The sequence below is a fragment of the Culex quinquefasciatus genome, chromosome 2, assembly GCF_015732765.1.
Source record: "Culex quinquefasciatus strain JHB chromosome 2, VPISU_Cqui_1.0_pri_paternal, whole genome shotgun sequence".
NCBI classification, from domain to species: Eukaryota; Metazoa; Arthropoda; class Insecta; order Diptera; family Culicidae; genus Culex; species Culex quinquefasciatus.
This window is the reverse complement of record NC_051862.1, coordinates 182,653,292-182,725,380: the sequence shown is the minus strand read 5'-3', so window position 1 is coordinate 182,725,380 and position 72,089 is coordinate 182,653,292. Positions and strand designations below refer to the sequence as shown.

The window sequence follows — 72,089 nt, the reverse complement described above, 5'->3', positions numbered from 1 at the left end:
TTGACGTTTGTCTGCTTTTAAACTGGGCTACGGCCCAGTTATTGAGCACCCAATTAAAAAGCAGCCCAGTTAAACAACCCCCAGTTACCGAACAACTAATGTATTAAAATTATTCAAGCAGTCCTTGGGCCGCTACAAATACATACATTATTTTTATTTAAATTTTTAAACTGTGTGTATTTTTTTTTGGGCTCCTCGATTTTGGTCAGAGTCGTAGGACATAACTTCAAAAAATATTTGCATTACAAGTACAAGAGTAAATCTCTTTTGATTTCATGTTTAAAACAAAATTTGGGCAGTAGAGAGTTAACCAGATTTATTCGAAAATAAATTAAAAATTTCCATTTATGGAACTACTCAATTACGAATAGATTAATTTCTTTTTTCTTTAATTGATGGGTTGGTTTTCATAAGGTCCTAAGCGCCCGATGTAAATGACGGCGATTTTCGGTTGGATCTCGATCAATTTATGAAATATCAAATTCAAAAATGCTTTGAATTTAGAAATCCATGCCCAGCAAAAAAAGTAGAATTTTGTAATGATGAAAATTTGGTAGGTTGAAAATCTGTCCTCTTTTTAGGTATTATTTCCTAAAAAAACGTGTACAAATGTGAACCGGATGAATGTTCACCAGAAACTGATGAAAATTCATCATTTTCTGATGTAAGATTGCACATATTTTTTGACACAAAATCTGTCACCATTTCCTGACATCATTACCATAATTTTTTTTTTCTGTCTAGATTTCCCGGGAAATAAGCATAGTTGTCACATCAGATTTTGAGCATGAGCAAGAGAGACCACCCAAAGTTGTTTTCCGTTTCTGAACAGAACAGTAAAAACCTTTCAGCACTACTGATCATAAGCTTCGACGATGTAGTCTTATCAACAGCATGTATGAGTGCACTGAGAAGAAAAAAACACCATGATTGCTAAAACTAGATCAGTTGCGAATAGGTAACAGTCATTGGTCATCAACGGCGCCCACCATGTCAGTTTGTAGATCTAGATTTTGAGGGACAAGAACGTTAGTAAGTACAAGTTGCTACTAGGGCCATAATTGTTGCATCAGATTTTCAGTACTAAGTTTGTTCCGTTGGGACACACTTATGAGTTATTCCAACCCTCCAGTTTCTAGCAAACAAGTCAAAAGTTAGTGGGATAACTATGCGAATAGTGATCCGAAAATTTCAAGTTTAACAAATTTCGTATAGCAATTTGTTTATAATATCAATCAATTAGTCGGGAAAGTGCTGTGTTGTTCTTATTAAGTTGGCATGTGTGTTAGTTTCGGTAAATTTGCGGGTTCATATATTTCGCATGCATACATACGGTTTGCGTTTCCTACTATCGGAGGTGCACACACGGTCATTGTCGAGTTTCCACCCGGCTGCTGCCAGCTAGCTGTAGCTGCCTCCAAGTTCAGGGAAAATCACAACCGACCAGCAACACCAACAACAACAACAATCAACAATTGAAACAAAACACCCGTACATCGCCCAAAGTCACACATACACTCTATTTTCGAGCAGCTCTCGGTTTAGAGTCGATCATAATCAACTTATATAATCTAGAACTACAATCACACACACACACAACCACGGACAAACACACGGGGGGACTGTTCTGGACTGTTCCGGACGATCACCTGCGATTCTCGCGGAGTTCAGAACTTCACAACCGGGGCTTTCGCGTCGTGTCGTTGTGTTTGTGCATCGCGTATGTGTGCATCTCATGTGAATGTTTGTGTGTATGTGCGCGTGTTTGTGTGAGTTGGTGAGGGGGGAAATCGAGGGGGCCGGTGAGGAGAAGTCTTTTGTTTTCGGGGATGGGAAAGGAAACACGTCTACACCACTCAAACGATCAAACACAACTGCCGGGTTGGGGCTTCGCGAAAGGTTTTGTTCATGAGTCGTGGCTTTTCGCAATTACCGAGAAGCGGCTCCACCTGTGTGTGGGGAGCAGGAGAGAAGTTGTCTCTCTACGCTCACTTAGCCTGCGCGATTTTGCAACGGAAGAGAAAAACAACGACTTTGAGAGAGGCTCAGAGCTTTCGACTGGAACGGAAGCTTTCTCTCGTTAAACTTGATGGAAAATGTCGTTAATATTGAGTAATTTCACAATTTTTATTCAATTTCACCTTCTCAAAAAAGAAGAATTTATTGGTTTCAAATAAAATTTCATATCAACTTGATGTTTAACTGTCAAAAGCAACCTAAAATGTTTAAAATCGCACAAAAAAGACAAATTGGCGCCACCCAGCTTATCCAAAGCAAGTCAGCAAGCCAACCACCACGTCGTGAACAATCGCGATCACCCATCATCGTCAAGCCAAGCAAGCGAAACATGGATCTTGCTTGGCTCAGCAAGTTGTGGTAAGTGGCGCGGACGTTGCACCTAACTTTAATGGTATTATTCAACGCTTGGTGGTTGCGTTTGAAGCAGCAAATCATGTCAGGTTGACGGAAAATAAAAATCTGCTCGTGAGGCGATTTTTTTTCCGAAATTTGGGCCAATCCATTTGAGCTTATCGATGAGGCATGGGAGTTGAACAAGAAAAAAATAACTTATTTATTAGTTTAAATTTAGAAATGTTTTTGAATGTAACATGTGCTTTTTTAGTTCAATTTCGCATTTCTTTCTTTTTTATCCGCCAACTCAAACGAAATCGGAAAAAGGTGCCCCAACCTCTCTTCGATTTTCATCAAACTGAAAATCACGAATCTGAGGTTCATTTTACGATTTCTGGTGACGATGAAGGTTGTACCCCCTTTAATTTTCTGGATTTTTAAAAATTGTTTTAAAACCGCTGCCATTTTCATTTTAAATTTCTTGCTTTTAGTAACTTTGCAGGGTTATTTTTTAGAGTGTAACAATGTTCTTCAAAGATGCAGAACAGACAAAAACTTTTTACACTCAAACCCCGATGGTTTGACCCCAACTGTTGTCAAACAAACGGGGTCACTTTTTAGTTTGACACCCCTTTTACACGGAGTTCACAAACACTACCAAACGTTTGTTTTGAAAGTGTTCGTGAGCGCCGTGTAAAAACAGGAAGGTGCTGTGTCATATCCCTCGCCTAGACCAGACCAAAATCCATGATAAAGCTGTCAGACCAAATCTGTCAGACCAAGACTGTCAGACCAAAGAGCAAAAAGTAAACAATCTTGGTCGTCGACGTAGGTGCACACAAATCAAGAAAATTTGAAAAAGAATTTTATTTTTCTATTTCAATAACTGGTTTTGGGCTGCAAAATTGAATGTACGTCAGAAAATGATTAAACAGTGCGGCGTCCTGTACACCGACAGTTACATAAGCAGTCAAAAGCCTTATTCTTCCAATTTAATTTTTGATCACGTTTTCGGTTTACACCTGAACAATATTGAAATTATTTATGCGGATTTGTGATTCCTCTCGTTCCATCATTCCCTTGTGTAAAAAGTGACAGTTCGTCACTTTTTAGTTTGACTTTGACCAACAAACGGGGTACAATCGCGTGTCAAACGAAAAAGTGACCAACACAGCAAAAAATCCGATGGTAAAATTGCATGCAAAAGCATGCACATCACCTTCGTCAAAATAAACATTTAATATTACACACTGCATGTACAATTTTTGCAAACCCAAAAAAAAAGTTTCAACCGACGGGATTCAAACCCAGCACCAACAGTAAGGACTGGCGCCTTAGCCCACTCGGCCATCAGACCGATGAAAATCTGTAAGGATAAACGCATATATGAGCTTGACATTTCGGTCAAGTAGGTTTCCCATACTGATGGGCTACATATTTCTGGGTGTAAAATTACATAAAATTGCATAAAATAATGCAATTTTTATTTTACACCCAGCACTTTTACACGTAGCTGGATTACTACTTTTTTAGCTGTGAACCACCGGGGGTTGAGTGTATTAATGTAAACATAAGGGCTTTGTATGTATTCTTCATGAGTAACCGAACTTTTCAAAAAAGTTGTTTGAAAAAGTGATGCATTTGATCATTTTTGACCAGTAATTCGAAGTTTTTACCGCTTAAACTAAATCGTGAGCTTTTGAAAGCTTTTCTTTAAAAGTTCACCTAATTTAGCATAAAAATTACTATTTGGACGATTATTGTGACTCGTGCATAGCTAGAACCATTAATATTTTTTCATGGTGGGCGGCAGTATTTGTATTTTTATATTGTCATTTTGGAAAAATCCCCGCAGTACACGAGTTTGTCTGCTCTACAACTTTATAGCTTCCAAGTGCGCGACAAAAAAGATTTGACAGATTTATTCCCGGAAACCAGCGAATTAAGGTTACCGTTCCAACTTTTTGGGAGGCTTGGGCATCTGTTTCTGTTTTACCTGTGTAGGACCTTCGTGAAATTTAGAACAAATTTCCAGAAGATACCATATTTTTAGAATGTTTTGTTGAAAAGTAATTAGCTTCCGAAAAGGACCGTTATTGCGCTTACGGCTCTAAGGTTGCTGGCTTGACTGCCTGCCTGCCTGGCAGTAGGCCTGTTATGTTACCCCTTTGAGCCGATCGTTTTGGGACTACTCTAGCACGGCGTCGGTCACCCTACTGGTCAAACAAAAAAAAAATACGGATCTAATCATCTTGATCGAGGAACCCCCAGAAAATAAATTTTGAGACCGATCGGACAACTTTTTTTCGGTTTATGTTCTTCTCAAACGGAATTGCTAAATATGAGGTTAAGTAATAGGGGAAATATACCCATTTTAATCACACTAAGCCGTTTGACCAATTCTCATCACTTTTGTCGTTTTCCGCTATTAAATCAAAATTTTCAGTTGTATCAACAATGATAAGTTGCTTGCTCACTTTTATTTGAGCTATTTATTACTTTGGAGCATTTAAAAACACTTTATTTAAGCTGTAATTCATGCTCAAAGTGCTGATAGGCCGATAGTAGAAATAGGCTGAGAAAGGGTATAGTTCCCCTACAAAAGTTAAAAGTTTGATCAAAATTCACCAGAAATTTATCATTTTTTGTTCCCACCATGATTCATAAATTTTCCAAAGCTCTAAAATCTTCATTTAAATAACTTTCGAAACACCTGTTCTTGATGTAAAATTGATTAAAAAATTTGACAGTTCCTGTTTTTCGATTTCAACTCATGTTAATTAAGAAAAACATGACAGATTGAGAGTATATAAATAAGGCTGGTACAAATATTTTTTAAAGTTTTTTGTCATCCCCCCCCCCCCCTTCAAAATTGGCCCGAAAAATCAGGGGGCAAAAAAAATATTTTTACAATAAACTTCAAAATTTCAATGAAAATTCAAGTGCAACCAGCTGAAATCAAATTAAAATACATTCTCCTGCATTTAAAATCATTTTTAGCATGTTTGGGTTTATTAAAAATTCTTGAGATTTTTTGAAAATTTTCGATGCAAAATCTTTTTTATCGATACAATTTTTGTTTTTGTCAGATCTTAGATTTTTTGAAAACTAATGATTGCAAAACAACTGAACTATGTAAAATGCATTTTAAAACACTTTTTTCATTTAAATGTCAAGACTATGGCTTGTTATTTAAATTTTTATATTTTTATATTTTTTTGCCCCCCCCCCCCCTCCCCCCCTCCTTGACCACGGCCAGGGCCGAGGGACAGAAACTTTTTTAAATATTTGCATCGGCCTAATTCACTTTTTTATGTTTTTAAAATACGTCGCTTGTGTGCTATCTTGTGACACGTCTACTGTAAAAGCAGTTAGTTAACTTTTCAAAAAATATTGAAAACTACTTCATTATTTAACCAAGCTTCATGCCATTCGTTTTTTTTAGTTAAAAATTATTTATTCGGCTATGAATCTCTCCCCGTTTACTGAATAAATCATATTATGGTTTATAATTTATCTAATTTTTTGTAAAAAATTAAAAAAAAACGAAAAGACAAATAAAAAAATCAGTCGAAATCAACATCTGTTAATTATATATTTACTCCTGGCTCAAAACCTGCTGTAACGGAAAGGGGCAAGTTCGGTGGCCAACACATTTTCCCGAATCGATCATTCAAGGTAAACACGGAATGGCCACGGCGTTGGAAGCTACCTGCAGAAAGAAGAACCTAATTTGGCAGAGTGGATGCGCGCTACCGATCGATCAATCGATCGATTCCCTCCAAAGAAGAAGAGGCCCCAAATAATATGCCCATCCCGAGTCCGGTAAATTACACCAATATGAGCCAAAATGTGGCGGTCGGAGGAGCTACCGAAAAGGAAGCTGGAAGTTGCTTTTAATGCCTGGTCGGGCCCCGGCCAAGATCCGAACATCCATCAGCCGGAGCACCTTCAAAACCAATATCTGCCTGGTAATGATAAATAATTTCATCCTCTGATAATTGATATTTTACCGGAAGTTTTTTTCTGCTTCTTCTTCTTTCTTCACCTCACTTGGATGTGGTTTTCCTTTTCGGGTTCCTCAAACCTTTTTTTTGATGAACAACTTTTCTTCTTTTCGACACCTTCTTTTTTCTGCCATGAATGATCTTCGGATTGCTTTCAAATTTGAAGTTTGCTTTCCGAATCGATCAGCGCCCATCGATGGGGGAGGGTGGGGGGAAAGTGTATTGAAAAACAATATATTTTACCCACCACCAGGCGAATGAATGAGTGATTGCCCCCACTTTGGGATCCGGGCGGAAATTTCGAACTTTATGATTTGGTCAATCTGCAGAACCAAAAAGAGCAGGAGGAAACGCTAGGGTAAGAAAAGGGAGAGATCGATACGGATCGGCTCTGAGCTCTGTGGTGGAGGAAGTGATTTTGGGATTTTTCAGGGTTTTTTGTCGATTTTCGGCGCGGTGTTTTATGCGTGTATATTATGCGTAAAATTGGTATAATAATCACCATAATGACGGAAAGGGTCTGATGAAGCGCGAGGAAGCTATTTTACTAATGATTGGAATGATATATTTATACTGCTGGTAGAAATGGGTACATAATCGAAATAATTTTCTTAGAGAAACCTTAGGGACGATCCACAAACCACGTGGACATTTTCCATACAAATAAAATCTTTTTTGTATGGAGCGTGGACAATCGCCAAACCCCATTTCAAAATATGAAATGTATTTACATAACTTCAGAATCAGGGCTTCAGAATCAAATTGGTTCAAAGAAATACTCAAAAATCCTGAACTTGTTTTGATAAATTTCAAGAGCAACACTTCCATCCAACAGATAAAATGGAACCACTCACTCGTGGAAACCTCCCAGCCAGACGAGAAATGCTCCATTTTCGCGAACTCAATAAACATCTGAAAACATCATAATTGAAAAACACTCGTAAAGTTTAATTTTACTGCCCCTAATTATGACACCAATCTGAGACGACGACGTCCGTGGCCGTGCAGCATGCTTTCTACATTCAAGTTGATGATTTCTGAACATGCTCTCACATGTAAAATATTTTAATAGTTTTGCGTGTAATTTTCAGTGCTTCCATTTGCGCTGTTTAATTACTCGTCTCGGCGGGTAATTCGACCCGATTTCTTGAGGCTCGTTTCTCTTTCACCAATTTTCGTGGTGGCCGTTGATAGCAATATAAACCTCAAGTTATTATGCTGCGTAATGGTTCAACATAACCTCTACCGAAGGGGCAGCAGAAAAAGTTGATGGAAATCCGAAGGAAAAAGTTGATTATTGATTTCAGCCGAGATTTTGCAGGTGTGCAGTAAAAAGTGCGATATGATTCGCACCAAGCCCGGAGGGAGAAGACCAGGCGCTGCTGGCCTAAATCAAATTACGCCTTCGATTGTTGCCTGGACTAATCCGGCAAATCCAATCAACTTACGCGTGGCGCGGCCCTCAGGTTTTGCCCGGTGGTGGTCGGCAGCTGATTCGTAAATGATTCGGTCAAGCCTTTACGAGACTGCTGTTGATGGTAACGGAATCATCATGAAAAAAAATTAATGAACTGAGCAATTAAAAATTTAGGTGAACCAGTGCGATGGTTTCTTCTACAATAAATTCGACTAACTGTTAAAGCTATGATCGATATTTGTGGCCAGCCCGGAACCGTAGCTCTTAAGGTGAGAGAATCTCCATAAACGAATCGATTGCACAATTAAGCTCCTCAATGGTTATGAATAGAGAAGCAATCAATTTTCTGAGCGATCAATTTACTTACCGCTGATAGAGTGATGATTGTTTTGTTTGTTTCTGAATTTTCAAGTGCCGGCAATATGAAGCTTACGTTTTCTACCGGATTCAGATGGCATGATAAACTGAATTAATTTGATAGATTTGACATGACTTAAATAAAATTAACTAAACCATTGTTTTGAATAATTACAGATAAATATTGAATAGAACAGGTTCAGGTCAATTAGACTAGAAACTTCAGACCCAAATTCTCAACAAACGTTGGTAGAAGACCACTTAATAAAATGATAAAATGATTTAACTATCAATTTTTTACAAGAAAATAAAATTGTGATTGATCAAGGTAAACAAAGTTTGCAACAGAGATCACAGCGGGTTTAGTCTTTAGTGTACACAGAAAAAAAATGATGGTAATATTCATCAGGAAATTGTGACAGATTTTGTAGCTAAAAAAATGATGAATTTTACCCCAGAAAATGATGAACTTTCATCAGTTTTTGATGAATATTCATCAGGTGTACATTTTTACACATTTTTTATGTAATATTACTAAAAATAAAGAGGTAATATTCAACCTAGCAAATTTTCAACATTCCAAAATTCAACTTTTTTGTTCTGTGTAGTAAGATAATTTTAATTTGGGACAAGTTTTTTTTGTTTTCAAATTTATATTTTTTAAAGTGCTGAAAAAAATTGATTGAAATAACTCTACATGATTTTGACAGCATTATTCAATTGATGTTAATGTTACCCGATAATAATTTGAATTGCATCAGTTTCATAACAATGATTAATTTAAGCAAATAATAAAATGAAGTTAAACATCAATCCCAAGTAACAATTCACGTTTTAATTCACTCTGGAAGTATATTTTAAGAGTCTCTGGAAAGATTCGAGCAAAAAACCGCTTTATCCTGAAAGCAGCAATAAAGAAGAGTTAAATCAGCATTAAGTGTAAAATGGACTATTTTAGGAGGTTGTCAAGATCGTATTTCAGGAGAGTTGTAGAGCCAAACAGTATTGCTGTTGATTTTTAACGGACTCTCCAGATCAGGGGCGCCGACTCTGGGGGGGCACGGTACTTTTTGCCCCCCTTAAAATTGGGCAGGGGGGGCAGCCCATACATTGTGCCCCCCAGAAATTTTGGAAGAAAAATATTCTTATTTTAAATATTAAAAAAAAATCACAGAAATAATTGAAAATAATATTTAAAACTGAATTGGAATTGGATAGAATTCTTGTAAGCAAATCTGTAAAATAGTTCAAAAACATTTGTTGTTTTCTAAATCGACAACGTTTTATCTACACTACTGCGCTCTCTTATGCTAACTAGGTAGGAAAACCAGCAAGCTTAGTATACAAGAGCAAACTTACGCAAACTCTTGCCAAAACAATCATCAAGTTTTCAGACGCAACATTCTGCGATTTGCCATTGTAGATCAGGATTTAACGAAAATGAACTGAAACACTTTTCAAAATGGTCATTTGATGACAGCTTTACATTTAAAAAAATGCTGATAAATTCGATATTGAGCAATTCCATGTCAAATAGGGAATCGGTTGTACCCGACCCTCTCCGATTTCAATGAAACTTTGTAGACATGTTATCCTAGGCATATATAAGCCATTTTTGGGTATATGGAGCCAGTACCTAACACTCGATAATTACATTTTAGAAGGGCGTACGTGTTTTCAATATTTTTGTATTTCGTAATTTAAATATTGCTGTATCTCGAAGCCGATTTTTAAGTTTAAAAGTTAAATTTGAAGGTGAGCCCAAAACAAATCGTGGACTCACCTTCAAATTTATCTTTTAAACTTAAAAATCAAAAAATCTCATAAAAGTAGAGTGTTTTTTTTCTTTCAGTGTATTTTTTTCGGAAAGCCCGTCAAATTTCCTACAAGTTTGTCTTTGACCACTTTTTGATATGATGCAACGGCTTCGAGATACAGCAATATTTAAATTACGAAATACAAAAATATTGAAAACACGTACGCCCTTCTAAAATGTCATTATCGAGTGTTACTGGCTCCATATACACAAAAATAGCTTATATATGCCTCGGATAACATGTCTACAAAGTTTCATTGAAATCGGAGAGGGTCGAGAAAAAAGTACCTAAAAAAATCCTGTTTTGGGCTGGAATTGCTTTTTTTGCCTTCCTCACTGAGGTAAGGCTATAATCCTGCTCTAAAAATGAACTTTGTATAAAAACGTCGTAGACCCACCTTCATGTATACCTATCGACTCAGAATCGAAAACTGAACAAATGTCTGTGTGTATGTGTGTGTGTATGTATGTATGTGACCAACAAACTAGCTCATGTTTCTCGGCACTGGCTGAACCGATTTGACCCGAACCTGTTGCATTCGACTTGGCTTAGAGTCCCGCCCGTGTGGATCAATCGGACCGCGCACTGGACTCACAATCCAGAGGTCGCCGGTTCGAATCCCGCGGCGGGCGCTCTAAAATTCTTTGTGTAAATATGGGTATTCGGCGCCGTCGCTCCGTGCCATACTTTCATACACTTAGGAGCCCAGGGCGGCGAAGTCCTTGTAGATAAAAGGAAGACACTAGTGGTTGGTACTAGCAATGGTGGCCGACAGCTATAAAAAGTCAACTTCGTTTTTAGGGTCCCATAGATCGAGTTTTATACAGATTGAAGTTTCGATAAGTAGTTCAAAAGTTATGTATAAAAATGTGTTTTCACATATATTTGGATCTCACTTAACTGTATGTAAACTATGTCCGGATCCACCATCTGACCCCTCGTTGGTAAGGTTATCAAAAGACCTTTCCAACGAGTCCAAAACATTGAAGATCTGGCAACCCTGTCTCGAGATATGCCCACTTAAGTGATATTAATGCACTTTTTTAAAGTCGGATCTCACTTAAATGTATGTAAACTAGGTCCGGATCCACCATCTGACCCATCGTTGGTTAGGTTATAAAAAGATCTTTCCAACGAGTCCAAAACATTGAAAATCTGGCAACCCTGTCTCGAGATATGCCCACTTAAGTGATATTGATGTACTTCTTGGAAATCACTTAAATGTATGTAAATTATGTCTGGATCCACCATCCAACCCATCGTTGCTTAGATTATCAAAAAACCTTCCCAACGAGTTCAAAACATTGAAGATCTGGCAACCCTGTCTCTAGCTATGGTCACTTAAGTGACATTTATGTGCTTTTTGGAAGCTGGATCTAATTTAAATGCATGTAAACTATGTCCGGATCCACCATCCGACAAGTCCAAAACATTGATTATCTGGCATCCCTGTCTCGAGGTATGGCCACTTAAGTGATATTTATGTACTTTTTTATTCCGGATCTAAAAAATACATGAAATGTTTGTACAATTCCATCACATCAGCCATTGTTGGAAATAAGTGAGGAAGGCTCAAACCACGTAGGTGGATTATGTTAGTTTTTTTGGGTAATTTTAGGTAATTTTTTTCTTGATTTCATTTAAAAAAATTGCAAATTTTTGGTCGTATCAAATTGTCAAAATGCTTTTTTTTGATTTTATTAAAAACCGTTTGTGTATCTTTTTGGTTATTCTTAAATGCTTAAATTCTTATATTCTTAAATTCTTAAATTCTTAAATTCTTAAATTCTTAAATTCTTAAATTCTTAAATTCTTAAATTCTTAAATTCTTAAATTCTTAAATTCTTAAATTCTTAAATTCTTAAATTCTTAAATTCTTAAATTCTTAAATTCTTAAATTCTTAAATTCTTAAATTCTTAAATTCTTAAATTCTTAAATTCTTAAATTCTTAAATTCTTAAATTCTTAAATTCTTAAATTCTTAAATTCTTAAATTCTTAAATTCTTAAATTCTTAAATTCTTAAATTCTTAAATTCTTAAATTCTTAAATTCTTAAATTCTTAAATTCTTAAATTCTTAAATTCTTAAATTCTTAAATTCTTAAATTCTTAAATTCTTAAATTCTTAAATTCTTAAATTCTTAAATTCTTAAATTCTTAAATTCTTAAATTCTTAAATTCTTAAATTCTTAAATTCTTAAATTCTTAAATTCTTAAATTCTTAAATTCTTAAATTCTTAAATTCTTAAATTCTTAAATTCTTAAATTCTTAAATTCTTAAATTCTTAAATTCTTAAATTCTTAAATTCTTAAATTCTTAAATTCTTAAATTCTTAAATTCTTAAATTCTTAAATTCTTAAATTCTTAAATTCTTAAATTCTTAAATTCTTAAATTCTTAAATTCTTAAATTCTTAAATTCTTAAATTCTTAAATTCTTAAATTCTTAAATTCTTAAATTCTTAAATTCTTAAATTCTTAAATTCTTAAATTCTTAAATTCTTAAATTCTTAAATTCTTAAATTCTTAAATTCTTAAATTCTTAAATTCTTAAATTCTTAAATTCTTAAATTCTTAAATTCTTAAATTCTTAAATTCTTAAATTCTTAAATTCTTAAATTCTTAAATTCTTAAATTCTTAAATTCTTAAATTCTTAAATTCTTAAATTTTAAATTCTTAAATTCTTAAATTCTTAAATTCTTAAATTCTTAAATTCTTAAATTCTTAAATTCTTAAATTCTTAAATTTTAAATTCTTAAATTCTTAAATTCTTAAATTTTAAATTCTTAAATTCTTAAATTCTTAAATTCTTAAATTCTTAAATTCTTAAATTCTTAAATTCTTAAATTCTTAAATTCTTAAATTCTTAAATTCTTAAATTCTTAAATTCTTAAATTCTTAAATTCTTAAATTCTTAAATTCTTAAATTCTTAAATTCTTAAATTCTTAAATTCTTAAATTCTTAAATTCTTAAATTCTTAAATTCTTAAATTCTTAAATTCTTAAATTCTTAAATTCTTAAATTCTTAAATTCTTAAATTCTTAAATTCTTAAATTCTTAAATTCTTAAATTCTTAAATTCTTAAATTCTTAAATTCTTAAATTCTTAAATTCTTAAATTCTTAAATTCTTAAATTCTTAAATTCTTAAATTCTTAAATTCTTAAATTCTTAAATTCTTAAATTCTTAAATTCTTAAATTCTTAAATTCTTAAATTCTTAAATTCTTAAATTCTTAAATTCTTAAATTCTTAAATTCTTAAATTCTTAAATTCTTAAATTCTTAAATTCTTAAATTCTTAAATTCTTAAATTCTTAAATTCTTAAATTCTTAAATTCTTAAATTCTTAAATTCTTAAATTCTTAAATTCTTAAATTCTTAAATTCTTAAATTCTTAAATTCTTAAATTCTTAAATTCTTAAATTCTTAAATTCTTAAATTCTTAAATTCTTAAATTCTTAAATTCTTAAATTCTTAAATTCTTAAATTCTTAAATTCTTAAATTCTTAAATTCTTAAATTCTTAAATTCTTAAATTCTTAAATTCTTAAATTCTTAAATTCTTAAATTCTTAAATTCTTAAATCTTAAATTCTTAAATTCTTAAATTCTTAAATTCTTAAATTCTTAAATTCTTAAATTCTTAAATTCTTAAATTCTTAAATTCTTAAATTTTAAATTCTTAAATTCTTAAATTCTTAAATTCTTAAATTCTTAAATTTAAATTCTTAAATTCTTAAATTCTTAAATTCTTAAATTCTTAAATTCTTAAATTCTTAAATTCTTAAATTCTTAAATTCTTAAATTCTTAAATTCTTAAATTCTTAAATTCTTAAATTCTTAAATCTTAAATTCTTAAATTCTTAAATTCTTAAATTCTTAAATTCTTAAATTCTTAAATTCTTAAATTCTTAAATTCTTAAATTCTTAAATTCTTAAATTCTTAAATTCTTAAATTCTTAAATTCTTAAATTCTTAAATTCTTAAATTCTTAAATTCTTAAATTCTTAAATTCTTAAATTCTTAAATTCTTAAATTCTTAAATTCTTAAATTCTTAAATTCTTAAATTCTTAAATTCTTAAATTCTTAAATTCTTAAATTCTTAAATTCTTAAATTCTTAAATTCTTAAATTCTTAAATTCTTAAATTCTTAAATTCTTAAATTCTTAAATTCTTAAATTCTTAAATTCTTAAATTCTTAAATTCTTAAATTCTTAAATTCTTAAATTCTTAAATTCTTAAATTCTTAAATTCTTAAATTCTTAAATTCTTAAATTCTTAAATTCTTAAATTCTTAAATTCTTAAATTCTTAAATTCTTAAATTCTTAAATTCTTAAATTAAATTCTTAAATTCTTAAATTCTTAAATTCTTAAATTCTTAAATTCTTAAATTCTTAAATTCTTAAATTCTTAAATTCTTAAATTCTTAAATTCTTAAATTCTTAAATTCTTAAATTCTTAAATTCTTAAATTCTTAAATTCTTAAATTCTTAAATTCTTAAATTCTTAAATTTTAAATTCTTAAATTCTTAAATTCTTAAATTCTTAAATTCTTAAATTCTTAAATTCTTAAATTCTTAAATTCTTAAATTCTTAAATTCTTAAATTCTTAAATTCTTAAATTCTTAAATTCTTAAATTCTTAAATTCTTAAATTCTTAAATTCTTAAATTCTTAAATTCTTAAATTCTTAAATTCTTAAATTCTTAAATTCTTAAATTCTTAAATTCTTAAATTCTTAAATTCTTAAATTCTTAAATTCTTAAATTCTTAAATTCTTAAATTCTTAAATTCTTAAATTCTTAAATTCTTAAATTCTTAAATTCTTAAATTCTTAAATTTTAAATTCTTAAATTCTTAAATTCTTAAATTCTTAAATTCTTAAATTCTTAAATTCTTAAATTCTTAAATTCTTAAATTCTTAAATTCTTAAATTCTTAAATTCTTAAATTCTTAAATTCTTAAATTCTTAAATTCTTAAATTCTTAAATTCTTAAATTCTTAAATTCTTAAATTCTTAAATTCTTAAATTCTTAAATTCTTAAATTCTTAAATTCTTAAATTCTTAAATTCTTAAATTCTTAAATTCTTAAATTCTTAAATTCTTAAATTCTTAAATTCTTAAATTCTTAAATTCTTAAATTCTTAAATTCTTAAATTCTTAAATTCTTAAATTCTTAAATTCTTAAATTCTTAAATTCTTAAATTCCTAAATTCTTAAATTCTTAAATTCTTAAATTCTTAAATTCTTAAATTCTTAAATTCCAAAATTCTTAAATTCTTTAAATTGATGTTAAATTTTCGATTTTTTTAAACATGGTTTTTTTTTGTAATTTCCAAATTTCTGATTTTTTAAATTTCTGAATTTCTACTTTTGATTTCTTAAAATTTTTAAGCCATGAGTTTTTTTAACCCTAGAGTTTTTTAAACTTTTTTTTTAAATTTTGGAATATTTATTTTTTTCAAATAACAGAAAAAAATCTTTTTCTAAATTGCAGATTTGAAAACATGTTGTTTTTTTAATGTGTATTTTCCAATTTCTAAAGTTCTAAATTTTTGCTTTTTACTTTTGTTTTCATTTTTAGAATATTAGTGTTGTTGAATTTTAAATACCTGATCATTTTTATTATTGACTGTTACTTCTGGAAAATAAGTGAGAATATGCCAATTAGAACGAATTCGCCTTTCAAACATATAAAAAATTCCCCCAATAAACATTCTCAATCACTTTTTAATGAATAATCTCTAAAAAAAAAAAAATGGATTCCGAATGAAAAAAACTCGTATCACATCGTAATATTCATATTGGTAAAATTCGTGATATACAATAAACTTAAACATCAAATCGCCACTCTCACCTAACGATTTCGGAAAACAACCGTGCCCCCCCAACATTTTGGACTAGTCGGCGCCTCTGCTCCAGATACTCTCAAGAGATCTAATAGAACTTATTCTAAAGCTAATTAAATTTATGGCTTTATTGAAAATCTCTTGGTAGCCGCAATAAAACATATTTTAAACTTGTTCATTCTCGGTTAGGATAATTTAGATTTTACCAAGAAAATATGGGTGCAAGATTTATTTTATCAAATCCAACTATTCTTTGAAACTTTAAACAACAAATGGTTAACTTTATTCGATGACAAGAATATAATAATAATATAAATAAGTGTTTGATTATCGATCCAATCATATCGAGAAAATCCATGCCATTAAAATTTCACCTATCAATTTCTTGAGATACCTCACAAAAATAGACACCGAATACATTATTATATCAAAATAACTCTTATTTTTCATAAAATTGAAGCAAACTTTTCTTGTTTAGCTGTAAACACCATCATGGCGTCCATCTAGGTCGCTATTTTTTTCATTAAAACATGGCGAGATTCTTTGAATCTATTTGTTCTTACTTAAAGCTATTGGAAAAACATCTTTTCTGGAGACGCTCTTGATCAAGAATAACGTTTCTTGAAAAGCTCTTGATTAAGATTAAGCAAGGGGTTCTAGACTGAAGTGAGCTTTGATATAGTTTTAACCCAGAGTAAAATGCACAATACTGCGACCGTAGCGCATGCAAGTTTTAGCCCACTGGAGGTAGATCCAAAAAACATGTGTTGGCACATTTTCGTCATTTTCGTGAATTACGAATAGCGAGTTTTCGTCATATTTGAATAAAACTAGGATTACGTTCAGTTCACCGTTTTTATTTATTAACAGAAAAGAATACTTGTCACTTTTCTTCATTTGATGATTCGGAATCGTCTTCCAATTTTCAATGCCGGAAGCTCAGAAAGAAGGACAACACTAACAAGTTTTACCACCACACGAATCTAAATTTGGCACAATTTAATCACTAACTCACATAACAAGCAGTATGATATTTTTGCTTAGTAAATAAATAATAAAAGAGTTTTCCCGGCACTTTGGAAACGTCCGATCTTCTCGCTGCTAAATGTAGACTGAGTTTGACATTTGAAAAGTCAAGTCAAAAAGATTTCGAATAAAGCTTTCCCTAAACAACTTGGGTTTAATACTGATTTGGTGAAGTCAATTTGTTCTGGGAATATCTTCTTCAAGATAACTGTAAGTAAATAAAAAAGAGATCAATAAAACTTTGCTCCATGATCTTCGAGAACTTTTCAAAATTTTTTCAAGATATTTCTAGAACAGTATTCTGGTAAGCCCAAAAAGACTTGATAAACGCTTTTATAAAAGCAAGAAGCTTTTTTCAAATGTTTTATAAAAACTCATAAAACTTAGGAGCATTTGGATTGTTACTTGGGATACTTTATGGAAGTTAAAACTTGAAATCAAAGATGGTCCAAAATTGGCCGTCCAAATAATTATACGCAAATTACAATACCTTATTTTTCAACCAACTTAAGTTTTCTTCGACACGAATTCTGAACAAATATGTTGACTTTGGAAGAAAATAACTGTAGTTTTAGGCAATGTTTTTATTTTTGGTAATGAATACATATATTTTGTTATAAAAGTCACTACATTTCACTCTGAAAATAAAACACAAATATTGGTTCTCCACTAAAACTGAATAAATTGTTATATTGCTAATGAAACAAAAAGATGTGTCAAATGAATTAATTTATTAATGCAGTTATTGTAAAATTGAAAATGTATAACTAATATAAACTAAAGAAAATAAAATGGATGGCCTTTATTGATATTTTAACTTATAAAACTGTCATACAAATAAATCATAACTTCGGTAAAAAAGCACTATCTTAAAGAGTATGACTAAAAAATATTTTGCATCCCATTAAGTATATCCATTGAAAAAATAAAAATTCTTTTTTTAGAAAAATAGTTTCAAAAAACAGCTAATTTGGCACTTTTTTCTGAAAAGTCGTTATTTTTTACCAAATATTCAAACATCTGGATACTATTTTGTATGACTGTTAAAAGACCTGTATGGATAAAATTTGAATACACCTGTTTTCCAAAAAGCGTTTTAAATTTTGGTAAGGCCGATGCAAATATTTAAAAAAGTTTTTGTCCCTCGGCCGAGGCCAAGGGGGGGGCAAAAAAATAAAAAAATATAAAAATTTAAATAACAAGCCATAGTCTTCACATTTAAATGAAAAAAGTGTTTTAAAATGCATTTTACACTAGTTCAGTTGTTTTGCAATCATTAGTTTTCAAAAAATCTAAGATCTGACAAAAACAAAAATTGTATCGAAAAAAAAGATTTTGCATCGAAAATTTTCAAAAATCTTAAGATTTTTTAATAAACCCAAACATGCTAAAAATGATTTAAAACGCAGAAGAATGTATTTTAATTTGATTTCAGCTGGTTGCACTTGAATTTTCATTGAAATTTTGAAGTTTATTGTAAAAATATTTTTTTTGCCCCCTGATTTTTCGGGCCAATTTTGAAGGGGGGGGTGACAAAAACTTTTAAAAATATTTGTACCAGCCTAATTTGATTATTAATTAAGTATTTAGCCATTCTGCGAAAAAAAAAACATATTTATGCTCTAGAACATTTCCAAAGAAAATATTGTAATTTGTTCCATATAAAGGATGATGACCATTCCTCTTTCAAGAAGGCACACATTAAAAATCGTTATGGTTTCACAGAAAAAAAGTTGAATTTTGGAATGTTGAAAATTTGGTAGGTTGAATATTACCTCTTTTTCTGAACATAAAAAATGTGTAAAAATGTGAACCTGATGAATATTCATCAAAAACTGATGAAAATTCATCATTTTCTGGGGTAAAATGAATAATTGTTTTGACACAAAATCTGTCACCATTTCCTGATGAATACTACCATCATTTTTTTCTGTGTTGTATGTGAAATCTGTAAATAAGCTAAAACATAATAATGTTTTTTTTTTCTCTTGAAATTAATCCTCCAATCAAACATTGTTAACCTCTCAATTTCGTCCCCAGAGCCCATTTCGCGTTTTACAACCTTAGATCGAGATCGCAATCACAGTCCCGGGACTCTCTCCGTCCATTTCTTCGTTCATATCATTAAAACGTTTAATTGCAAACAAATCAAAACAGCAGCAGAATGCATTCGTCGTGTAACGAGCAATGTTTTCAAAACGTGAAATTACACGCGAGCGCATTTCCTTTCACGTTTGTGGCCAACCCACACGCGGCGTCGAAAAGACATGCTGCCGTGGCCAATCCAAGGGGGGGTCAGGAACACCCGGAATCTGTCGGAGAAGGTTCGTCCGTCTGATTTCGTTCGGGGTTTCCTGTTTGAAGCGATAGGAAATAGTTGACATGGCTATTACAAGTCAGATTAGTTCGAGCGCATTTCGCTGCAGTTTCTTCGGGAGTTATCGAAGCGTTCAAATCTTAAAGGTTTCACCTGCCATAATTGACACGCTGCTGGCACATCGTTCCACATCTGCATTTCTCTAGAACGAGAGGGTCTTCACGGAGGGCACATTCGACGTTCAGCAGGTTGTAAGAAACAGGGGTCGGAAATAAGCACATCGAGCGACTCTACTCCCCCCCAGAGGCGTAAGAGCACAGATAATGAATAAAACCACAATTTCGAAATTGAACGCATCGTTGATCATCTGGTGTGGTATGTGCCTTACGCGGAATGGTGGCCTCCAAGGCAGCCACAGTCATAATCAGCTCATAGAATAAGAAAAGGGGAATTGCTGCACTCTGGTAGGATCTGAACAATTTTCAGCGTTTCTTCAAAGAAAAAAAACCTGCAGAATCAGTAAAGTAAAGGAGTAAAAACTGTTGTTCTTAAAATGTCGTACATTTTCAATTACGTTTCCAAAAACATCCATTAAATTTCAAACAAACAGGCCTTGGATAAAATTCATCTAAAACGTTTTTCTAAGCTTATTGATGAAATATTTAAAATAAAAATTTCCTTAAAAATTTCCAAGGAGATAGATCTATTGTGATTTATTTTTAAGTAATTTGTGCAGCAAATTGAAATAAATGTAAGCAGCACTGCTTTTCTATGCAGAACTAGTCTTCCCCCATGGTAATGGTAACATATCTGAGTATCTCTTGAAAAGTTCCATACCAACAAGTCCCAGCTATTGCTCCAAGTTTCTCGACCCCAACCGCTTCCGTTCACGTCAAGTGAACCTTATGGAAAACGGCCGCTTGCAGATCCCTCAAAGGTTGCCCCCAAGATTCCACCGGATTTTATGCGGTTCTTCGCCTCTCCGCGGGCACGGTTCGTTACACATTACGAGCGCGCACTCACTGGCGCAAAGTCTGGCTTATTAGCTCGCAAGGGGGGGGGGGGGTTGGTAAACCTCTTACAAACACCTGACTTACCCGACTGGAGCTTTGGTTTCGCACACAAAATGGCGGTTAACTCCTGTGCCGAACCAAACCAGCGACGATTCGCTTCGATGGGTTTTCCTTCGCTTTTCACGGCTGAGCTTTCTTTTGCACGGGGGTAAACTTTTGTATTTTTCATTAAAAATGTTTTTCATTCGCTATCAAAGTGAAAAGATCGGGCTTAATTAGAGTCATAAAATTATATACGCCACGGGCGAAGATTCTGTCAATCTGTCTCACGGAGTTAACTCACTGGAGCGGTGTAAACATTCATTAAGGAGGAGCTCTGCTGTTTTCTGATGCGTTTAAAGCACGAGCTTGGTTCCTTTTCTTGGCTATCGTTGAAATCTGCGGAGGAGATTTAGCACTGGTAGGAGATTTGCTCAAACGAAAGACAATAACTGGTGATATTTAAAATAGCAAACCTTTGATTTACGTTAATTGTAAATAGTCATTTGAACATCATGGACAAGAATGCATGATACTTTCCAATATCTTTATATTAATTTTGTATGAGCCGCTTGCAAAATTGTATAGAAGAACTTAGGATAGAAATTGCTTCTGAGTGTGAAGGAAAATCATTTTTCTGTTAAAAATGCTTTTATGTTTTTTTATGTTATGAAAGTATTCAAAAAAAATTGCTTGGATTGACTAAGTTTTCTGGATATTTTTTTTGTTAATTGAAAAATAGTCATCACCATATTTGAAAAGAAATTTTGATATTATTTACTGCTTCAAAAATGTTTTTTTATTTCTATTCAAATGTAATTCTTTATGACATAAATTTTAATTTCAGCAAATTCCAAAATATTCTTGTTTTTCTAATAATATAATTGGTTTTTGGTTATGATAGGAACTTTTCGGAAAAAGGTACACTGAATAATTTTTTTTTTAATATTGAGTTAACACTAAAAGTTAAATTAAAAAAAAATCAATTTTCTAAATTGTTTGATATGATTTGGAGGACTAAAATTAGAGTGTACAATTTCCCGGGGTTACAGAATTTCCGGGAAATGGGAAATTTTTAACAAATTTCCTGGTAAATCCCGAGAATTCTCGGGAATTTTTAAATTTATCGAAAATTGTTCTGATCCTGGTTCTGATTAATATTCATCAACAAAATTGTATAAAATAGCAACCTAAAAGATCAAAATTAGTGCGGGGGTCAATAAATGCCTTAACCGCTTGCAGACAAAATGAATCCATGCTTCGAAACCATAAAACTGCTATTAATTTTGGCTCTGTGAACAGTTTGAGAGAACATGATAAAGAATAATATTGAGACGACGCTGGAATGAAAAAAAAATTAAGAAGAAAATACTGAAAATATTGTTGGCAAATCTTTTTTCCATAACAAATCTAACTTGTTTGAGCTCATGAATAAATAGATAAGCATTGAATTCACGTTAAAAACTGCCTTTTCACTAGAACTATATTTTTTTATGAAATCACAACTAAAACTTTTTTAATTATTTGGAGCTAGAATTTGAAATATGTTTGCATTTTTTGGACACCTTCTATATAATACGTAGTAGTTTTTTAACGATTCAGCTTAATAAATGACTTTGACTAAAAGAACTTTCAAAGCAATAAAAGAAGTTTAAACGCTATTTCATATTAAAACTGCTTACGCTCTGTTAGATCAAGTGTAAGTTTTTTACATTAAACTGTGAACACTTTTCAAGACATTTATCAAATTCTTCTTGCGCAACCCTCTTTGAGGCATCAAATGATATGTTTTTTTTTCAATTTTCATCCAATTTAGCCATCGTCATAATCATGAAAAAAAAACTTAATTTTGATCTTTGCATAAAGAGGTGCCTTATTTTCAGATGGTATATCAACAATTTTCGTTTAAAAACTAACCAGAATTATAATAGTTGATTTTCATTCCAAAATATCTTAATTTTTGTTGCTTTACGAATAAACGAGATCCCAGTTGTGAAAGCTCCAGAAACTAATATTATCTGAAATATAATATATAAATACATGAAATTATCAGACAAACTAATAAGTTATAAGAACAGAAAATTGAATTGAATAAAATAAAATTGAGTTTTTTCATTATTATTTTTTTGTAAATTAAGCAAAAATGTGCCAAGAAGTAAGAAAAATGTATACTTCCGCTTGAATTTCGTGAATTCCCGGGAAACTAACAAATTTCCCGGGAAACGGGAAATATTCGGTTGAGTTTTCATCGAGATATAGCCGGTTGTATTTCTAGCTTTTTTATCACGTTCACGTGTTAAAAATATTTTTTTATAGCAATCGAATTTGCAATCGCACTCACTTTTTTTCAGATAAATTGTACCGTATTCAAGTTATATACAGTTTCGATTTGTTTTAGCTTTTTGCGTTATAAAAAAATCTAGGACTAAAAGCACCCCTAGAAAAAATACTGAAATTTCCTACAATTTTTCTCTAGAACATTGTAAATGTCACCTTTAGCCTGTTATTTTTAACTGACGATAACACGGAAATTATTGGTCCAAATTTCAATGTTCCAAAAAGTAAAGATCTACTCAAATGCCTTCTTAAAAATGTACACTGATGTTTAGGTTTAATGTTAAAGTTGAACTGAGCTTTTTTGTCTAAGATATTTGTGATATTGTAATATGTTAAATATGTATCACGAGCATTTTAGAGTGAGCAATTCTCCTAAAAAATATTGAAAAGAATGATTGAAGATTCAACGGTTTCATAATGTGATCTTCAAAAAAATATTGTTCCTGATTTGTTTTGAAATTCTTATCCTAACTTTCGTCTCCCACCACCTCCATAAATTTTCCTTAAAAATTCAGGGACAAAAAAAGTTAATTTAAAAAAATTACAACTTATTGCAACCTATTTTAAAATAGATTTTATAACATTTGTTTTTGTATTTTTAATCAAATAGGTTACTTATACATTGCCATTTTAAAAATGTTGGGACAACGGATAGGAAAAAAATAAAAATTAAGAAACCATGTTATTTTTTTAATTTCACGAATTTAAAGATATTTTGCAACCAAGAACGCCAAGACCTGTGGGTAGTAGCGCGGCTGGTTTCCAGTAGTTGAGAATTATCAACTAGGATTGTTAATAATAAAACTTCAATTATTCAATTTTGGAATCTTACTGACTAAATAGTAATTATAGGAACTGTAACTAAGTTAAGAAACCAAGATGACCAGAGTATCCGATTACATAATTATTAAAAAATAAATCTGTTGATTCAATCCACATTACATTGTTGCAAAATCAAAAACCAGTAGTCGGCAGCTGTCACGTGGGATTTTTCCTCTAACAAGGTAGCAGGGCTCCTCCTCCGGAGGCAATAAATCATAAACCAGTCGGCCAATGTTTGCGGTCTGAAGATGATCCAATGTTCATGTCGGGGTTCAAGCTATACGTGTACGTGCTCTCGTTCAACTTCTAAGCTCTTCCGTGGCTGGTTCGGTGAGAACTTTTCACCAAACAAAAGTACCAGGCCAAGGCGGGCCGTTTGGCATCAACAAAGTAATTAAGTATGAACTGGAAGCCAGAACCCCAGTCCGGAGCCAGAAGCCAGTTGTAGGCTGCACTGTGATGTTCCAGAACAACAGAAGCCAGTTCCACAGGTTCAACGTCGGGTTTGGCTTGGCAGGGAAAGGTGAATGAATTTTTAACATAAGAATTTTATGCGCTGTTTATCCGACCTGAAGACTTGACTGTATCGTGAGAGAATTCCTGGGAAAATTTACACAAAATAAAGGTTCTGGAATGGATGTTTATGTGATAATTATGAAGAGTTGGTGTCACTTTAAAAGTTCATTTTAACAGAAACTCGTGTGTCCCTCACAAACTTGATTTCTTCCAGAGAAAACTTAATAATTGTAAAATAATAAAAAACCTATATGTCATCTTAAAAGAACACACAATGTTGATTTTTAAAGGAATAACCAAATACTGATAACTTCTCCAAAGCTTGAGCAAGAAGAATGCTCTCAAAACCCTCTTTCATTCTGGAATGATTCGAACAGATTACAGGAAGTACGCGATAATAACCTTACCCATTCAAAGACTCAGTGTTCTTCAACATTTTCCACCTACACTGCCGTAGAGAAGCTTCAAGCCGGGGTCAATGCGGAACATCCACAGCGGATCATCATCAGCATCTTCTACTTCTTCGTCTACTACTTGCTGGCCCATTGTAGTTTTGCCTGCCTGGATATTCGGCCAGGGGCTCCAAGAGGGTCGCTGAGTGGCCATCGCGTGGCTGACCTGACCCGGCGAGCGAAGAAGCGAGATATCGATCCCGGTGAGCACCTGTGTGTACGGTCTCCGAGGCTTCCTCCTCTTCTGGCCAAGTTTTGTGCACACGCATTTCATTGTGGGCAATCATGTGGGGGTATAATAGTGAATCAATAATCACTCAATTTGTTCGACTTCTTCGGTAATTTCTGTATTATACTCACGATGGAAGGAAGCAGAACAAATTGCACCCGCCGGGGGATATTATAGTAATTTCTATCGATAATTCGGGGCCTAATGAGCTTCCTGGGCCTAAAGAGCAGGGCCGCTGAGAAGGGTTTTTAAGTTGCCAAATTTAGCTTCTGAGGTCTACGTCGGTTAAAAGCCTGTCCAGAAAAAATATGAAATTACCAAGTTTTTCTCTTAAAACCATCGACCAAAGACCAAAGAAGACCTCATACTATCTCGTGACATTATCTTATTTGTGAGTCAAATTCATAAAGTTCTCGTAAAGCTATTCTTTGGCTCATAAAATCAGCAGAGCGAATCTCCTGTCTTGATTTTGTTCGCGTTTATGTTGTGAGCTGCATGCTTCAGGGGGTTTTCGCAATTTTATGCTCCTCGGGTTGTGTGTATGTGTGTGGGAGGGGAGAAATAATAACATAAAATCAAAAGACGGGTACAATGATCTTGATTTGCTCAGGGTGAAGTGTTGGCAACTTAATGTCCCGAAGAAGCTTTCTGCTAGGGGTATTGCACGTATGAGGTATGGCTGGTCGAGCTTTTTAACCATCTAGCATGACGTGAAAATAAATAACACTTTTTTAGTTTTTTAAGTCCAATAATCAAAAAAATCATTTTTGGCTTGTTGGTTATTTTTGAAACCGTCAAGGATATTAAAAAAAAACACAAAAAAAGCAAAAAAAATTGTTTGTTGAACCTTATTAAATACTCTACTGCCCATGCTCGCATAAATTTCCCATATGCAAAAACAGCAAGCTGAGAAAAACGCATTTGAAGTTTGTCCCACACATAAGGATACGTGTTAAGAGCGAGTCCACGAACAGGGCATACCCCTTTGTATGGGACGTCGTTTGGACCTCACCAATCTGCCTGAAATTTTCAGGGGTTGTTTGTACATATAAAACTAGCATCTGGCCAAAATATGAGCACTCTAGGTCAACGGGAAGTGGGGCAAATCGGGACACAAAGTTTGAAGGTTCAAAAACGTAAAAAATCTTAAAAAGGCTATAACTTAGGCAAAATTCAATTTAATTTCGAAATTCAAAATGCATCTTAAAGGGCTTTAAAAATGCAACAAAATGCAGGATAGAACATCCAAATTGGTTAATTCTAAAGGGAGTTATTGGCATTTTAGTGAAAAAATAGCATAATTTTCAAACTCAAATAAAAAAGTGTTCCATCCAGATATCAACTCGGATCGACCTGCAGCTTGTAGGGGACATCTGGAACTACCATCTGAGACTGAGACCGGGTTGGGTAAGGCAGTTTAACATATTGAATAGACACTTTTACTTTTAGTGAATTTTTTGGTTGTAAATTTTTGCTCGGGGACCCTTAGATCCCATTTTATGGTGATAATTTTATCATATTCGTGTTCCTGAGACAATTTCACAATAGAAACATACTTAAAATGTATATTATCATCCATTTTAACCCTTTAAAAAATGAAAGATAAAAAAAATTAAGAAGCTGCTTTTTTTTGGTGTCATCTAGTATCCTTGGAAACGAACTTGATTTTCAATAAATGTGAATCAAAGTTTTTTTTAACTTTCATTATTTAAAGGGTTAAAATGGATGAAAACAAACATTTTAATGCATGTTTCTTTTGTGAAATTGTCTCAGGAACAAGATTATGATAAAATTATCACCAGAAAATGTGATCTAAGGGGTCCCCCGAGCAAAAACTTACTACCAAAAAATTCACTAAAAGTAAAAGTGTCTATTTGATATGTTAAACTGCCTTACCCAAAGCGGTCTCAGTCTCAGATGGTAGTCCCAGATGTCCCCTACAAGCTGCAGGTCGATCCGAGTTGATATCTGGATGGAACACTTTTTTATTTCAGTTTGAAAATTATGCTATGGGTACATTGGACAATGGACGGTTTCCACGCGAAATCGACCACTCAAAATCCGGACCATCTCCGATCTTAATAAAACTTGCTGGATCGTTTGTCCTACTCAAATCAACAACTCCTGTGCACTCAGTTTAGTAATTTACAATGGCATTTGAATTTTAGGAATTCTTTTATTTTTAAATTATTGGTAATTACATTTAAATTGAAAAAATCATATCTTTCGAAGCAGATGTTCAAAAAAATCGATCGAAAGTGTGTTTTAACGAAAATCGTGCGCTCTTTTCAATGAAAATATTTCCAAAAGCCGAAACTTTCATTTTCGATCAAAAAACAGCCAAAAATCCAATTTTCTTCGAAAATCAGGCTGAATACACCCTTTGATTCAAATTTTGCCATTACCATTCGAAAGAGCGGACAATTTCCCACTTTTCTTCCATAGACACCAAGTTGGAGCGAAAGCGTTTTCGAGTGGTTTTGTAAATAAAAACCTTTTTTCGTTTTTTTATTTTTTTTTTCCAAAAAACTAAATTACATGTTTTATGGAAAATTTTGTAACAGATCTCATTTTTAAACTTAAAATAAAGTTCTGCTTCCGTGTTTTTGAGTTTTCTCTTGACGTACCAGTTTCAAATACATATAAAAGGAACGAAATATTTACTAAAGATAACCAAAAAAGGTGCACTTAAGCTAACATTTCCTGAACCATTTTTATTATGGAAAAATGTTTATCACACTCGTCAGTGTTGTTAATACCTGCAAAATAGTTTTTTTCTTATTTTATTTTCCAAATTCATCTGGAAACATCGTGTTTATCAAAACTATTTGCGTAGAATTGAAACTAATCATATCAAGAATAAATTTGCAGAATAAACATGCTATTTCATCAAATCTCTGAAAAGTTACAACAATTTTTGTATAGAAAAGCTGCAAATTGTAAAATTCTGTTATATTTATTCCCTTTTCGTCCTACTATTACTTAAATTATTCTCAGGATGACAAATCAAAAATCCTGTGTTGGATTTTATTTTATTTTAATTGTAGGAAAAAAACACGTTGACAAATTATTGAACATCTTACAAAATTCTGCTAAGTGACTTACAACAATTTTCCAGGCAAACGGCATGGCCAAACTCTAAGGTGCTCGGATCGGCTTCAAATCTTCGGGATTCTCGGGTTTTATACATAATTTTTGTTAGGTTATTAAGGTGGTTCCTGGCACGTCAGGGTGTGCTTTAAAATGACAATTATGGCGATTTTGCAAAAAAAAAACACATATTTCTAAAAACAACTTGACATTGTTTAAACCAACTAAAGTTATCCGGTTTGTACATGGAAAGTTACTAATTTGGCTTTCAAGGAAAAATACGCATGAGTTCAGTTTAAACGGCGTTTGACAATGATTATTAAAAAATACTCAAAATTGTCATCTTTGAACCGCCCTGACGCGACAGGAATCACCCTAAGACCCATAAAAAATAGGGAAAAAATTATTTTGCAGGTATTAACAACACTGACGAGTGAGATAAACATTTTTCCATAATAAAAGTGGTTCAGGAAATGTTACTTTAAGGTGCACCTTTTCATTATTTCGATCCTTTTATATGTATTTGAAACTGGTACGTCAATGAAAAACTCAAAAACACGGAAGCAGAACTTTATTTTATGTTTAAAAATGGGATCTGTTACAAAATTTGCCATAAATCATGTAATTTAGTTTTTGAAAAAATAAAAAAACGAAAAAAGGTTTTTATTTACAAACCACTCGAAAACGCTTTCGCTCCAACTTGGTGTCTATGGAAGAAAAGTGGGAAATTGTCCGCTCTTTCGAATGGTAATGGCAAAATTTGAATCAAAGGGTGTATTCAGCCTGATTTTCGAAGAAAATTGGATTTTTGGCTGTTTTTTGATCGAAAATGAAAGTTTCGGCTTTTGGAAATATTTTCATTGAAAAGAGCGCACGATTTTCGCTAAAACACACTTTCGATCGATTTTTTTGAACATCTGCTTCGAAAGATATGATTTTTTCAATTTAAATGTAATTACCAATAATTTAAAACTAATAGAATTCCTAAATTCAAATGCCATTGTAAATTACTAAACTGAGTGCACAGGAGTTGTTGATTTGAGTAGGACAAACGATCCAGCAAGTTTTATTAAGATCAGAAATGGTCCGGTTCAAAATCGTATTTTTATGGTCGATTTCGCGTGGAAACCGTCTGTTCTATCCTGCATTTTGTTGCATTTTTAAAGCCCTTTAAGATGCATTTTGAATTTCGAAATTAAATTGAATTTTGCCTAAGTTATAGCCTTTTTAAGATTTTTTACGTTTTTGAACCTTCAAACTTTGTGTCCCGATTTGCCCCACTTCCCGTTGACCTAGAGTGCTCATATTTTGGCCAGATGCTAGTTTTATATGTACAAACAACCCCTGAAAATTTCAGGCAGATTGGTGAGGTCGATGCGAGATGGGTATGCTTTGCTCGTGGACTCGCTCTTAAGTTTTCGCGAAAAAACTGGATTTCCTCCTGATTTCTAGAACAAAGATCACATGAACCAAACTGCATCAATAAATCAAAATCGATGAAAATGCATATGGGACATTTATGCGATCAGGGGCAGTCTAGCTTCTTAAATGTTACTATTAGTCAAATGTGTAATATTTAACAAAAAATCGCAAATAAGTTACAAAAATAATAAATAATTCAAATGATTTTATTACGAATTTCATCATTCAAAAAATCTCTAAAAATTAAAAACAAAATTATCGAAGAGATGAAGTCAGGGGTGACATAGGGTCTAGGGGTGAGATTGGGTCAAAAAAAAAAAACGCTGAAATTTGCATGACCCAATCGCACCCACCAGACCCAATGTCGACTCTGAAGACGGTTGTTTTTTACAAAGTTTCCGAATGCATATCAAAAACAATTGAGTCGAATAAATGAATTTAAATCATTTTTTTGAAAACTGTTTTAACGTGAGCTTATTTCATTAAAAAATAGCTCTGTCATAATAAGTTTAATTTATAATTATGTATTGGAAAGTTTTTAAACAAATATTATCGACTTATGTTTGTTATTAAATTGATCATATTTTTTGAATAACAGATCAAAATAAATTAAAATACTCAAACAAATTCCAAAAAATGAATTATTGTTTGGATGGATTTTAAGATGTTATTCAGTCATATTTTTTTGTTTTGGCTAATATTTTTAAATGAAATCTGAAAACATTTAGTTGTCAAGTAAAACTAAAATTATTTAAAAATTTCATTCATTTTTCATTTTCATTTTATTAGGTTGCTTTAACAATTACATTGGTGCAGTTGTTATCTTGAGCTGAGATATGGACTACCTTTCAACAGCTGATTTGTTCAAAATGGGGAGAGATTTTACTGGAACGATTTGGACAGAGCAGGAAAAAAAATTGCAAAAATAACCTTCGAAATAGCTAATAGATGTGGGATAGTTAAAGGAAAGGAGGCATTACTTATTCTAATATTATTTAAAAATAAATCACTAAAAATAAGCAAGAAATGAAAAAATACCTACGTCTACGTTTAGTATCACGGAATAAAACTGTACAATCGATTAAGAAAATAATCAGAAGAAATATTTATTCTTCCATTTCATTCCAATTTTAGTCTTGTGCAATTATGTTTTGTCTTCAAATTATATTATTTTAATTTAACCACAGATATTGTTTTAGCTAAAAATGTGTGGATTTGTTTAAGTTAGATGCATTTATTCCATTAGAATAAATTAATGTAATATTAATATAAAACATCCGAATTCCGGAATCTGGTACATCGGGATGGTTAACAAGAAATTTAATATCATCAATACAAAGAGAACTAAACATGTATATGTTCGATATAACTCTGAAAATTGTCTACAATTTCTTATACTTTGTTACAAAATTGTTTAATATACTGTTCAAAAATGTATTTTTTTTTAAATCGATCTTTTTTATTCTTTCAAATTAAATACATGGTAATAAAATACTAGGAGAATTAGGTAATTTTTACCAGCCACGTGTCTTAAATCCTCTTAAACCGACCGAACCATAGAACTCCCCCCTCCCTAAAGCGGTCGATACCATCGCAAATGCGCTGGAACTCCGTAAGGCACACACAGCTGGCACCAGGTGATCTCAACAGGTGCCTGAAGAATTTATCTCGTTCAGCTCATCAAGGGTTTGAAATTCCATCAATTTGATTCCCATCATTCAAGTTGGTCGTAATCGAATCGCCACCTCATCATCATCGGCCCCGAGGAATGTAGAACCCCGTGAAGTACCTCCGAAGCACGATGGCCAATAGATTTCCCGCTCTCGGTAAGAACACTTGGAAATAATCAGCTTCAACGGCAGCAGAATTCCGTACACGTATCCGATCCGGCCAATAAATCCCGGCTGGAAAGTGTGGCGGATCCGCTTTGAAAGATACCCACGGGAAGATTTGTTTAGCGTGTTGTGATGCCATCAGTGGAACAAATTGTTTTTCTTAATTTTCTTTCTTTGATCGACAGTGCGGAACATCAGCTGATTTGTTAGAAAAGTTTATCCAAATTTTAAATTTGTGTTTTCTGCTTAATTTTTTTTCACTTTTTATCTGTCTCAACAATGTTTGAGTGAGTTTAAGTTTTATTATGAACTTGCAAGAAAGGTGCTAGAAGACCATTTGATTTTTTTCATGTACTTGCAACAGATTTTTTTTCCGTTGCAAATATTGTTTGAAGTTTATGCGCCCCCCCCCCCTTCAAAATTGGTCCGAAAAATCAGGGGGCGAAAATTTTTTTTTCCCTAAAAACTACAAAATTTTAATGGAAATAGAAGTCTAATCAACTGAGAACAATCTTAAATGACTTTTTCTCATATTTAACATGTTTGGACTCGTTTAAAAATATTTTGAACTTTTATAAAATTCCAATGTACAGCATCGCAAAAACGTTTTTTTGCAAAAAAAAAAAAAATTTCGTCAATACCTAGATATTTTGGAAACTAATGATTGCAAAACAACTGGACAGGTGTACAATGCATTTTTAAACACTTGTTTCATTCAAATGTTAAAACCGTGGCTCGTAAATTCAATTTAAAAACTTTTTTATTTTTTTGTTTAAAGTTAGTTGCAATACTTCCTCTCATACATTGTAGAAGTTTTGAAATGATATTTTGTAACATAAAATTAAATTTACAAAATCACAAGAGCAACACTTAAAATAAAACAAAAGGACGGGAACATATTTGAAAGAAAATTATGTCTTAGAAATATTTCAACAATAATAACCTTAATGTATGCACCACGGGTAACACGAAAGTACATCGTATAAACTTTTGAAATAAAAGCCCACCCCAAACTAAAAGCTCAACAATAATGCCCACTGTTCGCTGAAGCTAAGGCTACCTCGAGAAACGTACATTATGCATTAAACCTGATTCAAGACCGAATTATCTGTGAAAATTTGATACAGATGTTTTCATTTACAAATTTGAACTTATTTTTGAAATGCCATTCTTCCAATCAATGTTTTAGAATTGTTTTAGGAACAGTTTCGCTACTTTAAGAAAAAAAAATAGAATTTTGTTTTTATGTACTTATAAAATCAAAATTTTATTTTTTTCTCAAAGCAGCGAAACTATCAGAATTCGTTTATAACGTGAGAACGGATTTAAAAAAATGTTTTACTCGGGGTTTTACCAGTTTGAATCTTATTATTATTTTCGTATTATCATAAACTATGGTGTGTTCAGAGAGGCTTTGAGAGGATCTGCAAATCCCGCAATATTCGCAGCTCAACATTGTTGAGTATTTGTGTAAGGATCAAATGTGATCGTTAATTTGAGCATGAGGTGATTGTTAATAATTGAATGTAGCAGAAAATGTTTAATTTCGTTCGAGTTTTCGGTTTTCACCCATCAATCTTAAGCGTTTCCATTAACGCGGATTTAGATTTCTCATGTTACAACAATTCCTTGGATTGACCATTGTTTTTATTTAATTAACTCCACGCTTCTTTCCGTGCATTTAAGGTGATACGGGAAGGCAGCGCCATATTGAACTGCAACTCGAGTTTTTGTAAGCACCTTCAAGGAAAACGCCATAACTTAAACAAGTTCAATCTTTTTCAGACGACAAATATAAGGCTAGCAACCTGTCGAGTTCAGAAATTGACGCAATGTTGAACAGAAATTGTCCAAGAACTGGCGTCACGTTTCACCAAAATAAAGCACCAACAGATGTTTCACCATCCTTGCGCAGACTTCCTCGTTATTTTTCTGTCAAGTTTTCGAGTTTCGAACTGCGAGCGCGATAAAAACAAAAACAAAACCATGCTCTGTCTCGGCGGCTGTCACGCTTCTTCTTTCTATGCTAAAACGAAAATTTCGAACATGCTTTCTCGGGTGGGGTGGCACGAGGCAGCAATACATAAACATGCTGATGCTGGTGGTCGTGATGAGATTCTTACACCCAAGGTGGATTGTGTACCCAGCTTGTTGAATCTTAAATCTAGATTACTTTTTCAAAACCACCAATATGGCATAGGTTTTCTATTGACATAGGACCATTCGAAAAAGTATGCGAGAAATAAAAATAAACTTTCATCAAATTCATTCATAATATGAAAATAAATTGAAATAACTATAAATTGTGTTTTTGACAGTTCGTAGACAACACGATCGACCTTTAACGGCGCCTACCTTGCCTAATTGTAGACAGTCTACGCCATTAAGGGTCGATCATATATGGGTAATTCTCTACCAACTCACACGAAATCGGGAAAAGTTGCCCCGACCCCTCTTCGATTTGCGTGAAACTTTGTCCTAAGGGGTAACTTTTGTCCCTGATCACGAATCCGAGGTCCGTTTTTTGATATCTCGTGACGGAGGGGCGGTACGACCCCTTCCATTTTTGAACATGCGAAAAAGAGGTGTTTTTCAACAATTTGCAGCCTGAAACGGTGATGAGATAGAAATTTGGTGTCAAAGGGACTTTTATGTAAAATTAGACGCCCGATTTGATGGCGTACTCAGAATTCCGAAAAACGTATTTTCATCGAAAAACACTAAAAAGTTTTAAAAATTCTCCCATTTTCCGTTACTCGACTGTAAAAAATTTTGGAACATGTCATTTTATGGGAAATTTAATGTACTTTTCGAATCTACATTGTCCCAGAAGGGTCATTTTTTCATTTAGAACAAAATTTTTCATTTTAAAATTTCGTGTTTTTTCTAACTTTGCAGGGTTATTTTTTAGAGTGTAACAATGTTCTACAAAGTTGTAGAGCAGACAATTACAAAAATTTTGATGTATAGACATAAGGGGTTTGCTTATAAACATCACGAGTTATCGCGATTTTACGAAAAAAAGTTTTGAAAAAGTTAATTTTTGCGTTTCTCTTTGTTTCGTCGTCCGTGTCTGTCGCGGGTGACCATGAATGGCCATGATCGATGACGACCAACTTTTTCAAAACTTTTTTTCGTAAAATCGCGATAACTCGTGATGGTTATAAGCAAACCCCTTATGTCTATATATCAAAATTTTTGCAATTGTCTGCTCTACAACTTTGTGGAACATTGTTACACTCTAAAAATAACCCTGCAAAGTTAGAAAAACACGAAATTTTAAAATAAAAATTTTGTTCTAAATGAAAAATGACCCTTCTGGGACAATGTAGATTCGAAAAGTACATTAAATTTCCCATAAAATGACATGTTCCAAAATTTTTACAGTCGAGTAACGGAAAATGGGAGAATTTTAAAACTTTTTAGTGTTTTTCGATAAAAATACGTTTATTCGGAATTCTGAGTACGCCATCAAATCGGGCGTCTAATTTTACACAAAAGTCCCTTTGACACCAAATTTCTATCTCATCACCGTTTCAGGCTGCAAATTATTGAAAAACACCTCTTTTTTCACATGTTCAAAAATGGAAGGGGTCGTACCGCCCCTCCGTCACGAGATATCAAAAAACGGACCTCGGATTCGTGATCAGGGACAAAAGTTACCCCTTAGGACTAAGTTTCACGCAAATCGAAGAGGGGTCGGGGCAACTGCTGTGTGAGTTGGCGGAGAATTACCCATATCTTTGATACTTGCAAAAACACAATTTATACACAGAACATTTTTAGTTGGGGTGTACAAAACGTGTGCGCGGGTTGACTCACGCCGTCCATCCCCGATTGTCACAGAGCGCCATGGTATTGGTGGCCGCTCACCGTCGTCGTCGTCGTCGGTTTCGTTCGCAGATAGGTCTCTGTGTCAGTCTAATGGTGCGTTTCGGATGTGATACACGGTCTTTTTTCCGCACGGTAACACGGGAGTGACAATTTTCGTGAAGGTTCAGTGAAATTCCTTCCAGAAGCGTCTGTCGGTGCGGAACTTCCAGGCCCCAGGTCTGTCTCGGAACAGCTGATTCAACAATAAAACGTACACACTCGCACATTGAGTGAATGGATCACGTAGTAGGCGGATGGTCTTCGTAAAGGGGAGGATCTCAAGCGGATTCATTGTTTGCAGTTTGATTCGCGAGACGATTAAGGTGAAATTCGCGGCACACTTGGATGTGTGGCGGCGGTGGCGCGTCCAAATTTGACGTTTCTGTGTTAGTGTGTGATGGCAACGGAGAAATTAACAGCTAACTGTTAGTTGATGAGTGAGTTGTGAACTAGGTGGAAGTTTGGAAAAGTGATCAAACGAGAATAAAACCATCGTCTGAGACAGAAAGCGCCAGCAATTCGCCATGTCGCCAGCATTCCTAGCGGTTGTGGCCGTGATACTGTGCATCCTGTTCCGGCTACTCAATGTCAACAGCCAGCCCCAGATACCGCAGATGTTCTGCCGGGATGGACAGTTTATGGAGTGCTTCAACAAGATCGCACCAATGCTCAGAGAACCGTGAGTAACTCTGCCACTAATACATGCTTAGGAGGGGCGGGAGAAATCATAAATATTTCCCACTGGACATATTCGGGATAGACGACGGTCATAATCTCTGGCCTTGGGTTGGCCTCTGGAATAGGGACAGGGCTGGATGGGGTAGCCTGTGGAATGTTCGAGACGATAACGAAAACATTTCTTGTTTTTTTCGATTTGTTTTGTTTTCCTCTCTTTTTACTTATCGGTTAAGGTAATCGGTCCTTTTACAGGACAATATAAAAGTTTTTGACCAGGACAGGAACCTTCTTATTTGCCTATTTTTCTATTGTAACAGATCTGATTCATTTATATAGATACATTTTAATTTTCAAGGTAAAGGGATTTTAGGTAATACATTACATCTCTATTTTTTTTTTTTCTTTGCAAAGGTCCTATGAACATTTCTTGTATTTTATTTTTTTGCTTTTTCCGTATTTTTGAAACTATCATTTTTTTCTTAAAACACACCCTTACCAAAAATCATGACTTTTTGAGTTCCAAATCCCACTTTTCATACGATTTTTTCAGTTCAACCCATATAACCATTTTTATGGTTGTAGTACCTGAACTCAAAAAATCGTATGAAAAGTGGGATTTGGAACTAAAAAAATCATGATTTTTGGTAAGGGTGCAAACTAAAAAGCATCACCCCTAAACTTCACAAAGTGAAGTATGTCCGAAAGAATGCGGGGGGAAATACGAAAAAATCAAACGGTATTTGTGAATGGTTTTATAGCATGCTCACAAGGGTTGAAAAAAGAGGAAAAAATAACAATAATAAAACAACATGGACCTGCGAACGGAATTCGTGCAAGCAGTGTGCACAATTTTTCCTTCTACACTTTTCTGTTTTGTTTGGAAACAAGGGCGAATCATATGCAATGCATGCGCTGGAAAAGGGCGCACACCGCAGAACATTCGAGAGGAAGTGTTTTCCGAGCGCGCCGCAGCGGCAAGCGCTTCAATACGGAACAAATAATTTGTTATCAAATAGTAAACAAATTATTGAATTGTGCTGGTTTTGAAGTCAAGTCAGTTAGGGTAGACGTCCATTTGTTGGGGTCACAATGTTTCTTTTAGTGATCAAGAAGTAAGCAAATTTCTATCACAAATTAGGCATACTTCTGAGAAATTATGTTTATATAAGGCAAAAAACAACGTGTTGAATTTAAGCGTTATTTTTAAAACTTTATTTCCTAAAAAAAACCTGCCATTATCAAAAATTAGTCCAGACTTTATTGTTGACCTTAAAACATTTGGAGCTTGTTCAGGCTGTTCCGGAGCAAATCTCTCAAGAATAAGCAAAATTAATGATTTTTGTTATAGGTTGAAACATGAAACTTTTAAAAAATTTGAGTCGATTTGGTGCACATTTGATTTTTAATTTGCTGTTGTTCAGAGGAATTGTTGTATATTGAAATTCGTTTGATTTATTCCAGTGTAATTCTAATCAATCATTTTGATAGGCTTCCAAACATCGAATCTTTTACTTTTCAACATCATAACCCCGTCAAAGTTCACCAACCACGCCAGCGTATGTGGCGCCAATATCTCATCAATCATCCCCCGGGTCGAAGAAGGGTTCCCCACACAGCATTTGAAAATCTCCAACAATCGTTTGCCGCCACACCGACCATCCGATTCGTTTCAATCGCCATCCGTCGGCAGATAAGGGAAAATCGATCTCCTCTATCAAGCGGGGGCCGGTAAACCGGAAGGGGGGTTTGGGGGTACAATTTCACCCACGCACCAGCAAAAGTCAACACGGCTGACACGGGGCCTGTCAATGGGCTGCGAGGGGTTGTGGGTTCCGTTTCGTTGATTTGATTTGCTTTCCACTCCCGCGGACATCTTCCATCCGGCCACGTCTCGCCATTCATTCGCGACGGTGTGACATTGAGTAATGAAAATTCATTCAGGATTTCGTCGTCGGCGCAGCCAGCGGGCATCGACTGCCGGCGCCGTTTTTCATCTCCGATGCATTGATAATCCTGGTGGGGCATGTCTGATAGACTAGTCATTAAATTAAGCTGAAAGTTAGAGTTATTTCAAAAACTTTGTTGATCATGGATCACCAAATTTTATCAAAATATCTGTTTTTGGAATAACATTGAAGCTGAATTTTCCCTGAACAAATGTTAATCGTGTCCATTTAACCCCTCTGTCCAAACAAAGCCGACAGACAATGTGTACCAATTTAGCTTTAGAGCTGAAGCAGGCTTAATAGGGACAGGCACCGCAGGGATGAACCTGACGGTGAAAGTAAATTGCTGTCGAGCAAATAAATGTAGTGGTGGTGCTGCTGCTGCTGCTGCTGTAGTGGTTGTTGGTTTTATTGGACAGTAATACATTTTGATTAATTCTGTCACGCTTCTCTGCAGCAGCAGCAGCAACAACAACAGTGTGATGTGGCGTAACCTGCAAGGAAAAGTGAAAAGCGGCAATTTTCCTTTTGTTGATCAATCGAGCGTTGACTTTATGTCCAAGAGATAATAATAATATTTCTTTATTGTTAGGAATAAACAATGTATCAAGCTTTTCAAATTTATGAGCGAACATCAATTAACGTTAGACATTGAACCTTCAAGTGTGTCTCTTAATTTTGCGCAAAGCATGATTGTACAAAAAGAAGTCAGTTAAATTATTTCATTATGAATGTTTATTTTTATTAAGTCTGCATTGTTTTTTGTTTCTGTGACTAAATTTTTCAGGAATACGTTGGATTTTTTAACGACTCTGATTCCGATTTTGGCTTCTCATGCTAATTCCGGTTGCAGCTGTCAGCAAAGTTATATCTAAGGATCAGATTATTATGTTTTACAAGAAAAAGTATCTACGTATTCATGAGCATAATGTTTTTGTTATGTTTCAAAAAAGCAAAAGCTCATTGTGTTTCATTTGCATGCATAATATAAAAGTCCACGTTAATTTTTTTTTTCATTTATTTATTAACTTTGCATTTTGCAATTTCTATTCCGGTATCAGTTGATTTTTCCCCTTATATTTATAATTTCTTTTACATTTTGGATTTATTTTCTAATGCAATATCGAATTTACAATCGAAAAGTATTCTACACTTCTTTTTTTTTTAAATGTACCGTTATCAAGTTATAGCTGCTATTGAAGAATTGAAAAATTTGTGATAAATTTTTGAATTCTTTTCGTTTTTTGCATTGAAAAAAACTTCTTGGAAGAAAAAAATATTTTTGAAAAGTTGAGAAAATTTCCTGAAATTTTCTCTCTGAATAAGTTTCTGAGAGACAGCCTCACAAAGAATTCGAATAAGAGATGGGCAAAAAAGAGCTGGTTCACTGAAAAGAGCGAAAGAACCGTGGCTCACAAAAAAAAGAACCGCGGTTCTTATTTAAACTTCGGTCTTTTGAAAGAACCGGCTCAAGATGACATGATTTTTGTAATAAATATTATTTATTTAATTTAAAAAAAATGGTATTTAATTTGTTTTTGAGAATTGAAAATGCGTTTTTTGCAATTCCGTCGTGAAACTACATACTTTTTCTGTCATTCTTGAACGACGAAAAAGCCTACTTTTCTGTACCAAAAATAACAAAATCGAATAGCAACACTTTTCACAATAAATGCTGAAAAGTTCTACTTTTCAGCACTGAAATGGGTGCTGAAAAGTTGAACTTTTCAGCACTTGTATCGAAAAGCAATACTTTTCAAAAAAAAATTTAGATTTAAACGATTTATTGACAAAATACATGAAAATTTTACATAAAATTTCACTCAATGGGTGTTTTTCGGAATTGCAAAAAATGTTGTAAGCAACACGTTGCAAAACTTGATTTTTTCAGCACTCGTCGTATTTATCCAACTCGGTAAACCTCGTTGGATAAATGTACGACTCGTGCTGAAAAAATCTTCTTTTTGCAACTTGTTGCATAAACTACTATTTAAATATTTCAATGCTTGTACAAATTATTCTGAAAAGTACATGATTTTTTAAACAACATGGGTAATTCTCCGCCAACTCACACAGCAGTTGCCCCGACCCCTATTCGATTTGCGTGAAACTTTGTCCTAAGGGGTAACTTTTGTCCCTGATCACGAATCCGAGGTCCGTTTTTTGAAATCTCGTGACGGAGGGGCGGTACGACCCCTTCCATTTTTGAACATGTGAAAAAAGAGGTGTTTTTCAATAATTTGCAGCCTGAAACGGTGATGCGATAAAAATTTGGTGTCCAAAGAACTTATGTGTAAAATTAGACGCCCGATTAGATGGCGTACTCAGAATTCCGAATAAACGTATTTTTCATCGAAAAAAACACTAAAAAAGTTTTAAAAATTCTCCCATTTTCCGTTACTCGACTGTAAAAAATTTTGGAACATGTCGTTTTATGGGAAATTTAATGTACTTTTCGAATCTACATTGTCCCAGAAGGGTCATTTTTTCATTTAGAACAAAATTTTTCATTTTAAAATTTCGTGTTTTTTCTAACTTTGCAGGGTTATTTTTTAGAGTGTAACAATGTTCTACAAAGTTGTAGAGCAGACAATTACAGAAAATTTGATATATAGACATAAGGGGTTTGCTTATAAACATCACAAGTTATCGCGATTTTACGAAAAAAAAGTTTTGAAAAAGTTGGTCGTCATCGATCATGGCCATTCATGGTCACCCGCGACAGACACGGACGACGAAACAAAGAGAAACGCAAAAAGTAACTTTTTCAAAACTTTTTTTCGTAAAATCGCGATAACTCGTGATGTTTATAAGCAAACCCCTTATGTCTATATATAAAATTTTTTGTAATTGTCTGCTCTACAACTTTGTAGAACATTGTTACACTCTAAAAAATAACCCTGCAAAGTTAGAAAAAACACGAAATTTTAAAATGAAAAATTTTGTTCTAAATGAAAAAATGACCCTTCTGGGACAATGTAGATTCGAAAACTACATTAAATTTCCCATAAAATGACATGTTCCAAAATTTTTTACAGTCAAGTAACGGAAAATGGGAGAATTTTTAAAACTTTTTTAGTGTTTTTTTCGATGAAAAATACGTTTATTCGGAATTCTGAGTACGCCATCAAATTGGGCGCCTAATTTTACATAAAAGTCCCTTTGACACCAAATTTCTATCTCATCACCGCAATGATTTTTTTATTTATGTTGGGAATTCAACTTTTGATTTATGAAAAAATAAGTTAAATAAAACTTGTTCATGTACCTACAACTTTGCTGAAGATCCAAACCGATATAAATCCTTTCTCAAGATACAGAATTTAATACATTCACTTACCCATTTTATATGACCAGCCCCCAAAATTGTATGGAGATCTTTTTTACAGGTTTGAATTTTCCTTTGTTCAGGATTTAATTTAAAAAAAAATAATTCTATGGAAAAACTTGAATATTTTTTTGGTTTTTTATATGCATTTAATTTCTAGTTTTTTTTGTTTTTCATCTTAAAAGGCATATTGTTAAACTTAAAGCGATTTTTTTTAATGGCTGTATATAATTTTCTTTTGCTAAACATTGGCAAAGTCACATGATTAAAGGCCATCTAGAGGCTTAATTTGGTTGGAGAGGATTAAGTGAATATTCAGATCTCGATGAATTAAAAATCAAAAAATATGTGAAATATGTTTAGACGATAGTTAATATTTGAGAATCCCATGGAAAGTTAATAATCCCATGGAAAGTTACCGCGCCCAATTTGTCAAACCCGCACGTCTCTCGTTCCAATAAATTCTCCCAAATTGCTCTCACTTCTCCAATCCTTGATTCCCGATCAAAATCGGATCCCTTTCCCGCCGAATCGCATTTCCATTGTTGAACGTCTATAAATATTTACCTCAAGCAGACGGCAGCACCCAAAAGTACTTTCGTCCTCGGCGTCATTTGCGAGAGAGAAAAGCAAGGAAAAGCTGCCTGCCCTCCCAAATGGGAAAGGAAAATCGATTTTTACTGCCCCATCAGTAGCGCCCGGGAAAAACACCACGCGAACGGGAGGGAATAAATTGTTTGGATGACTTTATCCGCGGACATCCTTCGACGGCGATCCCGATCCTACCGAGAAGCAACTCGGGGGGAGGTGGCACTTGTGGGACTTTTGGTATTGCAGCAATCAGCTGGCGAAGAAAGTTTGCTCAAGGGCTTCCGATGACTAAAGTGGTTCCGAGGAAAGTCGACAAGAAAACTTTTAAATTCTTTTGACAAAATTGGAATCATTGTTTTTCATCATGATTTATTTTAGAAAATTGAATAAACTATATTCGTTAATTTTTCATAAAAGAGCACTGAATAAAAGTGCACCAGAGAATCCTTCCGAAAGTGCTTCCATTATCCTTTCCATTATTGGAGGCACAGGCAAAATGTATTCAGAGGGCAACATTGTCACCCAACCTTGGGACGGCCAACCTGTCCCAGAACTCCATTAGGATGGCAGGGACCAACGCCGTCGTCGTCTACCTCGTCGTCCTCCTGTACAAACAGTGGAATAACGAAGGAAAAATGATTCAATTATTTTCGGGGCTGCTGGCTCAGTCTCGATCAGCGTCTTCTTTTCTTCGCTCTGACAGGACAGGACAGACCAACAAGTTAAGGTGGAACAGGAAGCTCCGCCGTGGTGCGGTGAAATTGGACACTTTTCGCATCGTCACAACGGTGGAGGGAAATTAATTAGGCAAAGTTAATTGGCACTTTTGTTAGCTGGACATCTGTTTGCGCTTGAAATGGTGGGGAGATATCGATGATTTGATTTTGAAATAGGAAAAAGTCACAAATTTGAAAGACAAGCTCTCCACAAGTTGTACAAGTATGTTTTTCAAGAGTAGAAGATTTCCACGAATGACTTGACAGAACCATTTGAAGCGCGATTATCTCCAAAAGACAAAACCGGCAATGCTTATCTCGATACGCGTGAGCGGAATTAAATTTTTGCTGACCCTTTTACTCAATTACTATTCGCTGTTGCCGACCAGCAGTGATGTCAACCATCGCGGCGCTCATTTTTGGTTCGCAGCACATTTTTCGTTTGTGGTGCTTTTCAGTTACGGAATTCGACAAAATGGTGTTCGAAGCATTTGTAGAACTCACCAACAGCAACATTTCTTCAGAACATTGTATAGCTGTAAAATTCTTACGCAAAAAGTTACAAGAAGATTTCAGACCTCAGGACCAATGGTTCGCGATACTTTTGTTTGCCTAACGCATTTTTGGTTGTAACTTTTTTGTATTCATCAAAAATTAACACTATGTTCAGCAAAGTTGTACGATTTGGTGTGTTCTACAAGTCCTTCATACACAACTTTGTCAAATTCCGTAACTGAAAAGCACTACAAACAAAAAATTTGCCGCTAACCAAAAATGAGCGTCGCGATGGTTGACATCACTGCCGACCAGTAGAGTTGGTTTCATTAGGGTGGCTCAAATAGCTAAAAAGGAGCTAACTCACTCCCATTTGTTTTTTGCCTTCCTCACCTTACTGAGGAAAGGCTATAAAATCACTCGAAAAATGAACTTCTTGATTTGACCTCCTAGACCCACCTTCACGTATACCTATCGACTCAGAATCATGTTCTGAGCAAATGTCTGTGTGGATGTGTGTAGGTGGGTGGACAAAAAAATTGTCACTCGATTATCTCCGGACTGGATGAACGGATTTTGACCGTATTAGTCTCATTCGATCCGTCTTGGGGTCCCATAGGTCTCTATTTAAAATCAGCAAGTTTAGTTAAGTACTTCAAAAGTTATGCTAAAAACGATCTTGACTACGTTTCCGAAGATTGTAAAAAGGGTGGTTTTTGTAAGAAAACCCGTCATGCTATACATTTTTAGAAAGGTATTTAAAAGACCTTTCCAACGAGCTCAAAACATTGAAGATCTGACAACCCTATAAAAAGTTATAAGCACTTAAGTGTTATTTATCCACTTTTTTTAGGCCGGATCTCATTTATTTTGATGAAAACGTTGTCCGGATCTGTCATGCGACCCATTGTTAGATGGGTAATCAAAAGACCTTTCCAACGAGCTCAAAACATTGAAGATCTGACAACCCTATCAAAAGTTGTAAGCACTTAAGTGTTATTTATCCACTTTTTTGAGGCCGGATCTCATTTATTTTGATAAAAACGTTGTCCGGATCTATTATGCGACCCATTGCTAGATGGGAAATCAAAAGACCTTTCCAACGAGCTCAAAACATTGAAGATCTGACAACCCTATAAAAAGTTATATGCACTTAAGTGTTATTTATCCACTTTTTTGAGGCCGGATCTCATTTATTTTGATAAAAACGTTGTCCGGATCTATTATGCGACCCATTGCTAGATGGGAAATCAAAAGACCTTTCCAACGAGCTCAAAACATTGAAGATCTGACAACCCTATCAAAAGTTATAAGCACTTATGTGTTATTTATCCACTTTTTTTAGGCCGGATCTCATTTATTTTGATGAAAACTTTGTCCGGATCTGTCATGCGACCCATTGTTAGATGGGTAATCAAAAGACCTTTCCAACGAGCTCAAAACATTGAAGATCTGACAACCCTATCAAAAGTTATAAGCACTTAAGTGTTATTTATCCACTTTTTTTTAGGCCGGATCTCATTTATTTTGATGAAAACGTTGTCCGGATCTGTCATGCGACCCATTGTTAGATGGGTAATCAAAAGACCTTTCCAACGAGCTCAAAACATTGAAGATCTGACAACCCTATCAAAAGTTATAAGCACTTAAGTGTTATTTATCCACTTTTTTGAGGCCGGATCTCATTTATTTTGATAAAAACGTTGTCCGGATCTATCATGTGACCCGTCATTAGATGGGTAATCAAAAGACCTTTCTAGGAAACCCAAAACATTGAAGATCTGACAAACCTATCGAAAGTTATAAGCACTTCAGTGTAATTTACACGCATTTTTGAGGCCTGATTTCAGATATTTCGATGAAAAAGATGACCGGGTCTATTATGCGATTCGTCGTTAGTTAGATAATCTAAATAGCTTTCCAATGAATCAAAAACATCAAAGATCTGAAAACCCTATCCAAAGTTATTTGCACTTCAGTTTTAATAATATTTTTTAAACGATGGCCGAATCCATCATGCGAGCAATCGTTAGTTGAATAATCAGAAGGCCTTTTAATGATCCTATAGCAATAAAGATCTGTTAACTCTATTAAAAGTTAAGAGCTGTTAGCTTTTAATCGTGCACTTTTTGAGAACTGATCTCAGATTTTACACCTCTGCAACATTGCAGAATCGATTGAAATCCAACGTATTTTCAAATATTCTCAGAATTTAGATGGAGTGAACAAAATCTGAAGTTTTTGCTAGTATAAAGGCACTTTAAAAAAAAAGAGACTCAACATATTTTTCTTTATTTTTATTAACAATGTATGCACCCCGCCGCCTCAATATCTCCATACCGGTGGAAAACAAACGTCCCTTTGCTGAGCTGGTCCGGCAGCGGTCCGTTACGGCGTTGACGGGGAGAGGTTCCGGCGTGTTCCGGATTCCAACATTTGGCCAATACTCGTAGTACTGCTTGCTCATTCTGGCTCAAGCACTGACCATTTACCCGGACGTGCCAGACATGATCAGCAAATGATTGACGTGGAACCGATGCCTAGAATCGAAAATTACACCACGACCACTTCCTTCAATCCTGACTCCGTGGACGAGTTTGGCTGCATTCCGTGACGGTCTTAAGTCTATTTCTTCCATAAACATGGCCGGGTGATCCGTCGTGCGGAGCGTGTAGGAGGTGCTGACGTGGACTTCAAGCAGGAAAATTAATTTCGCAGCTGCAGTAGTGCACCACGTTGAACATCCTGAAAAAATTGAATTGTTTAAGTTACTCTTCAGATTCAACTGCATAAACGGTAAAACTTACGTAAGAATCACTTTTTTAAATTTGCTGCCTAATCTTCAAACTGGACCTTGTTCTGTGAGAAAATTACTTTCGGTCCTCCTCGTCCTCCTTTGAATCGTAAACAATCAGATCAGACAGATTTTGACATTTCAAAATGCAGTGGTTCCAGCGGTTCCAGCTTGGCAGACAATCGACGGAAACGCGCACGCATCCTGGTGGAGAGTAGCACTACCGCAACGATGTTCGGTTTGTTAGCGCGCTTGGCGAGCGTTTTTTATCCCGTAACGAATAATTTGGGATTTTTTCACCACCATCTCGGGTTTAAAAATTCTAAATCACTTAAAAGCAGTCAAACTTTAAGCAAAACAATGTAAATGGGCCAATGTGAATTTGTAAACAAGCAGGCTGTCCTGCTCATGTCAAATGTAAACAACCACTGACATGAGCAAGACAGACTGCTTGTTTACAAATTCACATTGTCCCATTTACATTGTTTTGCTTGACTTAATTTTAACAATAAAAAAAATAGGACAGCGAAAAAAATAATGTTTTTGTGATTCGACTATCCGAAGTGAAATTTTGCCAAAGCCTTCAGATAATCGAGTCTAGAATGTACTTTTTTTGAAACCGGGTCTCAGATTTTGCGATAAAAATATTGTATGCATTGTTGGCAAGGTTATCAAAATTTTGATAAAAACTTGATTAAGACCTTGCCGATAAGATTGAAGATCTGAAAACCCTATCAATAGAAATGAGTAATGAAGTTTAATTTTGTTGAAATGATGACATATATGAATGTGAGGAAGGCACCAACCACCTAAAGGTGGATTAAGTAACGTTTTTTTTTTGCAATGTCTTGTTATTTTTATTCTGTTTCTCAAATCGTAAAGCCAACTGCATTTTCAGTTTCTCTCAACAATTCGATGCCTCCGCGCTCTCTTATGCTATCTAAATAGGAAAACTGGCAAGCTTGGTACAAGAGAGCACAGAGGCATCGAATTGTCTTTGACGAAAAGTTGAAGCAAAATATCAAAAAAGCTTAAGAGGCAGTATTTGTAAATATTGCTCGGTTTGTTCTAGAGGTGCTCCGATTTGGATGAAACTTTCAGCGTTTGTTTGTCTATGCATGAGATGAACTCATGCCAAATATGAGCCCTCTACGACAAAAGGAAGTGGGGTAAAACGGGCTTTGAAGTTTGAGGTCAAAAAAACATAAAAAAATCCTAAAATTACTCGCATTTCCGTAAAACTTCATCAATTCCAACTCTCTTAGATGCATTCGAAAGGTCTTTTGAAGCACTTTAAAATTGATTGGTTTGACTTTTTCTCTTAGCTTTTGCAAATTACTGTCAAAAATGGATTTTTTTAAACCTTAATATCTTTTTCCAACAGCCTCCAACACCCATACTCCCACAGGTCAAAAGATAGGTAATTTCATGCACTATAACCCTTTGGTATTAACTTTTTGGCCAATCGCAGTTTTTCTCATAGTTTTTCATTTTTTCTAGAACAAACAATTTACAACGTTAGTTTTTGCCCTGTAGGCTTCCATAGCGGCACTTTTTGGTCTCAATTTTATCATATTCGGAATCCTCGGTCAATTTCACGTAAGTTAGAAGTGTTGGAGTTGTAATTTTAATTTAAATAATAATTAAATAAAACATTTTTGAAATAGATCTTATTTACTATGTGGTCAATACGTCAAATGCTGTATCAAGTAGGCGAAAACCTGTTTTATCGCTAATCTAACAAATTGTTAAAAAATATTTTAATTCATTCTAAATGTCAATTTTTTCAATCAAATTTACAACTCCAATACTTCTAATTTACGTAAAATTGTCCGAGGATTCGAATATGACAAAATTGAGACCAAAAAATGCCGCTATGGTGGCCTACAGGGGAAAAACTAACGTTGTAAAATATTTGTTATAGAAAAATAAAAAAAAACTATGAGAAAAACTGCGATTGGCCAAAAAGTTAATACCATTGGCTTTGAGTCCATGAAATTACCTATCTTTTGACCTATAGGAGTATGGGTGTTTGAGGCTGTTGGAAAAAGATATTAAGGTTTTAAAAAAATCCATTTTTGACAGTAATTTGCAAAAGCCAAGAGAAAAAGTCCAACCAATCCTGGATGTCTATGGCACATTTTGAAGTGCTTCAAAAGACCTTTCGAATGCATCTAAGAGAGTTGGAATTGATGAAGTTTTTTGACCTCAAACTTTAAAGCCCGTTTTACCCCACTTCCCTTTGTCGTAGAGGGCTCATATTTAGCATGAGTTCATCTCATGTATAGACAGACAAACGCTGAAAGTTTCATCCAAATCGGAGAACCTCGATACGACCTGTTACACATTGGTGAACAACTCGCTCTTAAGACTTGTTTCTAGATTTATATTTTTTAAGCATCTAGAGGAGTAGTTCACACAATGACAATGTACCTTTTTCATTGATAATTTATATTTTGAAGATTCGCTGTGACTTTGATAACCACTGTGTTTTTTTTTTAAATTTCAGCCTAAAAGTGTGCTAATAGAATAAGATGCCAAAATTACCATTGTTAAGGTTAATTTTAATGCTTAATTTAAAAAAAATAGATCAAATGTTTGTTTAATCAAGTTTAAAAACCTTTCATAAAATTTAAATAAATTTAAGGTTAGGTAAATAAAAAGTTTTAAGTTGACTTAAAAAATCAATATAAATTTATTTTCCAAACTTTTGGTGCACATAAGTATCCCATTTTTTTTTAATTTTCGATTCATTAATTAATTAATAAATGAATAAATAAATGAAATTCATAACGTATAATTGAAAATGAAAAATTAATAAGACCATAGCCAATGTTATTCAAAGATTATGTTCGCCCTCCTTAGATATTTGGTCGAAAAATCATGGAGCAGTAATTTTTTTTTACAAAAAAAATATTTTAAAAACTTTTTTAATCGCTTATAACAAAAACACGGAATAGACGCAACAATTTAGCAAATACTTACATTAATATCTTGATACAAAAGCATGATTTTTACAATGTATAAAGAATGTTGTGATCCATCATCATTTTTAATTTTTATTAAGTTATTTTTTGTTGCACTGTTTGGCTGAAGCAGACGAACTCCCCTTCCACTCCGGGAATTGTAATGATGACATATGGATTGCCTGTCCAAGTGCCGACCAACGACTTTTCTGAAACGCTTGGTCTGGTCCAATCGTTAAAGTTTCTTCGGCAATTTTTTTTAAGGAAATTTTCTGAACTTTTTTAAAAATTGTTTTCTGACTTTGGCAACCAAACTGTTAAATATAAGCATAATCAAACTTCAGGTGGATTCTTCCCTTAAACGGCATATTTTATTTAAAAAAAATCTGTAAAGTGCTTTATGATTCCTAATCCGATTTAACATCTGACATTCCAAAAGCGGCCCTTTTTACTTATACAGTCTCCAGACTTGGACAAATTTCACTTCAGATAATCGAAAAGCGAAAAAATATGTTTTTCGCGGTCTTGTTTTTAAAATGTTATGCTCAAGTATGACCCCTAAACTACTATGAAGTGATTCAGAATTTTTAAATCCAAGATTGCGGCCAAAATTGCAGTGATGCAATACTAAAGAAATACATTTGGTGATTATATAGGCAAAATTATTCAAGTTTGACTAAAATGGAGTCGCAAAACATGGATTTGATGTTTAAAGTAACAAAATTAAAAAAAAATAGTAGTTTATGCAACAAGTTGCTAAAAGAAAAATTTTTCAGCACGTGTCGTACATTTATCCAACGAGGTTCACCGAGTTGGATAAATACGACAAGTGCTGAAAAAATTAAGGTTTGCAACGAGTTCCATACAACATTTTTTGCATTTCTGAAAAACACCCATTGAGTGAAATTATAAGTCGAATGTTCATGTATTTTGTCAATAAATCGTTTAAATCAAAAAAATGTTGAAAAGTGTTACTTTTCAAAAATAGTGCTGAAAAGTTCAACGCGAGAATGACAGGAAAAGTAGGAAGTTTCAAGATGGAATTACACCATATGGAGGGAGTTTTAAGTCAAATTTCCATTAGGGTGTCCAGAAAAAATTACCTCTTGCTCCACAAGCGAAAAACTGTTTATTGGGTTATTTCAAGCATCTGTACAAATTTTGAGCAAAATTTGTTGAGATTAACTTATTGATACCGGAACCTAAAATTAGAGGGAAAAAAGGGGTTTTGATACAAAAATTACTTTTTCAAGCTGCTAATAACTTTTTAGGATCGAGTTTTTCAATAAGATTTTCACGTTTGGGAATATGTTGATGGAAGTAGCGCACCCTGCAGACCAAACCGTGAGAAAATTGGATTTTCCATGCATTTTTTAGATTTTTTGCATACAAACTTTACCTTCGTAAACGTTGACCGATTTTGCTCATATTTGGCCCAGAGTCCTAAAATAGCTCAAGGAACAATGTTTAGCTTGTGGAGCGAGGTTTTGAGAAAAAGCTCCATATTCTGGGCACCCTAATGTCCATGTATTTAATCAATCAACCATGTTGAAAAGTAATACTTTTCAAAACAAGTGCTGACAAGTTCAACTTTTCAGCATTCATTTCAGAGATGAGAAGAAGCATTTGATTTGATTTAGAGAAAAGTAGGCTGTCATTCGAGAGTGAATTTGAGAAAATATTATTTGATTTGTCTATGTGACTCTTGAAGACAACTTGATTTTGTTTAAAAAAAAAAAAAACAGACAGTTATACATTTTCATGCTAAACAAAAATGAACAATTCAGCAATCAAAACATAACCTCAACTCAAAATAATATTAAAAAGTGAACTCGCCTAGCAGCCCCTCGTCGTAATCTTTTCTCGAAGCTTCCCGCCAGCTCGAACGAGTTACCAAGTTCGGTTGCGGTCCGATGACTCAACGGGGCACGATTTTTCGGCGTCACTCAATCCAAAGCTTAGTTATGAATCAAAGTTCGTGCGCGTGACGGTACGCCAGGCGGATGATGGCTTCTCGAACTTCCACCGCAGACATTTTCGCATGTAGATAAGGCAACGGCCCGCTACTGTGATTGACGAAAGTATTTGTTTAGGCCGGAAAAAATCGAGCACAAGGCGCGAGTGTAGCGTATCTGTGCCAAAGTCCACACGGCGTGCGCGCACGTGTTTTGATTCGACCGTTGCAACGCGTCTTTGTTGGGTAACGCCGCTGTATACAACAATAATAAAAGCTTGCGTGCCGTGGGTGTCAGTAACCTTTCCACCGATTATGAGGGTGTAAAATCGTGGTTGAGCCGTTTCGAACCGTTTTAATATGATTTTTGTAAAAACATTTTTGCTAAACCTGAAAAACTCTTGGACCTATTTTGATTCCGAAAAACATAGTTTACTAACTAAATCACGGACATATTTACCTCTTAAAAGCTCCAAATTCCCCCTTAAGGCTCTTGCCTTTTAAAACCCATGTTACATGTGTAACGAACTGTGCTGGCTCATCGTAGGAATTTAATACCCACAGTCTACTGGAGTACAGCAAACAAAAAACTACTGCGCGGCATCACCGGCGGGTGCAGCTTGCTGCTGAGTTTAATTAATTTTACGTAACAAACGTGTAATTTAATGCGCTCTCGTCTCGTCGTCTCTCGAATCTCTCTAAATTGGCGGCAGATGCGCAAAAAGAAAAGTGTTCACCGGCGGTGGTTATCAGAAATTGTTTTTCTTTCTTTTGCAGTGGTAAGCAATGTAGGGCACAAGATCTGTGGGTCACTTTTGCGAACACCACTGTGTGGTGCCGTAACTCGTTATGGTTTTGATAGAAATTGGCGAAAATCGAAGCGATCGGCAAAGCTCTGCTCAAGCGAAAAGTGTCGCCTCGCGGAAAATTACAAGGGGAAAAGCTTGGCCCAGTCTGTCATTAAAAGTTATACAGTCGGTGGAGAGCAACTTTGCGATTGCATGATGGAGCAAATTTCCCGGCAAGACCTCTGCAGTAACGTCATTTGCAGATATGTCATTTGGGAAGTACTTTGCGTCGGAATCTTGTGGAACTCATAATGGCAATTTAGTCACGGTTGCTGACGGCATCAGTTGACGTTCTGCGAAGGTGAATGTAATTTGCTGACTACTAAAAAAGTTCAAACTGAGTCGCATTAATTGAAAAGCAAAAGAAAATCATTATCTGTTGTGTGTCAATTGAGGCCAGTTCCTTATCACGGCGGAGCACCTCTTGAAGCTCGGCCAAAGTACGAAATAAATTGCAAACATTTTTTTGTTACTTTTTTTTTTGCAAAGACGTATGAGAACCTTGATAATGCCACAGCTGTTTGCCGGGAACTTCTAGGAATGAAGCAAAATGAGATCATCGTATTGTACTGCGAATAAAAGCTGAATAGAAGTTTCTCCAAGGTGACGTTCGCCATTAAAAAGGGCACATTGAGTATGAAGCTTGCGAACATGTTAGATTCTCTATTTTGAAGTCGGTTCTTGGGTTTTTCGATTTCTTGGATGTTAAATGGGTTGGTCTTATCCTTAAATTTAAAGTTTATTTTTTTGCATCATTATTTCCATAATTTTTGCCGCTTTTTTTAATTTGCTGCTTGCTCTCTTGTCAATTAACTATTTCTTTTTATTCATGACTTATCCACCTAGAGAAAAATACACTATACTAATCACTTCTGAAGTTCCATTTTTTCTTACAAACTTATACAAATTCAAGAAATAATAAATTTTACAGAAATCTTAGTCCAAATTACAAACCTTAATACAGATAAAACGGAACTATATCAATATAGCCATAAAGGCATTAACTTGTATTTTATTGTTCGCCGCAATTTGAGGTATAAAAACATGTCACAGACTTCATATCTTCAAAAATATCGCTTTGTTACCCAGAACCCAGAACCCAGACTTCGTACGGTCTGAACTTGAGACGTGTTCTGTACATGTGACTAATTGAACATCATTTCTCTTGCCACTTAAGTGAGTGAGTCTGCAACAGCAAACTATGAGGCACTTGGAGACTGCATCAAGCATGCTGCATCTATCCATTAGTTTTTTCCAAATATTGGGCCTAGTACCTATAATGGACCTTTGAACTTTATTTCACGAAATTAATAAAAAAATTAACCTGTAGTTTTGGAAATGATACGAACTCTCAATATCTTCGTTTGATACAATTGTAGATTTTTTCAACTTAATTCGTTATAGTTTATCGGATTTTCAAATTACTTACCGAAATTTTGAAATGATGTTCATATCTGGAGTTTTTTTTTTAAAAGGTCCAATTAACCAAATTTTCAGTTTTTGCTTTTTGGGTGTTTTTTAATACCCCTGACTCAAGGCGGTTTCAAAAACACCCAAAAAGCAAAAACTGGAAATTTAGTTTATTGGACCTTTTCAAAAAAAAACTCCAGATATTGTTGATAATCGGTAAAACTCAGTACATTTTGACAGATGATTTGACGATCTAAACTTTACCGTTTTTTCAACTGCCGAATTCGAAAAAAAGATTTTCAAGTTGGTAAGCAATAATAAATAATTTTTCATGCAATTTAACTGATGATTGATAAAACAAACATTTAAATTTTTCAATAATCACATCACAATAGGTTAACCTGATTTCCAAACGTACATTTTTGCAATTTCGTCGTGAAATTACTTACTTTTCCTGTCATTCTTGAACGACGAAAAGGTCTACTTTTCTGAACCAAAAATTACAGAATCGAATAGTTACACCTTTTAAAATAAATGCTGAACATTTCTACTTTTCAGCACTGGAATGGATGCTGAAAAGTTAAACTTTTCATCACTTGATTTTTTGATTTTTTTATCGGAATTGCAAAAAATGTTGTATGGAACTCGTTGCAAAGCTTGATTTTTTCAGCACTTGTCGTATTTATTTAACTCGGTGAACCTACGACGACTCGTTCTGAAAAAATCTTCTTTCTGCAACTTGTTGCATAAACTACTATTCGGACATGAATTGTACATCAAAAAAGTTTCATTACGTACTTTGAGATTTCATCTAATGAAAACATAGAAAATAGATGGTATATTAAAGGTTAGATCCTGTGAGTAATAGACCTAAAATGGGAGCATCGATATTCGCATGATGGATGCTGACAAAATTTTCAAAAAAAACATTTGAGATTCATGCTCATAACTCTTAATAAGGTTATCAGATCATCATTCTTCATTGGAAAGGTATTTCTAATAACTTTCTATAAAATATGCAGGTCTAAAATAGGGACATCTAACCCATTCCATTTTTTTTATGCAATAGAATAAATGTGATGTTAATTTTTCACAGAAAAACAAAGAATAATGCCCTTAACCAAATTAAATATGATTTTTTTATTGTAACTTGCTCCCAATATGAAAAAAAAGTTCCGAGGGATCCTTAAGCAAAATATTTTTCCCAATTAAGTTAAAATGGAAAGTTTAGATTAACGAATCTTTTATTATTTAAAACAAAACAAAATCAAAGTACACGTCGCAACTTGACATGGATTGCATCCGATGTAACATTACTGATACCCACATCTAACCCTATAGTTCCATTGATTGCAATCACGTTTCCAAAGTCGTGCAGTGTGCTTTTCCCTTACAAACTGGAGCACAACCCACCGGATAGTTATATCAAATCCTATCAAAGCGGCAAGGCAGCATAGTGCAGTTTGTCCTCAAATCCCGCTGCCATTCCGATGCTCACCAATCAGTCACTGTGACATTCTACTCGCAATCCTTTACCATATCACTCCCGGGACCTGTTCTACATCGTCATCTGTGTCATCGCTGGGATTAAACCTTAATTAAATTTAGTCGTCTCCATCGGCACCCGACCCCGAAACCACGGCGAACATCCCACAACGGAAAGGATTTAATAAATTATAATCCTCTCCTCTTGGACACAGAGAGTCAGCCAAGGGATTACATCTGAACTTGTCCTTCGTCGTCATTATTTAAGCAAGAATAAAAAATAACTAGCCCAAGGATTCCTATCCGGTTCCTGGTAAGATATATGATCTTCCCAAATACCTCCCCGTCAAAAGTTTTACCCCTGTGTGACGTGTTCTAATTTTTGCGAGACGACCTTCACCGGATTCGGGTCGTGAGCGGTTTTCTGCGAAAAAACAAATTGAAATGTGATGGGATTCAGTGGCAGAAGGCGCGTTTCGCCATCCCCACCGGAATTGGATTTTCCTTTCGGTTTTTTGATTGCTCGTTGATGGGTTTCCCGGTATAAGTTGAATTGAGTGGTGGGTGGTGTCAATTGATTCTAGGATTCGGCTCGATTTTTCTTTGTTGTGTTACAAATTTCACTCAATTATGAAAAACTACTGATCAAATGTCATTTCTTGTAGTAGTTGAAAAATAAAAAATTAAATCCACGATTCTTCAGGCAACATATTATGGTAGCTTCAGATTTCCATGAACCAACATTGAATGATGGTGTGTCACTTCCCGCTGGTGCGGTGCCGTCCGTGGTTGATGGACAGTACAAACACCTTTTTCGTTTTTTTTTTAAATTTTGCCTCAACGACGATCTTCTTGTTATTGTGGCTGCTGGTTTCGCCCCAAAAGTGACACGTTTCTGGCCGAGACAAGTGTCACCAACGCGACATCTTTGCCTCGAGAGTGGCCTCTTCCGGTGAAGTGGAAGCCGCAACACAAAGGAAGTATTTATTTTTTCGTGAATGAAACTGTTGTTTTTTCGAGACTGTGAAAAAGCACACCGGTTTGCGTTGGTTGGTCGGTTGATACATTATTAAACAGTCTCTCGTGGGTTTGATGTTGGAAACGTTGTAATTATCCGGGTGAAAATGGAGCACACTCTTCAACGTCAGATTGATGAACCGTGTAATTCTCATAAGTGCCCTCCCCACCTCATTGGGGCCGAAGAAAGTTGTTTGGTCGCGTGACATCGCCAATTGACCGCCCTGCAGTGTCAACCCGGTGTGTCCACGTGATGGAGGCAATTTTGATTAATTATGGAAAGCTTGCCAGTGACAGCGGCAAAATTAAAAACTTTTATCCTAAAGCAAAAAAACTTTTACTGCTAGTTTTATAAAAAGATATAAAATTCATTGGAACATCAATTTCATAACAAACTTTTTCCCCATATACAAAATGCTACCTTTTCCTCATTCAGGAAAGCAATCTACGTGAGTAGATCATGTCTGGGAACATGTAACAATTGCTCACCGACTTGCATTCATTTGCCTTTTCCTTTAGTTACAGTTTTATTTTCGCAAAAAAAAAACACTCTTTCAGACCCCCCCCCCCCTTTTACCTTATTCAGTCGTGCCAAAAGCTTTATCTTTCCGCAGGCAACGACCCCTCTCGAGTGAGCACACAAGCACAACGCGGTTATAGTCTGACTGCCTGTTAAATTGAGCTTTATAAAGTTAAAATTTAGCACACATTTTCATCGCCGTATTCCTCTGTGTATGGGTTTGGTGATGCTCTAAAAAGTTGCCTCATTAACTTGATTTCGCAACTAGATTTGTGCAATTTTGGTTTTATGACGCGTTATGACGTCTTGCTTGGTGTTATTACCTGGTGAAATGGAGTTGACATGGCCAAATCTGGTTAATATCGGATGACATAATAAACAACCAATGAACTGTACAATTTAGGAGTCTGTATTTTAATATAATAGAATATGATAGAAGATGTTTTTTTATGATTAAATGCCGTTGCACCGGTGAGATGTTTTGATTTTTTTGTTTGAAAAATAAATTTTTAGGTGATCTCACGATTTTTTTTCGTTCAAATTTTTTGAGGAAATAGCCTAAGATGTTACAAAAAGACTGACGAAAAATGCAGGATGGTATGTCTCTCCTGAAAAAATACATAAATCATTTACTAAAACTGTTTCTTTTTTTTTGAAAAGTGGTCTAAACGTCAAATTATTAAAAAAAAAATCGATAGTGGGAATCGACAATTTTACATAAAAATCTCCATATTGACCATTGTCCTATGTCCAATCCTTGGAAAGATATACTGCCCCTGATCGCATAAATGTCCCATATGCATTTTCATCGATTTCGAGTAATTGATGCAATTTGATTCAAAATTGTGTGCTCTTTCGAAAGAGCCTATAACATCCAGTACTTTATTCTAAACATCAGGAGGAAATCCAGTTTTTTCGCGAAAACTTAACAAGTAGCCTTATGTATGGGACAAATTTCAAATGCGTTTTTCTCAGCTTGCTGTTTTTGCATATGGGACATTTATGCGAAAATGGGCAGTACAGCGGTTTTAAATATTTTTTTTTCGTTCGAATTTTGAGGAAATAGCCTCAGATGTTACAAAACGACTAACGAAAAAAGCAGGATGAGACATACCTAAAAAAATACAAAAATCATTTACTAAAACTGTTTTTTTTTCAGAAAAGGGGTCTAAACGTCAAAATTGTCAAACACTGTTAATGGAAATCGATTTCCCAGACAATTTTACATAAATGTCTCCATATTGACCATTGTCCTAAGTCCAATCCTTGTGAAGATACAGCAATTTAAAAAATGAAAATGTCGAAAAAATAAGTTTTTTGTGGTTTTTGGCAACATCTATATGACAGATTTAATTTTTTAATCTTGAAAATATTTTTACCGGAAAGCTCGTTCAATTTTTACAGTTTTAGTAAATGATTTTTGTAATTTTTTTTAGGAGAGACACACCATCCTGCATTTTTCGTCAGTCTTTTTGTAACATCTTAGGCTATTTCCTCAAAAAATTTGAACGAAAAAAATCGTGACATCATCTTTAAATTTAATATTTAAACTAAAAATTTAAAAATCTCATAAAAAAAGCATTTATTTTTCATTCAGCGTATTTTTTTTCAAAAAGCCCGTCCAATTTCCTACAAGTTTGTCTTTGACCACTTCTTGATACGATGCAACGGCTTTGAGTTACAGTAATTTTGCCTTCCTCACTGAGGTAAGGCTATAATCCTGCTCGAAAAATGAACTTTTGAAATACAGCTCGTAGACCTATATTCATGTATACCTATCGACTCAGAATCGAAAACTGAACAAATGTCTGTGTGTGTGTGTGTATGTGTGTGTGTGTGTATGTATGTATGTGTTGAAAATTCTTGCCAAGTTTTCTCAGCACTGGCTGGACCGATTTTGATCAAACCGGTTGCATTCGACTTGGTTTAGGGTCCCATACATCACTATTGAATTGTTTGAAGTTTCGATAAGTAGTTCAAAAGTTATATATAAAAATGTGTTTTCACATTTATCCGGATCTCACTTATATACATGAAAACTATGTCCGGATCCATCATCCAACCCATTGTTGGTTAGGTTATCAAAAAACCTTTCCAACGAGTCCAAAACATTGAAGATCTGGCAACCCTGTCTCAAGTTACGACCACTTAAGTGATATTTATGTACTTTTTTGAAGGCGAATCTCACTTAAATGTATGTAAACGAAGTCCGGATCAATCATCCGACCCATTGTTGGTTAGGTAATCGAAAAAAATTTCCAACGAATCTAAAACACTGAAGATCTGGCAACCCTGTCTCGAGATATGGCCACTTAAGTAATATTTATGTACTTTTTGGAAGCCGGATCTCACTTAAATGTATGTAAACTATGTCCGGATCCACCATCCGACCCATCGTTGGTTAGGTAATCGAAAAACCTTTCCAACGAGTCCAAAACATTGAAGATCTGGCAACCTTGTCTCGAGTTATGACCACTTAAGTGATATTTATGTACTTTTTTGTAGCCGGATCACATTTAAATGTATGTAAACGATGTCCGGATCCATCATCCAACCCATCGTTGGGTAGGTAATTGAAAGACCTTTCTAACGAGTTCACAACATTGAAGATCTGGCAACCTTGTCTCGAGTTATGACCACTTAAGTGATATTTATGTACTTTTTTGTAGCCGGATCACATTTAAATGTATGTAAACGATGTCCGGATCCATCATCCAACCCATCGTTGGTTAGGTAATCGAGAGACCTTTCCAACGAGTCCACAACATTGAAGATCTGGCAACCCTGTCTCGAGTTGTTACCACTTAAGTTATATCTGTGTACTTATTTTTCTGGTTTTAAAAAAATAGCTGAAATATGTTTCCAAACCACGCATATTACCCATTGTTGGTAAAATGTGAGGAAGGCATCAACCACATAGGTGGATTAAGTTAGTTTTTAAATCACAAAACACAAAAATGTTTAAATAACTTACGCCCTTCACAAATGTCATTTTTGAGTACAATTAGCTCCATATACACAAAAATGGCTTGTATAGGCCTAGGATAACATGTCTAAAAAGATTCATCGAAATCGGAGAGGGTCGTCTACAAAAGTACCAGAAAAATTCTTGATTTGAACTGGAATTGCTCACAAGTGCTACAGAGCCTTTACAGGACTACGCTATTTATTTATGCTTATTTAAACTCTGAACACTGCGATTTAGTTCTAACTACTGATTATTGAACTTTTTGCTTATTGGTCTTGATAATTGTTTGCAGGTAGTATTGATAGCTCTCTGCTTTTAATTTGATACAGATTACAAATACATTAACAAACTAATCAGATTTGTCAGTATTCTGAGAAATAATTCTAAAACTAGCGTAGAAAACTGGAACAATTGTTTGAAGTTGAATCAAAGCCAAATCAAGAATACATAAATAATAATTTTCAAACCAACGAACACCCCCCAGATCGGCATCACCGTTTGCATAAAGTCCTGGCTGCCACCTCGCTGAACAAACTCGTGTCTGCGTCCCTCCCACATGGGGTTATGTATATTTCAGCTGGCACATATGCATCAGACAAAATCGTCCACGTGCCAGCGGAACATGCAGCGCTTACGGCCTTATGCTGATGAAGCTGTCACATCAAATTCCCAGACCTGGTTTGTTTGCAACGTGAAATGTTCTCAAACGGTTCAGGAGTGGGACGATGTTGTATTTGTCAATGTTTTTATTAAAACAAAATATTCAGATAAGGTTCAGCTTGTGACGGTACATTAACCATTACAAAGCAATGGAATCCAAAAGGAAAACACTCACCAGTTGTGGTAGTCCAAGCCGAGTTTTGAACACTCGATCTACCGCTTACGAGGTGGAAGCGTTACAATGCGCTGCATGGTACGGCCAATGTCTAGTGCTAGAACTAGAATTTTTTTCGCTAATTACAGAATCATAAAATTAAAAGGATAAGTTTCAATGCTCTATGTCCTGGCAAATTATGCAAAGAGTATACATTAGCTTTGCACTTGACTGCTTTTCAAGGAAACTTTTAAAAGTAATCTCGAGCAACCAGTTAACACTACCGGCAAATCCTTGCCAGCAAGCAAGGACAAGACACCAGCGGCGAATAACTTTGTAGTTTGAAGGATGCTTCTGTCGTTGAATTTCTAATGTGCAAGATAAGTAGTACTCGTGCAGTGCACTGAGCTCTTGCAGACAACGTGACACGATGTGATATACAGTAGTTGCGCTTCGCCACGTGAAACTTGTGGCTTGTTATCTTGATCTTTCCACAGAGTCTTGTCACCGGCTCTGACGGGGCCATTGTGGAAGTTTGTCATTAGCACCATGCGGGGAGAAGAAATTTAGTTTGTAATGGATTCTAAGATGTTCCCTCTTTTTTTTCAATCTTTCAGATACATTCCAACGCGTCTGTGGGGCTTCAGCGGACACATCCAGACCATTATTCACAGCATCATAGGTCGAGTCAAGTGTCCCTGGCCGCTGGGGGAACGCGTCTACCTAGCTCTGACGGACGGATCCACGCTAACGTACGATCTGTATCAGCCGCTTATCAACGGTGTCGAAGGTAGACATGTCATGACTCATAGATCACATTCAAAGACTAAACATTTTGACCTCTTTCCAGATGACATCACGGTCGCCATCTGTCCGGGCATTGGCAACTCGTCGGAGTCGGTCTACATTCGCACCTTTGTCCACTACGCCCAGTGCCACGGCTACCGGTGTGCCGTCCTTAACCACATTGGCGTGCTGGACAGCGTTCAGGTTACGTCCGGGCGGATCTTCACGTATGGTGAGTTGCACATTCCCACCCTTTCTATAGTCTAGAAAGTGCGCTTTATCGATTAGTTTCAACCGAGGCCCACCCTCGCCCATTCACGCCAACGGAAGCGAGCTGGGGATTTTTATCAAGATTCAGAACGTTACTTAAAGTTCACGGTCGGCAATAAATTTGCATTTTGCCCCGGGGAATTATAACCTGCCCCAATCGAAATAACATTTCTCGTTCTTTTAACCCTCTAACGCCCAGAACTTTTTGCATGGTTTAAAAATAGTAAATGATGAAATATTTCCGTGATATTTAAGGAAACGCTTTAAATTGACCCTTAAACTTTGACAAAGCAAAAAAAAAAAGTTTTTGAGGTGGTGCTCCAGAGCACCATCAGGAAGATGGAGCACTTTTTTTCAAATAATCAAACACTTTATTATAGGTTATCAATTCAACTTTCATTTATGGTTTTGCATGGTAATTCAAGGCTTTGCAAATTTATGCAAGGTTTTGCATAACATTTTATGGTTGAGCATGATACTGCGTGAAGCAGTTACGTTCCTTCAACACGCAAAGCGGTACTTTACACTTTGAACATCTGAAGAAGGTAAATTTGTTCCGATCGTTGCACAGCCTGCAACGCTGTCGATCGCTGAGAACTTCCGGCCAGTGTGATGCTTCGTCATAACGCACATCAGAGGATGGTTCTGGTACGGCAGCTCGTTGTTTTTGGGACTTCACAAGTGACGCATTTGTTGGTCTTCCACGGTGTAGCACAACATGTTGGCCGTACTGGATCAACGTATTCGCGATTGCCATTTTGAACTGCAAGAGTGTGTACTCCTGTTCCTGGCCTCTCTGCGTCTGATGCCTGCGGTACAAGAGCCAACTATTCACAACACAAACGTCGAGCATGTGCATGAAGAGCCGGAAGTAGAACTTTTTCGTTCCAATGTCAGTTCGGTATAATGCCACCAACTGATCGTTCAGGTCGATCCCTCCCATGGCCTGGTTATATTCGCGAACGACGGCAGGGCGCTGGATTTCTACAAATCGTTTTTCCTTTGACGACCATCGTTTTACCTAAAAATTTTGTAAATAGAAGATTAATAAAAATAAAATATAAATAAACAGTATTTACCGTGTCCACCGGTTGAACTGCGCTGTACGTAGTACGAGATGGACAATTTTGTTGTCCTTCCACTTGGTAACACGTATTCCGTCATTCGACTCTTTCGAGTCAACAGCTCCACGCCCTTGGGCATTCATCTCGTTGTCCGGCTTCAGGGAAACATTCGGTACCCGGTTACGCCGCACCGTCCCTGTGTACTCAAAACCACGTTGCTTTAGTTCTGCGGCCAGCTTGTACGAGGAGAACCAGTTGTCGGCGTAAATTCTGTGGTGAATTCCCTCATCATGTGTCGACAACAACTTGATCACGATGTCCCCGCTGACGCCCAGCGAAGTTGGCTCACTCGCGCTCTTTCCCTCGTAAACCTCAAAGTCGTGCAAAATGCCGCCTTTTCCTGCCCTTCCGGTCACTTTCCACCCAAACTTGTGGGGTTTGTTGGGATTGAATTGCCGCATCTCGAACCGGGCTTTCGACGGAATCATGATCTCGTCAATCGACTGGTCAGGTTCGGCTTCAATAGCCAAAAGGTTTGTTCGCAGCGCAGTCAGGAACGGGCGGATTTTGAACAGCTTGTCGTATCCTTCTTGGCCTTTCTTCTTCATTTTAGTGTTGTCGTGGAAATGCATGTATCGTTTGATTTCTTCAAATCTGTTCCGCACCATTACCTCCGCAATCGGGTTGAACCGTGTCTCGGCTGCCCAGTACATCCTGAACGAAGGCATTTTCACGACGCTCATGAGGAACATGATTCCGACGAACTCTTCAATCTCTTCGGCAGTTATGTGCGGGTTGACGTCACTCTGCTGTTCGCCATACTTGTTGCTCTCGGCAACGATGCTTGTGATCATATCACGCGTGAATAGATTAGAAAAATACTGGTACGGCGTCGTGGGTCTGGGAGGCGGAGAAAACGAACTACCACACTTTTGGGGCACCAAAGATTGTTGATCATAATCTACCCACTTGGGGTTATCAGCTGGATGCTGCGCTCTGCCTGACCGCTTCCGCGACGATTTCGTTTTGTCGTTGCTCTTTTTTGGTGTTTGCTTCCGCTTCTTGCCTGCAGCGCCGGTGGCATTTCCGCTTTTCCGCTTTCGATTCGTAGTCTTTGTGTCCGTCTTGCCAGTCGTCGCCGCGTCGGTCTTGCCGTTCATCTGCGCGTCGGTCTTGCCGGTCATCTCCACGTCCATCTCCGCGTCCGTCTTGGCGGTCATCTCCTCGTCCATACTACTGTCCATCTCCGCGTTGGTCTTGCCAGTCGTCACCGCGTTGGTCTTGCTGTTCGTCTGCCCGCCGGTCTTGCCGTTCGTCTGCGCGTCGGTCTTGCCGGTCCATACTTCTGTTCATCTCCGCGTCCGTCTTGCCGGTCAACTCCACGTCCATACTTCCGTCCATTTCCGCGTCCATCTTGCCGTTCATCTGCGCGCCGGTCTTCCCGTTCGTCTGAGCGTCGGTCTTGCCGTTCGTCTGCGCGCCGGTCTTGCCGTTCGTCTGCGCGTCGGTCTTGCCGGTCACCTCCATGTCCATACTTCCGTCCATCTCCGCATCCGTCTTGCCGGTCGTCTCCGCATCCAAACTTCCGTCGATCTCTGCGTCCGTCTCTACGTCGGTTTCCTCTGTTTCCGAATCGAATTCGTCAACCTCGATCGACGAGGGCATCGGAAGTGCGAAAGTGTAGAACCGGTCGACTTCATCCCCGTCTCCATCGTCTAGGTTCTCATCTTCCGATTCCGTCCCATCGGGAACGTAAACAATGTTTACGTACTTAGCTAAAAAACTTTGTTTACTAATTGTCCAAAAGAACAACATTTATTCTTACCTCTGGATTTGATTCCTGGGCGCTGCTTCAACACCCAAGCCATCTCGTCTTCTCCGGCATCCGGAAATCCCGGGAAATCTGCGTCCGAATCCGAATTTGGTTCAAAACTCATCTCGATAAATGCTTTTCCGTTCAAGCGAACTTCTAACGCAAAGCCACGCGAAGAAATTTGACAGATTACACTCGAGCATCAACACTGCTTCTGTCAAAAGTTGTGTTGCCCGTATGCCCAAGTGGTGCTCTGGTGCACCATCAAAAAGTTCATTTTTATACATAAATTTATTCAAAACAAATTTTTCCTAGTACTAGGAATTGTTAAAGAAGAGTTGACGAACAGGTAAAGATTTTTTATGTTAATATTTATCAATATTTTTTCATAGTTTGGAGCAAATGAAAACAGGAGTTATTTAATTACTCAAAAAACGGCATTTTTTTTTTAATTCGTTCAAAACAAATACGTAAACATTATCGAATCGAATGCAAATTGAACAGTAGTTAGTATACATTCTGCATAACTATATGCAAAACACAGAACGTAAAAATAAAGTTTCGTTTTGGAGAAAAATAAGTTTAAAGTTATGGTGCTCTGGAGTAACCATGGGCGTGAGAGGGTTAAACTAGCCAATACATAAAAAAAATCTACCGTTTTCATCACCTCTTTGGAAAGTGGCTTTTATTCGATGGCGTGCCAGTCGCAATTAAATGCTACGCCTTCTCGAAATGACCCGCGCTATCATATTCGGTTCTAAGCGTCGTCGACCAACCTGAATGATGCACAAGTGTGTGGTTAGAGTGAGCGCCGGAGACAATCAACCTGTCGCCCGCGTGTTTTGTTCCCGTTAATTGGTAATTGTTATCGTCGGCGTTATTCAAAGATTTCCCAACATATTTTTTTTTCTATTCACTATTAGCGCTTTAAGCTAAATTCAAAAACTTGTTTTTTTAGGATATTTCGACCAAATTTAAAATCTAAAATGCATTTTCTGCATTAATAGTCATATTTAGCATGCTTGGGCTAGTTTAACAAAAAATTGAATTTTTATGAAATTTCTATGCACTGTCCTGCACAAACTTTTTTTCTCGAAATTTGTTTTTCTCTTTAGTTCTAAGATATTTTAGAAACTAATGATGGCACAAGAACTGGACACTTTTTTCCCTCTCACCTTTGTCGAAATTGAAGGTGTTAGAATTTTTTCAAAATTGAAGCATACTTTTAAAAAAATTTAATCAAAACGTATCACACAATGTTTTAACTGCAACCTAGCTATGCAACATACATAGCATACACTTTTGATTTGAGGAGAAAATGACTAAAAATTCATTGAAAAAATGAATTATTAGTAATACTATTTTACATCCCAGTCAAATCATTCAGAATCAGCGATGGACGAATCGTCATCAAAAGAAAATCTTTGAACGTTCATTAAGAGAAAAAAAATCCGAAGGGAACATGGCTCTCCTCTCTCGCGCACCAATAAGGCCAGTATGCAGATCGGAAGGAAAGGGGTAAAGAAACAGCTTTACGAACGGCAGAACAAAAGAGAGGGAACGTTTTCTTGGGGCTTTTTTCACCCTCTCTGGCTTGCTTTCGCTACCGCTGCTTCCCATTTGAAATTTTTCTTGACCGGTTTCTTTCGAAGTGCATACCTTACAATAGTCGGTAAAAGGGATCTAAAAAATCATCATCTTGATTATTCTGCGGAACATCTTTTTCACAACTACACCTGCAAGTGTAACGTCACACGTCGAAAAATGACCTGTCAGTATTTGTAGATGGACAATGTGTGTTTCAACAAAAAATCATCAACAGAATAATTTTCTTAGCGAAATTCGGGAGCGATTTTCTTTTGCTTGACTTGCCTCCTCTCTTTTCCGCGGGTGAAGAAAGCTCGCAAGCGAAATTGATTTTTTGCGATTATTCCATCCCTGGTCGGAATTCTGAAACGGAACGTAAAACAATCCGGACTGTCCGGGAACCGGTTTGACTACCCTATGGGATGTTCTGTTTTTTGTTTGTTTTATGGATACATTGATCCAGACATCCTAATCTTTCATTCTGAAGCAAGTATTAGACTATGGCAAACAGTTTGTCAGTTTGAATGCATTTTTGTTTGCCTGCCTTTGTTTGCAGAAACGTTAGCCAATACATTTTGATTTGTTTGCGAGTTGACCGAAAACAAGCTTGCGAGTTTGGAAAACTGTCAAACACGGAAAAGTGCGAGTTTGTTTGTTTGTTTGTTTGTCATAGTCTAATATCTACCTAAGGAATAACACCAATATTTTGATCACTTTTTTGGGACAGTTTAGTGGCCAATTCATCAATAATATCGAATAAAACCAATTCCAAACAAATTGAAAGACGGGAAGTATTGATGTTTTGGTTTTTTTAAGCGAACAAGGGAAATTCTCCTTGATGTTCTCACATAAGTTTCGCTTGGTGTTGGTTGGTTTTAGGGTTTGAGAAAGGTATAAAAAAAGTTTTTTGCTAGCGTTGCGACCATTGTTGAAGGACAAGTTTAACCAACTGACCGTGGTTTGAAAATTTTACGATATTAAACCACTTTTATCTCTGACATTCCTTACCCAGGTCACACCGACGACTACTCCGCGATGATCAACCACCTGCTGAAGAAGTACCCCACGACGAACATCGTGTCGGTTGGCTTCTCGCTTGGCGGCAACCTGATCTCCAAGTACCTCGGGGAGGCACCCCGACCGAAGAACATCATTGGTGGCGTCTCGATTTGCCAGGGCTACAACGCCGTGGTGTGAGTTTGACTGAAAGTGTTAAAAGATGGTATGAAATGCTGATGGGTTTTGTGTTTCTGTTATTCCAGAGCCACCCAGTGGCTGCTCAAGTGGCAAAACTTTCACCGCTTCTACCTGTACGTTCTGACCGAGAACGTCAAAAGTATTATCCTGAAGCACCGGCACGTGCTGCTGGCGGACGACATCAAGCAGCGGTACCAGCTGAACGAGCGGGACATTTCCGCGGCGGCGACGCTGCCCGAGCTGGACGAGGCGTACACGCGGCGCGTGCACAACTTCAAGACGCTGAAGGACCTGTACAGCTGGAGCAGCTCGCTCAACTACCTAGCCAACATCAAGCGACCTATGGTGTTTGTGAACGCGCGGGACGACCCGCTGGTGCCGGACACGCTGCTTAACCCGATTCGGGAGTTTACGAGTAAGGATTTTGGTTGAGGAACGTATTTGGGAGTTCGTTTAATGCTTTGACTTCTTTTCAGACTCTCACAACCAATCGCTGTACATCGAGCTGGCTAACGGTGGTCACCTCGGTTTCTACGAAGGTGGCCTCATCTACCCGAATCCGGTGACCTGGCTGGACCGCGCGCTGGTGTCGCTCATCGGAGGCATCGTCATGTCCCACAACGATCTGCTGGTGGCCAAGGGAAGCCTCACGACGACCGTCATCTAAGATCCGCTCAAGTTCCCCTCGCCTCGTGTGGCTCTCCTGCTTTCCGGGGTTCCGTCGACTCCCTCGCTGCGGGGGATTCTGCTCGCCCTACTCAAGCTGCTGCTGTCTGCGGTGGCCCGACGCAAGGGCGAACTCTCGGCGGCGGGACTGGCGTCTTCATCCGGGGCCGTGACACCCGGGGTAGTGGTGCACCACCACCACCACCTGCAGCAGGAGGTAAGCTTTGGCGAAGGGAATGGCGACTCGTAGAATGGTTCAATCTGGGACGGAACGACACTCAAGTCGATAAAATTACGGAACCGCACCCAGCGAGTGTGGTTTGTGCCGTGATGTGTGATGTTATTTTTGCACCTTTTTTAAAACTTGATTTTTGTGAGAAACACGCATAAATTTGTGTAATTAGGGAAGTTTTATTACCAGTTTTGACAAAATTAGAGTGTTGTCAAACAATGCTTGTAATAGTCAGTATAAATTAATAACGCGTGGAGTTTGACTGCTTGAAAGGTGTTATTTATTGCCACTATCGTTGACAATTTGAGACAGTTAATTTCAAATTTACGATGCGAAACCGCAAAACAAAAACACGTCAGAACGAACGTATCTCACTTATTCGATACATTTTACGACCAAATAAATTCTTTTCGTTCAATGATCTTAGCATAAACTAATTTATAAAAAAACATAATCAACAAAAATCATTCTATACCTATCTGTGAACTCCAATACATTGCAGCTTATCGAACTGACCCTTTCCACAAACGCAAAAAACGGCCAAGTTTGATAGCTGTCCTCATATTATCATCCCATTCTTATACAAATCTTAGTACTCATTCATCCCGCAACTGTACTCACTCAGCTTCAACGACTGCATTTTTGAAGTGGTTTTCCCTTAGAAGTAAAAAAATAAATAAAAAATAATCAAAATGAATTCCTGAAAAAAAAACTAACAAAACCGCCAACCTGTGGCCACGTCGTACGTGTCTAAAACCAAACTATCTACACAACAGAGAAAGGTCCTTTTTCAACCAAAAAATCCAAAAAGAAAAACGCTACAAAATAACGTTAGAGCAGTTTGAAACTAAATGTCTGTATACAAAATGAAAAAAAAACAATGTTGTTCACGTGTAGTTTGTGGTTTTTACTGAAAAAATAAAATAAAAGCGCAAACGCAAAGGTTTTACAGCATTCCGCAGGATACACAAAATGGCTTCACCGAATGGTTTTCAACGAGCAGGAAGAAGCACAAACGCTACTTAGAGGAAGAAGAAGAAGAAGAAAAAGTACAACCGGAGCAGTTGAATAATTTTACACACGGACACCAGAGAAAGTGAGTGCAGGGATTTTTGGGCGGTTTTTTGCACCTAAGATGGTCAACAGGAGAGCGCGTGGTAGGAATTGTAGGACGGACTGTCGTGCGTTCTAGTAGAGGTATTTTTACGCGTGTAGGCGTTTTACGGAATTGCTGACGGTATCGGTAGACGAGGATAGCTTCGTACGCTACTGCAACAGTGCTAGAGGATTGTAATAAAGAAACTAGCTGGAAGTAATTGTGTAGAAAAGTGAGAGTTTCATTTATGGTTATATCACAATTCCTTGTTAATAATGTGACGAAATTTTGCAAATTGCGGGTACATGACTGCATTTGAACTTTTGTTTGATACCGTTATCTGGGGTAAATCCGGACACATGGGGACACAAAGGAAAAAAATGCCTTTTAAGCTTTTTTTTGCACAATGTTTGGATATTTGCGACTTTTCTATATATTATTGAGGTAAAATTACTGAAAAAATAGGTAATACAACAGTCCAAATTTTCAACCTTCCAAAATGCATCTTTTTGCCTTTCTTACTAATTCTAGGCATCGATTTAAAACAAATAAGTTAAAATTCGCATGAATCCATGGAAATTTTTGGTCAAACATTCCAAGCGTTTGCTGAAAACTTCTCCCAGCTTGACTTGATGATGGAATAAAAGTAAAACAATGAATACCTACCATGTACCTGCTGGCAGAAGGACGAACTCATTAAAAGCGTTGAACTCAGATAAACTCAAACTTTATCTTCAAACAACAAGCAAAATTTATTTCGGCATCTTCACAACGGCATTCTTCCAGCCAAATTTAATCGCTGCCAACAGCGGCAAGTAGCAAATGCCAACCAGCACTGAAAACTGCAACTGCAGGTTCACCAACCATCGAACCAGTGCACTTTTCAGCCCTTCCTCGTGCAACTGTACCAAACTTCCAACGATGAATCGACTGTACCAGCTTAGCTTCTCGTAAGTGACCGGTCCGGTTACCTTCGGCTGGTTCTTTCTCTCATGCTCCAGGAAACCATATCCGGCCACTCCAGTCAATCGGGAGGTGAAAAATAGAAGCGCTTCGTAATTGAGCGTCACGTTGTAGTACCACATTCCGTCCAGCATAACTTTCGTCATGCGGTAGTAGTCATCGCTGGGGGAGTTCAACGCTGGTCGCATCATCTGGTCCTGAACCAGCTTGATCCGCGATTTGGAGGTTGCACTGTCCGCTGTGCATAGATTGTACTCGTCTCGGATGCCCAGCATGAAGCCAACTACCCGCCAAAAGTGGATGAAGTCATCCATGTCCCGGTCGGACCCTTGGATGCCCAACATTTCCGGCTTGAGTACCACAAACCTGGAATGGAACTCGCGTAAGTGCGTGTCTTCGATCGTCAAGATACTCACCCAGCAAAAGAGAACTGCACCAGCACCATGTCACGCTGGGAAATGATCATTCCCTCCGTAGCGGCACTTGCCCGTTTGCTGGCACTGTCGTGAGCCTTCCGCGTGTACATCAGCGATCTCCAGAACCTTGTCCCGGGAGCCAGTTCATCCCGGTACCAAATCGTAAAGTGCAGAATGGTCAGCAGATAGCGTCGATAGGCCGTGACAGGCGTGGATGATTTCTTGGTAAACATCAGCACGTTCAAGACCGAAGGGACGGCCATAACCGCGATCAACCCGTAGAAGGCAGCCAGTGTGATGGCGAAAGCGTTCCGTTTGTAGAACTCCTGGGCTCTGGTTTGAATGAATTTATTTTAATCTTCAGTTAAGATGAATCTTTACTGTCGCGTACCGCTTGAATTTGGCTTCATCGTACCATTTCGGGATTGCCATCTTGGATGCATCCTCGACCGGCAAACTTCGGGCTTCATCCGCCAGGTTGGGCAGATAATTTTTGTCTAAAGAAAATTAACAGCAAAAATAAAAATTTTCGTCTTTGAAAAATGCAAACGCAACCTGCTTTCATCGTGGCACATTGACTCAAAGCAACTGGGAGTTCAATCAAAAGTTCAAACTTATCAGTCCTATTGAAAGGCAACTTTTACTTTTCTTATACGGATATAGAAATTTTGTCGCAAATCAACAAAACATTATTTGGGACCATCCACAAACCACGTGAACACTTTTTTGGAAATCTCAACCTACTTGAGTTGAGTTTGGAAGATGTCATCATATAAAATCATAAAGATACTCGAAACAGAGTAATCACTAGGATGTAACAAAAGTGACTTTTTGGAGGGCATTCAAGGGTTTGTTCCGGTGGGCATACTAAGCCCAAATCTTAAAAATATGAGCATGATTGGACGTAACAGGAGCTGGCGCTTTGGATTTGAATTTTAAATGGGATTTAAGGGGTTACATACATGTAGAAAATCACAAATTTCAAATTTCATATTACGAAAATTGACTAAATTTACTAAAAAGATGATTTTCAATCACTCCTGAAAGTTTCACGAAGATATTTCATAACTGAACTTAGTAAGAGATGATTTAAGTTCATAATTTTGCCACGATATCTCGAGATGGGATGGACCAAATTTGCTGAAATTTTGGGGTAAAGACTCTCAAGACATATCCCGTGTGCATGACGAAGCCTGATTTTGATTTTTTGCTTTTATTTAATACAAAAATCAAATACTGACGTTTTTTATAAAAAAAAAACATAAAAATATTTTAATATTTTATTTTAAATTAAGTTTTTGAAAATTGGCCTTCATCATGCACACAGGACCGGTTTAAAGAGTCTTCCCCAAAATTTTGAGCCGATTTGATCAAAGCAGTGTGGAGATATCGTGGCACCCGTTTTTTTTTAAACTGCTAACTTAAAATAGCTATATCTCGGCAATGGTACATCCAAATGTCTTCATATTTATTTTGTTTATATATGAAAATGTTCATTTAAATGCCCTGCAAAAAAAATATAAAAAAGTTTAAATGTGTGTTCACACCAGCCTCGGGCTTTTTTGACGATTTACATGTATGTAACCCCTTAACATGTAATTTTATTTCAAAAATGTCACTTTTTGAGGCATTTTGGCCACTGACGCATTTATTTTCAACATCATTGGCGTGTAGGCCAGATCCTTGTGCATCCTTTCGTATATATGACATTGAAATTTGTAGTACCCTGGAGCTCGGTACAGACTTTCAAAGTTTGGCATTTTTCGAAAAATTGGCCCCGGCAAAAAAGATATCCGTCGCGACTTGCGACGCCCTAGACGCCATTTGATTTTGCTGGGGTCATTTTTTCGAAAAAAGCCAATCTTTGAAGGTCTGTACCGAGCTCCAGGGTGCTCCAAATTTCAATGTTATATATACCAAAAGATGTGCAAGGATCGGACCTACACTCAGGTGTAAACCTAAAACGCGATCAAAAATTAAAGAGGAAGAATAAGGCATTTAACTGCTTATTTAATTTTCGGTGTACAGGTCGCCGCACTGTTTAATCATTTTCTGACGTACATTCAATTTTGCAGTCCTTAACCAGTCATTGAATTGGAAAAATAAAATTATTTTTCAAATTTTCTTTTCTTGATTATATGCACCTACGTCAAAGACCAAGATTGTTTACTTTTTGCTCTTTGGTCTGACAGATTTGGTCTGACAGCTTTATCATGGATTTTGGTCTGGTCTAGGCAAGGGATAGGGTACAGCACCTTCCTGGCTTTTCCTGTCATTCTCGAACAGAAAAAGCCTACTTTTCTTTACCAAAAATTTTAGAATCGAGTAGTAACCCTTTTCAAAACAAATGCTGAAAAGTTCAACTTTGCTGAAAAGTAGAATTTTAGTCAAAATCTTAGTAAAAATTATTTCAAAATAAAAAAAATATGGTCACAAAAATGAGATAAGGAAAATTATCTTATTTTAGACCACTGTTCACCAAGCACTGATATTATTCGGTAATGATGTACTCAATAATAACAAATGAGAAAACATTAACTCGAAGCGTTCAACTATCCATAAAGGTGAATTACTTCTGACATAAGCAGGGCTAAACTGCCTCGGAATTATCAGTCACAGCTGTGATTAAACGTTATCTTTCGTGCTATCAGCTGTGAACCTGCGCTTTTTAAACTTTGAGCTAATCAATCTTCGTTTCA

At 35.8% G+C, this 72,089-nt stretch overlaps 2 protein-coding genes and 1 long non-coding RNA gene across 4 annotated transcripts; 1 reads left to right on the top strand and 2 right to left on the bottom strand.

The window, feature by feature from the left end:
- Positions 1-34,770: 34,770 nt before the first annotated feature.
- On the top strand, positions 34,771-68,243 carry LOC6041526 (abhydrolase domain-containing protein 2). Of its 2 annotated transcripts, XM_001850722.2 has the most exons (6): positions 34,775-35,449; positions 59,918-60,090; positions 60,151-60,318; positions 65,833-66,013; positions 66,083-66,432; positions 66,494-68,243. In XM_001850722.2, the coding sequence occupies exons 1-6, from the start codon at positions 35,295-35,297 to the stop codon at positions 66,682-66,684; spliced, it is 1,218 nt and encodes a 405-aa protein (XP_001850774.1). In that variant the 5' UTR covers positions 34,775-35,294; the 3' UTR covers positions 66,685-68,243. The 2 variants fall into 2 exon arrangements, with proteins under 2 accessions (XP_038109718.1, XP_001850774.1); XM_038253790.1 differs by having other exon boundaries at positions 34,771-35,449; positions 59,918-60,318.
- On the bottom strand, positions 44,801-45,558 carry LOC119766975. The gene is made up of 2 exons (XR_005277239.1): positions 45,332-45,558; positions 44,801-45,269 (listed from the first exon to the last, which is right to left on the bottom strand). It is a non-coding gene; the product is annotated as an uncharacterized LOC119766975 (long non-coding RNA).
- A 499-nt stretch (positions 68,244-68,742) lies between the features above and the next one.
- LOC6041527 (rubber oxygenase) lies at positions 68,743-69,990 on the bottom strand. Its single transcript, XM_001850723.2, has 4 exons — positions 69,946-69,990; positions 69,782-69,887; positions 69,391-69,723; positions 68,743-69,340 (listed from the first exon to the last, which is right to left on the bottom strand). Exons 1-4 carry the CDS (start codon positions 69,953-69,955, stop codon positions 68,764-68,766), a joined length of 1,026 nt encoding a protein of 341 aa, XP_001850775.2. The 5' UTR covers positions 69,956-69,990; the 3' UTR covers positions 68,743-68,763.
- Positions 69,991-72,089: the final 2,099 nt, after the last annotated feature.

Coding starts and splice junctions, on each gene's coding strand:
- LOC6041526 (XM_038253790.1), top strand. CDS start 35,295: ATGTCGCCAGCATTCCTAGCGGTTGTGGCCGTGATACTGTGCATCCTG. Junction 35,450..59,917: donor GCACCAATGCTCAGAGAACC/GTGAGTAACTCT, acceptor TCAATCTTTCAG/ATACATTCCAACGCGTCTGT. Junction 66,433..66,493: donor CCCGATTCGGGAGTTTACGA/GTAAGGATTTTG, acceptor ACTTCTTTTCAG/ACTCTCACAACCAATCGCTG.
- LOC6041527 (XM_001850723.2), bottom strand. Junction 69,724..69,781: donor GATGAAGCCAAATTCAAGCG/GTACGCGACAGT, acceptor CATTCAAACCAG/AGCCCAGGAGTTCTACAAAC. Junction 69,341..69,390: donor GTGCAGTTCTCTTTTGCTGG/GTGAGTATCTTG, acceptor GTTCCATTCCAG/GTTTGTGGTACTCAAGCCGG.